A 72,089-nucleotide genomic window follows, 5' to 3' on the forward strand; every position below is an offset into this window, starting at 1 on the left:
TACAGGTCGACATCTCCCTGCCAGCCATCCGCTGATATCTATCCGAGATGCAAACAAGACCCCTCTCAACGCCAAGTTCGATATCGATGGCAAATTGTAAAAGATGGCCAATTCTTGTGTGAGCCATCACTGAAAGAGACCACCAAGAGGTGGATGACGCTGCACTTGTTTATTGATTGAAAGGGTACCGACTGGGTAACGGATCCGAAGGGAGCCATCAAGAAGGCTAACTTGACTTTCACGGCTAAGTTTTTATGGTTGATTGTCCTCCACTGCCTTCCCCCACGGTTGCTGATAATATAGTTACATGGGATCACACAGTTCTGATGGCGGCGATGATAGCTAGGTTAAAGGTGGACTTTGCTTGGATTCTACAGGCGGTCATGCACGAGAGGGATTTCAAGGTCACCAATGCTTACCCTTTTTTGTGAATGATATTTTCCTTATGCAGGTTTGCAGGCGTGCCCATCTTGAACATTGATCAGCTCAAAACACCGTTGGGTACTTTTGATATCGGCCTCATCAGGGATGAGTCCAATGAGTTGATCCACGCAGAGGGCGCCGTATATAGTTGCCTTCACTTGGTAAAAATCTGGCTGATACGGTAGCACATGCTCAAACGACTACGCAGGCTCCTTCTTAAACCATTGTCACTACCCCGGTTGAGTCTAATCCCGCTTGCTAGGGTCTAAAAACTAGAAGTTCAGATGGCCACACTTCTGCATCACATCCACCTTGCATGCAGAAGTCTATTGCTGAGGGGAGGAGCGCTTGGAGCATAAGATGGCCCAGCACGAAAAGCTGATGATTGCTGAGGTTCATCAGTGCTTAGATGCTTTTGAGTTGCGGGTGCTAGACCTGTTAGCCCCTCAGGTGGACGTACGGACACTTCAGGCTGCGGTTGAGAGTCTGCGAGCAGATATTGATATGATACTAGAGGCTAGGGTGCCTGAGTCAGATGCCCCTTGTGTAGAGGCTGCTGACGACACAGTGTTGGCGGCTTTATTCGCCAATTATGAGATTCCACCATCTCCCCCTAGAGACAATGCCAAGATGTGTAGGGGTCGAGAGGAGGATGAGGCTAGAGCACGGAAGAAGGAGCACCGTGAGATAGAGGCTGCAAGGAGAGCCTCGATTTCTGATGAGGAGGAGCGTCAAATCAGTGTTGTAGAGTCAGCTATTGGGGCATCTAGCTCCAGAGATGTGGAGACAACAGGAGGCATTACTGATAGTGTTGTTTCTGATGAGGACACTACTGAGGGTTTCCAGACTACATAGGTAGTGGGTTTTGGGGAACCGGACCCACTAGCTTGCTGATCGTCGGCGCTTTGCGCCCTAGGCTTGCTTCACTTACTACTCTCGTATTTCATATTTTTATGCATTGGGGACAACTTCATATCTTTTTTTGTGGGTGGGGTAAATTGAATGTGATTTATAGGGTGAATCCTATGTATCCCAATTCAAGATCCCCTTTTAGGGTTTTCTTGCCTGTGTTCTTTTTCCCCAAGAGACTGATTATTTTTATTGTCGAACCACCATGTCTATATCTTGTGTACATAGTATAACTGTGAATCATGATGGCTAAAAAAATGATATCCTGATCTAATGAAAATGATGTATGGCTAGGCATAGCAATTGATAAATGTTTGGCTCTAAGCATGACATAGAGATACACCACTGCATGACCCTAAGTCTAAAACTCGAACTACGTGTCTGATAATCTTGTAGAGTAATGAGATGTCAAGTGAGTGTGAGGAAAATTTGAATAGTCCACTATTTGTATTGAGCTAGAACTTGCCTGGTTAGTTTATCTAAAAGTAAGTTGTAATAGACAATTAAGAAAGGATCATAGTCCCTTCTTCTATATAGCAAATTTTTAGCCTAAATAAAATAAAAAACAAAAAAAACAAATGATTTGAGCTTAAAATAGACCTTTCTTTTCACCCCAACAGATCTTTTCTGGGAATAATACGTTGGCCCTGGTCCATCCTTGGACATGTTGATATACCGTGGTTTCACGGTATTATTAATACTTTTTCCTTAAGTGTAGTGTGTCCAAAAGCCTTTTGTGCTAATTTTTATATAAGTTTCTGTTTGTTTTACAGGAAATCTGTCCAAAGCTGAATGCGGAGATTTTGAGCCAATAAATGCAGAAGAGACCACCTACGGAGCTTATGACGGTTCGTCGTGCTTGTGACGGTCTGTAGATGGCAGCGTAGTGTAGCTTATGAAGGAAAAAGCGGAAGTCTATCAAAGTGTGGGATTACAAAGCTTGTGACGGTCCGTCGTGGCTATGACGGTCCGTCCTGCAGGTTCGTCATGAAGATTAGAGAAGTGATCCCAGTACCCAGATTCCAAAAGTTGAACTATTTTGAAACGAAGACCCTCGACGGACCGTTGTACGTATGACGGTCCGTCATACTTGCCGTCGAGGGGAATGAAGAGAGAAGCAGAAGAAATTGCTAAGTATGGGATGACGGAGTCCATGACGGTCCGTCGTGACCATGACGATCCATCGCGAGGTCCGTCGGCCCAGCTGCATTTTGGCAGATTTCCAGCAATTAGAATCCTTTTTTAATTAGTTTTTTGTTTTTTTATAAATAGTTCAAAAAACCTCGTTTTTGAGGTTAGACTCTGCTAGATTAGACATCATATTCTTAGACTCTTAGATTGTTAAACTCCGTATTGGTAAACATTGTATAAGTATGAGATTTTGAGATTTTTGCAATTGATTTTTGGAGATTAATCAAGCAAACTTTGGATTTTACTCTTTCTCATTGAAGTAAGTACATGAATTCTTGTTTACTATATTTGAATATTGTGTTTATGGCTATGAGTAAATAAACTCCATAACTAGGGTTGTTGAAACCATAGGAAAATAGTGAGATAAACCCTAACTAAAATAATAATTCTAGAATAGTGTCTTGTATGTATTAATAATTCATTCGCTTAGAAGTCCTTTAAGGGATGGCCAATCTTAGAACTTGCCTTAATACTTCTTGCCGGACCAAGGAGGTAGATAATAGGAAAAAAATTATTAACATATATTTAGTGTATACTATCTAATAGGCTAGTATTGATTGGTACGATGTAATAACTTAGTCAAATATTGAATACGATGCTTAATATGAGGTAAGGATAAGGGTTAGGATAGCAACACACGTAGCCGGACCAAGGTGCGGAGTGAGACTTTCTAGATGCCGGACCAAGGATTTAGAAATACATAACTTATCACTTTGCATGCAAGATACTAGGAAAGAATTGTTATAGTTAGAATTATCAAGTTCTGAACCTGTGGGGAACACGTAAACCCTAGTTACTTTGATTAACTGATTAAAACCCAACATTCAAAGCTGTTAAGTGTCTCTTTCTAGTTCATTATTTATTTTCACTTATTTAGAGATAAAAAAACCCCGTTTTTATGTTTTTACTTTCGATGGAACTCATTAACCAAACAATAGTTATAATAGGTTGAAGTTAAGTCTAGACTATTTTTCTCGTGGAAACAATCCCAACCTCACTAGTTGGGTTATTTACTTGACACGACCGCTTTACTTCTTATTTGAGAAGTAAGTTTGAGCGTATCAAATTTTGGCGCCGTTGCCGGGGAATTTAGCTTTTAGATGAACTTGAACTTATTACTATAGTTTAGTTGATATTTTCTTGATTTTAGTCTGTTTTATTGTTTTTGATTTCTTTGCAGAACTATCCTCCTTGTATGCCAAATACACGGAGAGGAAGAGAACCCTTGTTTTCCTACGATGACAAGCTAGAGCGTACACTGCGCAATATGAATCGAAACTTGGGAATAAATGATGAGGATCCAAACCAAAACATCCAAGATCCAGTGGATGTTCATGGTCAGATGTTACCCGACGCTCCGGGTGAACATCAACAGAGGGGACAGAATCCAGTTCCACGGCCACACGCATACTACAGAGGGTATGATAACATAGCAGACTCAGATGGGCCAATTGTCTTTCCCCCTCTACCCACAGGCCACATTTTTGTGGTAAGTAGTAGCTTGATGCAAATGCTCACTGCCAGAGGTTTGTTTTCAGGGCTACCTTCTGAGGATGCACATGCCCATATCGCTAAGGTAAGGGCAGTGTGTAAAAGTTGTGTGGGGAGGCCTGATGTGGATCTAGATGTAATAGGTCTCGGAGTGTTTCCTCTCTCACTGATGGGAGAGGCTGCTATGTGGTTCACTGAGCTCCCGTACAACTCGATCTTCACTTGGAACTAACTAAGGGATGTCTTCTTAGCACGCTACTATCCGGTCTCCAAAAAATAAACCACAAAGACAGGGTGAAAAACTTTGTGGCACTACCAGGAGAGTCAGTTAGTAGTTCTTGGGATAGATCCACCTCATTCTTGAGAAGTATTCCAAATCACCATATAGATGATGAGTCACTGAAGGAATACTTCTATCGGGGACATGATGATAACAATAAAGCGTTGTTGGACACTATATCAGGTGGATCTTATGGAGAATGCCCTTATGCTGAGATTGCAGAAAAATAAGAGAAAATCTCCAAAATAACAACGCTTGGAGTACTAGGAAGTCCGATATAGGGAGAAACACCTTCCCAGTGTAGTCCTCTCACAACCCAGCCACAGATGAGATTCGTGAAGAAATGGCTCAGATGAGAACTGAGCTTGGGTTGGTATTAAAACATGTCACTAGGGGTGCAGAAAAGATAAATGCAGTCAACTACTTGGCTAAACCACCACCTCCAAGCAGATGGGGGGTTTCCGACCAAGCGCCCAAGGCTCAAATCAGGATAACTGGCGCCAAGGTCAAGGGAACCCAGGTCGAAACTATGGTAACTACAACCGTGAGGGTCATTAGTCCGTGATGGAAACTACAACCGCAACAACAACTTTAACAGGAGGAACTATGCCAATAGAAACTACAGGAATGGGCCCTATGTCCCTCTTCAAAATCGTGAAGTTACTCCTAGGGATGGTGGAGACAGTATGGCACGAGTTGAGGATATTTTTCACAAAATGATGAGGAGGTTCGACACTAGTGATGAACACATTAAAGAGTTGAGGTGTGATTTATCTAGTATTGGGCAAAAAGTTGATACACATGCAATTTCGATTAAAAAGATCGAATTGCAAGTGGCCCAATTATCTGCAACAATGAACACACGGCAACCAGGCACTCTTCCTAGCAACACTGTCCAAAATCCAAAGAATGATGCGCACTGTATGGCAATCACTACTCGGGGTGGTAGGCAAACCGTTGACCCACCTATGCAATCTACTTAGGAAAATGTGAGAAAGGATAATGATAATGTGGTAAAGGGTAGTGGTGAAGCAGAGGGAAGTAATGGAAAAGATGCAGAAGTACCTATCAAGGTAATTCCCATTCCTAGGCCACCACCACCCTTCCCTCAGAGATTAGTGAAAAAGACCGAGGATGGTAAATACCGGTGCTTCATAACAATGTTGAAAAAACTTTCTATCAATGTCCCTTTGGTAGAAGCTTTAGAACAAATGACCGGTTATGCCAAATTTATGAAAGATCTGGTCACCAAGAAAAGATCGGTCACTTTTGATGATGATGATAGATTGCAGCATTGTAGTGCTATTGCTACAAGATCCCTAGAACAAAAGAAAGATGATCCAGGTGCGTTCACTATTCCTTGTACAGTTGGGTCATTACATTTTGCGAAAGCATTATGTGATCTGGGGGGAAGCATAAATCTCATGCCCCTCTCAATTTATAAGAAGTTGGGATAGGGGGATCCAAAACCCACAGCGATGCGGCTACTGATGGACGATCGGACAGTGAAAAGGCCTATAGGGATACTCCATGACGTGCTAGTAAAAGTGGAGTCATTCATCTTTCCGGTTTATTTTGTTATTCTTGATTGTGAGGTCAATTTTAAAGTACCAATTATTCTTTGGAGGCCATTCCTTGCTACAGGTAGAGCTTTAGTTGATATGGAGAAAGGACAGATGACATTTCGGTTGAATAATGAAGAAGCGACTTTCAACATTTGTAGAACCATGAGGCAGAGTGGTGAGCTCCAATCGGTATCTGCCATATCCCACAAAGAAAAGATGAAGAAGGAGACTGAACAGAAAATTCAAAACAAGAGTTGATTGTTGGGTATTTGGTGCTTGTAGACAGTTCTGGGATGCCTTGTCTTCCGGGCAAGCTCAAGTCCAAATGGACTGGCCTATACTTGATTACCCAAGTATTCACTCATGGAGCAGTTCAGTTGAAAGCCAAGGAGGGAGTGCAGTTTAAGAGGAATAGCGATAGAATAAAACTCTATTTTGGGCATAAAGCATCGGGGAATGAAGCGAAAGAGGCATACCATCTTGATGAACTCTGAGTAATCAAGTGTCCCCAGTCGTGCCGCGACATTAAATCAGGCGCTTGTTGGGAGGCAACCCAATACATATAGTTTTTTTTCTTTCATTCTTTCTAGTAATGTTAGCATTCTCTACTAATGGGTTTTACATTTGCAGGCACATTACCAGGAAATTCTGCAGAAGATCACTCTGAAACAGTCACCAATGGACACATGCGATGGACCGTCGTGCTCTCGACGGTCCGTCCTGCACAACCGTGCTGGTTGACAGAGACCATATTCCTAAAGGTCTCTCACATTTTCTAAGTGTCCTTCAACGGACATCTACGACGGACCGTCATAATCACAACGTTCCGTGCTGATTGTCGGTGCTTTGCAGCCAGGTTTGCTTCACCTACCACTCTTGTATTTCAATTTTTTTATGCATTGGGGACAATTGCATGTCTTTTTGTTGGGGGTGGGGTAAATGGAAAGTGAGTGCTAGGGTGAAGTCTGAATAGCCCAATTCACTATCCTCTTTTGGGGTTTTCTTGCCTGTGTTCTTTTCCCCCAAAAGACAGATTACTTTTTCTGTTGAACCGACATGTTTGTATCTTTTGTACATAGTTTAAGTCAGAAGCATGATGACTAAAATGATATCCTGATAAACTGGTAAATAATGCATGACTAGGCTTAGTAATGTATAATTGTGTTGCTCTAAGCATGAAATAGAGTTACACCATTGCATTACCCTTAGTCTTAAATTTGAACTAGGTGTCTGATAATCTGGTATAGTGATGAGATGTCAAGTGAGTGTGAGGAAATCTGAATAGTCCACTATTGGTATCGAACTAGAACTTGCATGGTTAGTCTTGCTAAAAGTAAGTTGTAATAGACAATTAGGAAAGGATCATAGGCCCATATTCAATATAGCCCATTTCTAGCCTAAATAAAAGAAACCAAATGAAATTTATCCTTCTTTGATCAAAATAATCTAAGCTTAAAATTTGACCTTACTTTTTCACCCCAACTGATCTTTTTTGGGAACAATGTGTTGGCCCTGGTCCCTCCTTGGACATGTGCACCTCAGCTTATGCCAAAAGCATAAGTTGAGGGTGGCTAATGCATAAACAACCTTCGTTATGGCCCTGACCCAACTTTGGGTATTGTGTACCTTGACTCATGGCAAAGCCATGAGTTGAGGGTGGCTACTATGAGGAATGCTCTGGAAAGTGGGATTGAAAGAACAAAGAGAGAGAAAGAACAAAAGTAAAGTGACTCAAGAATTAGATGAAAAGAGAAGTAAAGAAAAATAAAAACACACAAGAAATACAAGCAAGGAAAGAAGAGAGTCACTTACACAAATGAAGAAAGAAGAGAAAATAACAAAGTGAAAGAATATGAGAAACTGGGCGAGATAAAATGAGAGACAATGGAAGGTTTAGCCGATATGTCAAGGAAGTCAAAAAGTCACTAAAGTATACCAAAATATACCTTACCTGACCCCGAGCCTATGTTACTAGCTAAAAAAGTCCTATCGTGATCCTAAGGGTTGTATAGCGAACTTAAGGCAGTGAAAATAAGGGCAAGCTTATGGCAAAAGGTATGAATGAGTGTGACTTTGTTCTGAGAGTGAGTGTTGAAAAGTAATCCTTATACTCAAACTGAAACTATTGTGTGAAAAAAGAGGATTTTGTTTTATAGTGAGGACACTAGTTGCAAACACCAAAATTGTTAACACCTCAGTGAGGAATTGAAGAGGATAGGTGTTAGTGCATGGTGAGTCTGTGTCATGTTCTTATCCCACAAAACTCAAGCCTAATAGTGATAGTATACATAGATTTGATGAGATTAATCGGGATTGATAGCCAAATGATTGCAAAGGATAAAACATGGATACTATTATACAAAGATTGTGTAGTGAGTCATAGTGCGTCGCTTGAAGAAAAACAACGAATTTAAGTTGAGGGTGTTGATATACCGTGGTTTCACGGTATTATTAGTACTTTTTCCTTATGTTTAGTGTGTCCAAAAGCCTTTTTGTGCTAGTTTTTATATAAGTTTCTTTTTGTTATGCAGGAAATCTATCCAAAGCTGAATGCAGAGATTTTGAGCCAAGAAATGCAGAAGAGACCACCTATGGAGCTTATGACGGTCCGTCGTTCTTCTGACAGTCTGTAGGTGGCAGCGTAGTGCAGCTGCTGAAGGAAGATGGGGAGGTCTGACCAATTGTGGTATTACGAAGCTTGTGACAGTCCGTCGTGGCTATGACGGTCCGTCCTGCAGGTTCGTCATGAAGTTCAGAGAAGTGATCCCAGTACCCAGATTCCAAGAGTTGAAGTGTTTTGAAACGAAGACCCTCGACGGACCGTTGTGCCTATGACGGTCCGTCATACTTGACATTGAGGGGAATAAAGAGCACAACAAAAGAAATTTCTAAGTATAGGACGACGGAGTCCGTGACGGTCCGTCGTGACTATCGACGATCCGTCGCGAGGTCCGTCGACCCAGCCGCGTTTTGGAAGATTTCTAGCAATTAGAATCTTTGTTTAATTAGTTTTTTTGTTTTTTATAAATAGTTCGAAAAACCTCGTTTTTGAGGTTAGACTCTACTAGATTAGACATCATATTGTTAGACTCTTAGATTGTTAAACTCCGTATTGGTAAACATTGTATGAGTATGATATATTGAGATTTTTGCAATTGATTTTTGGAGATTAATCAAGCAAACTTTGGATTTTACTCTTTCTCTTTGAAGTAAGCACATGAATTCTTGTTTACTATATTTGAATATTGTGTTTATGGCTATGTCAGTGCGTGGTGAGTCTGTGTCATGGTCTGGTTTCACATAATTCAATCCTAATAGTGATTTCATGCATAAACATGATGAAACTGATCTAGATTGATAGCCAAATGATTGTGAAAGCTAAAATATGGATACTATTCTACAAAGATTTTGTAATGAGTCATAGTGCGTCGCTTGAGGACAAACAACAAATTTAAATTGAGGGTGTTGATTTACCATGGTTTCACTGTATTTTTAATGTTTTTTTCTTAAGTTAGTGTGTGTCCAAAAGCCTTTTTGAATTGATTTTTATGTAAGTTTCTCCTTATTTGCAGGAAATCTGTCCAAAGATGAACGTTGAAGTTTTTGAGTGAAGAAATGTAGAAGAGACCACCTAAGAAGCTTATGACGGTCCGTCGAGCTTGTGACGGTTCGTAGGTGGCATCGTAGTGAAGATGGTGAAGGAAGATGGGGAAGTATGACTTAGTGTAGGATTACGGAAGTCCACGGTGGACTGTCATAGCAACGACAATCCATCTAGCAGGTTTGTCGCAATGATCAGAGAGTAGTCTCAGTACCCAAATTCCAAGAAGTCTAAGTACAATCGTACGGAGACCCTCGATGGACCATAGTGCTTGGATTGGTCCGTCATAACTTTCGTTGAGGGTAATGAAGAAAGCAGAAGAAGAATTTGTGAAGCTTGGGACGACGGAGGACATGACGGCATGTCGTGACTACGACGGTCCATTACGAGGTCCACCGACTCGGACGCGTTTTGACAGATTTTCAGTAATTAGAATCTTTCTTTTATTAGGTTTTTGTTTTTATTATAAATAGTTCAAAAACCCTCGTTTTTGGGGTTAGACTCTTTGATAATAGACTCTTTGATAGTAAACTTCTTGATAGTTAGACTTTTGAATAATCTTAGTTCTCTTGTTCAAGTATTGAAGGATTAATTTCAGCAATTGTTACATTTTTTCTAGAATTGATTGCTGGAGCTTTTGATGATTAATCAAGTAAATTTCTGGATTTTATTCTTTCTCATCAAAGTAAGTGCATACATTCTTATATTAAATATATGAATAGTGTGATTATGACCACGGGTAAGTAAACTCCATAACTCGGGTTGTGGGAACCATGGGAGAATAATGAGGTAAAAACTAACTAAAATAGCAATTCTCGAATAGTGTTTTGCATGTATTGATAATTCTTTAGTTTAGAAGTCTTTTTTATTGGATGGCCAACGTTAGAACTCGCTTTAATGCTACTTACCGGACCAAGGATGTAGATAATAGGAAAATAATTATCAACAAAGATTTAGTGTATACTATCAAATAGGCTAGTGTCAATTTGTACGAGGTAAAAACTTAGTCAAATATCGAATACAATGCAATATGAGGTAAAGTTAAGGGTTAGTATAGCAACACACGTAGCCAGACCAAGGTGCGGAGTGAAGATTTCTAGATGCCAGACCAAGGATTTAGAGGTACATAACTTATAGCTTTACATGCAAGATACTAGGAAAGAATTGTTATAGTAAAAGAAATAACAAGTTAGGAACCTATAGGGAACACTTAAGCCCTAGTTACTTTTATTAATTGATTAAGCTCGAAATTTGAATCTGTTAGTTGTTTACTTTAATCTAGTTAATTGCTTCCACTAATTTAGAAATGAAAACCCCCATTTACTGTCTTTTGTTCTAGGAAAATAATTGACTAAATAATATTAATAATAAAATAAAGTTAAGTCTGAACTATTTTCCTCGAGGGAACGATCCCAACCTCATTAGTTTTGTTCTATACTGGATACGGCCGCTTTAATTCTTATTTGAGAAGTAAGTTTGAGCATATCATCTACCCACGAGGAGTACTCATCTCAAGAGGTACATTGGTTCAAACATCTCAAATCACGAAGTGTGACCACCTCTTCTTTATATCATCTCGGTGCTAAGCATAACTCCCCCACGGAGTCTTAAACATTCATTTACTATTGGTTAAAGGATAAATAATTAGAACCACATCTCAACTCACGAAGGGTATCCAACCTTTAACCTATCTTAGAAAGCTCTTCGGAATAGGGAGGTTGCTACTAAATACTTCATCCTCAACTCATGAAGAGTCTTCACCCTACAACTCCCTTTTTATTAATTAATCTGTTGGGAAGAGTAGGGAAAGGTCATACACTTCATATCTACTCACGAAGAGTGTCCATCCTACAATCCCCCATTCACATTCATTCATTTCAAGTGTGAGTGTGTGTACATGTGAGCACACCATTTCACATAATCACCATTCTCATATCATTGACTTCTAAACATGCTTATATATTAATTGATCATATTTAACACCTTAACATTCTTCATATATACACATGCTTCATTTAGACATATTGTACACAAATTATGCAATTTAAGCTTCATAAAGTATTTCAATATGAACATCTACATTATCACTTTACTTCACACACCATGCCTTCATGGCTATATTCACAATACACATAAAAGGTACGTGCATATAGTTCAAGTAAACACCGCCACAAAGGTGGACTATACCACTGAAGAACATTTCACAAGAAGAACTAATCAATATAACCAATTCACATTTCATCCAAGCTTTCACCACCTTTCATCAATATTTCATCAAGTCAACATAATATAGCACATATAGGCAGTAGCTAACCAAATATACATTAAAATAAACTCAACTCTATCATTATCTAACATATAGCAATAAACCTACTTAATAAGCTAAAAGTTGATAATAAGCATAAACATGGTTTCATTGGGGTTTTGACATAAAAATCATTATCTACACTAAGAAAAACTCATTTAAATTATAGAAAGGTTTTCATGCAACGACCCATACTTAGAGTTAAGGAATACCAAAGTTTAAGTTTGAAACACTTTTTTGGAAATCTCTTTGAAGTGGCTCCTAGAAGATAGAAGTCTCAAGGATGGCTACCATACCTCAATGACAAGAAACCCACAAAATTTGGTTAAGAAACTTGAAGAATTCGACCTTCTTCCTTGGATCTTGAAGCTTCTTGAAAATTGATGTTTTTGGAAGAACGGTATTAAAGAGCTTTTTGTTTTGAAAATGAAGGTTTAAAATTATGGGTGAAATGGGATTTATAGTTACCTAAACTAGTCCAAAAATGATCGTTAAAGTTCCCAAGATATCCCTACACCATTGGACATTTTTCCAAAAAAATAATTTTACTTAAAATGACGCACCAAATAAGGGACGTTGCTGCGTGTCGCAGAGGAAGCTCCTAATTTTGCCTCTCAACAATTTGAGGCAGTGAATCTCAAGCCACTCGTTTGACACACATGCAGCTTCAGCGCCAGGCGTGATGCGAGGTTGCCTCCACATCTTGGCCCTGCACGCTGCCTTGGGCAGCATCCTTGTCCAATGTTTTGGGACCCTTAGGGTGGTCCCCAAGGAGTCATACTAAAACTTTTTGACCCTTCATACATCCCTATAGGTTCTAAGTCATCCCCACTGGTTTAACGACACCTAAAAACATGCACAAAAATAAAGGACACACTAGCACATTCCAAGGCACATCTTTCGAATGTTATGGACGTTCTTGGACGTTTGACTTACAAACAACACCAAACTTTGGACACTTCCTAAATGAATCATCATAAACCATTCAAGGAAATAAAAACCTTATCACACACATGCTTGGATCTAGTTCAACCTAGTTGTTTTAGAGGGTGTAACAATACTCCCCAACATGGGAATATTCTTCTTCGAATGACACATAAACACTCTCAAGGACATCCAGGACTCAATTAGCAACATATAACACATCACATCAATGTTCAAACATTTATATTCAAAGCAACAACTTAACAAGGAATACAAATACAGATCGATAAGCATTTTTTTAGCAACACATGCAACTTTTGGAACATATTCCACAATTCAATACCCACTCTCATTTCTTCATTTACTTCTCCTTTTTATGGAGGAGATGCCTTATACAACATTAGGCATGCTCATACACATCATTTGTACACATATTGAAACCATTATTCATGAAAATAAAATTTGTCAAAATTTGAAATTCTTTACTGTGAATACTAAAACATTTAAAGTGAAACATGCATAAAATTCAATAATTCATCTTTCAAGCAATTTTAACATGAATGCATGAAAATATGAGATACAAGAACATACAAACTCATATTATAACATAAACATAACAACCAAAAGTCTTAATACTCACCGGGGCTTTCATTTCAGATTAGATCGTTAGTCCGAAGAACAAAGAGACGTTTCCTCCTTGGAGAATTAGGATTCGGACCACCACTAGGAGCTTTGTCAACCTCCTTTCCTTTTGTCTTGAGTATAGGGTAGTACGTCATCCTATGAGCCCTATTACCACACCCATAAAAACCATCCGTCCCAGCAAGACACTTTCCTACGTGTTGCTTCCCAAAAGTAGCACACCTAGACCACTCAAAAGCATGGACACCTCCTTGGGAATTTTGGTCGGAAACCCTATCCTTGTTCCTGTAGAAGACTCTTGATAATAAAACCTCTTCTTAGGTTTGGGTTGACTAGGTTAATCCACCCTAGGCCTCTTTCCATACCTATTTCTCTCCCTAAGCTTGGAGTCCTCAATTTGTTAAGGATACACCATGAGCCAAGAAATATCCATATCATTAACGAGCATTGTCGTACGATGCTCTTTTTCCACCAATCTAGGCACCCTAATCACAAACTTGTTCATCCTAGACCTAGTGTTTGGTACTATGGTTTGGGCATATTGATAGAGCTGGTTGAATATAACAAAGTACTCTTTCACACTAATTCCCCCTTGATGAAGGTTCATGAATTCCACCATCTTATTCTGCCTCAACTCTAAAAGTAATAACCTATCAAGAAAAGCCACTTTGAACACTTCCCAATCTACCGTACCTTCCCCCAAGGGTCTCTAATCCCTCCCTTTCCGAAACCACACTTGAGCCACATCTTTGAGTTGATAAGGGACTAATTCCTCTTTATCTATAGGGGTCACACCCATAGCATCTATCATATTGAACACCTCGTATAAGAAGATTTGTGGATCTTCATCTACCTTAGAGCCATTAAAAGTATGAGCGTTTATCCTCAATAAATCACAAATTTTAGATGCGAGAGTACTTGCATTATGTTAAGGTCAAACTCCTCGGTTAGCTTGGGCAACCAAATGATTACTGACGACATGAGCTTGAGTCATCATGAGTCAGGTCAAACTCATAAGGTCAGGCCTTATCTCCACATTAGTAATATTCCCTTCTACTAAGAGACCTTGCCGTATAGGAGGCATTTGGCGAACATGAGGTTCTTGAGGCACATGAGGGGGAACCTCCTCATGCACTTCCTATTGGACAACTATCAGGACTTGCTCACCACAAGGGATCTTGTCATTAACTACTCCTCCCTTCTTCTTTCTAGCGGGTATCCTCCTTGTATTCATCTTCTATAAGCATAAGAGAAGAGGTTGAGAAATACATCTTATTGAACTTAAGTATATGGCACAACACTAGAATAATGAAGAAACTGAAACTTCTATCGCCTTATAGCCTCTCACTAATGGGTGTATTGCGACTTACACCGATGAACAAGACTTTATTAGACGTGGCTTCAGAGATTTTAGACCGTAAACTATTTCCAAGAACCTTATACTCTAATACCAAGCTTTTAGCGACTCAAAAGTACCCCCTAGAAGTTAGGGAAACTCTTGGGTTAGAACAATTGCGTACATGACCTTTCAAAGGTCTTGTACTAGCCTCTTAGCTATCATTTATTAGATAAGATATGAAAAGTACTGCAGAATGTAAAATTTTCATGATAATACTAATAATAAGGAAATACTTTATAAATAGAGTAGTCTCATCATCAAAAGCCAACTTAAAGACACAACTAAAATATCTTAGTAACATGACCCTTTACATTGAAAGAAAACGCATAATAAGTCTTATACAAGTCCTAAAGAAGAACTAAATAAATAACGAATATGCCCTCGAATATATGATGACATACTTAGACTTGATATAGTCAAATCCCAAGATTGAATTCTAACCGTAATCTTGCCTCCAAACTATACTTATTGAGTATATAAAAGTATGGGGTTAGTACAAGCTTTGTACTAAGTATGACATATGCAAAAATGTAACATTCCAAAAGTCCATGACGTAAGCTAGATCCTCACATGTTGGTATAAGGTTATTAACACTTTTTCTAAGCCTAATATAATTTTTATAAACCATTTAGGATGTTTTAGAGTCAAGACATCAAGAAACGTCCTAGACATCCAAAATCTAGTCAAATTGAACTGGTGAAATGTCCATAGGTTTAGGGAAGGTTTGGAGGTGTTGTATGAGGTCTAAAACTCGTAAAATAACTTTGGATAGGTAAAAACATGTATAAAAAGTAAAAATGTTCAGGTACAACCCCCAATGGTCGCCCTAGGGGTCCACGAAGGGACCCCAAACTTGACCTGGCAAGCTGCCAAAGCAGCAGCAAAAATACACATGGAAGGAATATGTCCGCGTCGCAAATTTTATGGGACCTTGGTCAAAATAAAGTCTGGTTTGCGGTCTCTAGTGTATCGAAAAATAATTTAGAAAATCTTGCGGAAGAAGCTTCGCCTCGCGGACTTGTTCCCCAACGAAAATCTGAAATTTGGAATTCAAATTGGACTTCATTAAAGGGTCAACTTAAGTGAGGGGTATTTAAGGTATTTAGTGGGAGGCCTATATATTAAATTTAGAACATTTTCCCACACATTTTACTGATCCAATCAGATCCTCAAATCAAAACACAAAAGCTCTCACCTTTCTCTACTTTCTCTCTCAATTCAACCTCCATTGAAGTAGGAAGAAAGCTTGAAGAAGAAGACCAATTTCTCTAGGATTTCACTCAATTTTCGTGGATTAATATTCATTAAGATATGTGTTCTTTACTCTTCCAATTCCTTTCCCCAAGAGGTCATTTTAAATATGTTTATAGGATCTATTGAATATGAAATGCTAACATGAGTCCATGATAATATGTCTTTGATTATAATCATGTTGTACATTGATGAAAACCTTAATTGGTACATGTACTATGTTATGTGCATTAAAGATATTCACATGACATAGTATGCTTTCTAAAGAATTGATAAATATCCTTTTTCATGCATGTTCTTGAATGTTATGTGCATATACCCCTACTTAGTACATGTGCCGTACTAACCCCATTACTTTATGTTACTACAAATATAGGTTTCGTTTATTGAAAATTTTGAAGGTAGATTGAAGAAGTTAGGAACTGTTTCTCCAAGTGTTGGTAGGTCCTCATGTTAGAAGATGCTATCTTTCATATTCCAGCTTATGAAGACATTAGTAGATTTTAAGAATATTAAATTTCCATTTATGATTTTTGGATTCTTTTGTATTAAGGCTATAAGACATATTTATTATTTATTGGCTAAGTCAAAATTTGTACTCTTTAGGTGGTTTAAATATATGTGAGACAAGTTTTAGAATATCGTATGTTATCATGAAAGTTAAGTATGAAGTCTAAGTATACTTCGTAAATATGTAAAAGTCTTAAATTTTTCTGCAATTATTGTTGATTACATGTTATGACTAATGCTAAGGGCTTGTCTGAGTCCTCTGAGAGGACGCCGACGCGGATCGCATCTGGGGTGTATTCTCCGGTTGTGACAGGCAACACATATCAATTGTATATTAGGTTGTAGTTCCTTCGTAAAAGTGTATTAATTCATTGTTATTTTTATCATGATTATACTTTTCACTTATATTTATACATTGATTGAATTTCAGAAGTATATACTATTTTAACAAATCCATGTGGTACATTTGCTGACATTACCTCATCGTAGTTGTATAATATTATTTTATAATAAGTTAATTGTTTAATAAATTTGTAATACTTCTATTATATTTATCCGGACAAGTATAATTAGGTCAAGTAATGTTTACTGGTCTTATAGAATCATGTCATGTATACTATATAATAATAAATGATTTAGATCAATTTAAATCATATACTCATCTTAGTAATAAAAATAATAAAGGTGTAAACTATTTTTATTTTGTAAAACTATTAAAGCAATTAAGTATACCCAAGCTAATACTTTCAAGAAAAATAAAATTAAGATTGGCAGGAATATGCGTACCCACCAAACCTCGTACCTTTTGAGAAAACCATACCAATCAATTGAAAATATGCATTTATTTTTTACAATAACGGTAAGATTAACGCTACAAGTTTAACATCCCTCCTTTTTATCACCCTTTTTCCAAGTATTGGTAAAAATTACAAGTTATCCCATATGTGTCGAATCAAGTTGGATAGAAATAATACTCATCAATAATATATTTAGTGTGATTTCATAAGTGTGATTTAAAAAAGATAACGCATACGCTAAAGTTATCCCTATTTGTAGATATAGAGAGTTTGTTTCCTTTAGAACTTATACTTCAATAAAGCTACCAAATAGTTTGAAAAGGGGGATACAAATAGGAGAGCAATAACAACATAATAATTAAAAATGCAAAGTAGTACACAACAAATAAGAGAAAGAGTAGTAACAAAATGAAATAATGCAGTAATCGGAGCGAAAGAACAATATTGATAGTCGATATCGGAGAGAAATAAACTAAACGAATAGTGTTATTATTGCTTTATTTAATAGTTTTAAAAGATAAAAATAGGTGACGGTTTTGTTGTTTTTATTGTTAAGATGAATATATAATTTAAATGAATCTCAATCATAAGTTATTATATTGAACACATGACATGAATATATAAGGTCATTGATCATAACTTGACATAATTATACTTGACCGGATCTTTATCCATGAGTATATATACTAAATAAAAATTATACTCCGTCCGTGTCATTTTATGTAACACCATTTTTCTTTTTGTTCAATCTCAAAAAGAATATGACATTTTCTTATATGGTAAGTATTTGAAGGCACAATTCATTTTTTTTACCTTTGTTGGTCCCACTTAATTTAAAGAAAGTAGGCTAATATATTTATGAGGAGAAAGAAAAGTGAATTTACTTTTTTAAAGAATAATTTAGTTAACATTTCAAAGTATTCATTGTTTCTTAAATTTCATGTCCCATCAATTGTAGCCACATAAAATAAAATGGAGTGAGTAATATATTTTAAATTGTTGGTTAAAGTTGAGGGAGTACATCTTAGCCTTTTTGGGCTTTTAATATATTAATAGAAAAAAAAAGGAGAGAAAAGGATATAGGGAAAAAATATTGTATAATAAGTAGATCTAGGAGGTCTACATGTCAATCAGGAAAAGCGTCATACAATTGTTGGATCTATAGAGACCATTTCACATTACCAACATAACTGTACTAGTGGAACGATTTTTATGGTGATTCCGATAATATTATGGTCATGAATTAGTCACAAGTGTATAGGAATAGATATGTGATTTGAGTGTATTAACTTTATGACGTGAAATTGGTAAGGGAAGACAAAATATGGAGAATTTTGAAGACCTGAAAAGAGCAGTGGAGAGCGTAGAAATGGTGGATGCTCATGCACACAACATTGTGGCGCTTGACTCCACTCTCCCATTCATTAGCTGTTTTTCTGAATTCATAGGAGCCAAAACTGCATCTGATTCTCCTAATTTCGTCAATTTCCAGGTCTATTTCTTATCCCTCTCTGCAATTTCTTAATTACATAACATTTTCTTTCATTCCCATTATTACCAAGTAGAGTAGAAATTAATAAATAATACAGAGTATGTAAATCAGATCAACATATTGAATACAGACTTCTTACTCTCAAAGAAAAACTAATGAGGTCGACCCTAATCATACTAAATAAGTGATTAAGACAAATTCATTTAATGGCCTCAGGTCTATATGATTCAGATTCAAAGCTCTATATAGTGCAAATGAGGACTTAAAAAGAAACGAAGACGAATATATCGCAACTGAGGGAGCAGTGGATTTCTTTCTAACATCTCTTGTGCATTTTATCCATGTTCCAAGTTCCAAAAAAGATAGTGTGAATGAGAGAGTTGTCTAGGCTAAACCAACTCACAATCTCGGAATGTAAGAAAACAGGTGATATCAAAGCAGTCTGGTTAGCAAAATAAGAACCTAAGTGCTCATAAAACAGAAATGTCAGCCTATATAAAAGAAAAATTAGCAGAACATAGAAACGAAGACTTCAATCAAACAATGTTGAGGTCACCAGTCACCATGCCTAGACTGCAGGAAGCTGACTTAATATGGAGCTCAGTATTCTTTCCAATCAATGGATAATAGTTTGGCTGGCCTACCGAGGAAAACTACTTATGAAGGAGAGGTTACTAAGGTTGAATATTATATCCCCAATGATACTAACAAATTTTGCCTATGTGATGAGGACTAGGAAGAGAAATAACTGAATGTTTTGGCAAAATGAAGATGGGCATCAGCAGTCGATAATCGGTTGAGTAGCTAGCAAGGGATAGCGATACATTGCATAGGAGTGTATCAGTGAAACACTCCTATTGATCAATACAAAAAGGTGGAAATATGAGTTCCAAAAGGAGATAGTAGCATTTAAATGAGGGGCAATGATCTACTACACATGGCCGAGTTTATTATTAAATAAATAAGGAAGGAAATACATGAAAGCATATACATGTTGCCGTTCACAATGAAAGCTAATAGATTTCAGGAGTTCGATATTAAAACATATTTAATTAGATGTTTGTTTCTTGAGATCTAGTGGTTTGAGCTACCCTTCTTACAAGGTGGCCGAGAACACTAGAGGATCCTTAGGTTGTACCTATTTGGTTGGTATGGTAATATTTCACATTTTATTTATTTTTTTATAATATTTTTTTTGTGTGGTCCTCTCGGGGTATCGAACATGACTCTTCAATTTTTTTCAGGCAACAATTATTTCCTTATTGTGTGTTTCCATTATGTAAATGTGATATGAGTCTTGGCATCTATGTTGTACTTTTCCTCATATACTATTTGATCAGAATAACATAGAGATAAAACAAAAATAAAAGTTTCCTCCACACATCTTATTTAGTAATTTTCTTGTATTATAAATTGTTACTTCATTCATGATGTTTGGCCAAGGACAAGCCAATGGTGTTCTTCTCATTTGTACAATGTACTTATGAATTCTATCTTGTCATAATCATGGATTAGTTCTTAATCATTACTTCATTCATGATGTCTGGACAAGGAAAAATAAACAGTACCGTTCTTCTCATTTATATTAATTACTTATTAATGCTATCGAGTCAAAATCATGGATCCGTTCTTACACATTATCATTTCCCCCCTTTGTCATTCTTCTTACAGCAGTAACTGTATCGTCCAGGTAAATCTAAATGAAATTTGTGAACTGTATGGCTCAAGCTTATCCTTACATGCTGTTGAGGAATCTCGTCGATGCTTAGGGTTTGAGGCGAGTGCTGCAGTTTGCTTTAAAGCCGCAAGAATTGCTATCTTACTTATTGATGATGGAATTAAATTGGACCAAAAACTTGACATCAAATGGCATGAAAGATTTGTACCAACAGTTGGTAGAATACTACAAGTTGAACATGTTGCTGAAAATATCCTTGAGAAGGTAATGTAAGATTATATATAGTAAAACGAGATACACTACATCATATATATATATATATATTGGGACTTTAGTTTCACCTGAAAGTGTTCCCTAAATCACTAATACTACGACATACTTTAATGTTGAATGGACTGCCTGTCCTATCACCAGCAAGTTTATATCACAGGGTAATTAGTTACATTTGGAGGTTCTCTAATATCCAGGACAAAATCAGTGCAAGGATTGGTGACAATGAAATAGATCCCTTAAAAAATATATGTCTTCAACATGAATACCTTAGTTCCGGACTAGGAATACTAAAAATTTTAAAGTCCCTAGCTTGCTGTTGAAGGACGAGAAAGGTGTAACATAAAAAGATGGTTCGGTAATCGGTACTTTCCCTTGTTTATGAGTAGCTACTGTATAAGTTTGTTAAGATTAACTAATTGCTCAATTATTCAGACTTTGTGTATAAAACTGGTTATATTTTTGTTTCGTAACATTGAATGAATATTTTTTGTTATCTCTCTTTTGGGTCCTCCTTTTACTTTCATGTAATATTTAGGGCTTATCCCCAGATTATGTGGCTATAAAGGGACATTTTCATCTTATCATTATGAAGTGTATTACTTGAATCATTGGCATAAGTAAGTGAAAATCTCATTCTTTCAGCATTCATATCTCTATTATATTTTTATCATTGTTCTATCAACTCTTTTAGATGTGTTGATATATTTCTCCTCTTATATTCTATTGGAGGGTTCAAATGGGAAGTCGTGGACACTGAGTTCATTTGTGGAGACTTTCACTAAGGAATTGAAGTCATATCCTTTAAAGTTTTAGTCAATATATGTTTCTTTTGATTCATAACGAGTTAATATCTTGCAAGTTGTTCCTTAGTGTTGCACACAGAAGGTGATAAAGTTGTTGCCTTTAAAAATATTATTGCACATCGTAGTGTCCTTGCAATTAATACAAAAGTGACACAAAAGGAGGCTGAGGAGGGTCTGATTGACATTTTATGCGGTGAGTCTTACAAGATTTGGGGTTCTTATGTATATGACTTTCATGTGATTCTGATAATAGATTCTGTATTTCCAGCAGGGAAGCCAGTCAGAATCTCCAACAAGAATTTTAGCGATTATATTTTTATGCATGCTTTGGAGGTGGCTAAAAATTTCAACTTGCCAATGCAGATACACACAGGGTGAAAAAAAGACTATTTTTGTGGTTACATATTATATTGTTATTATTATTCGCAGTCCTTGAAAACTAAATTTTTCATTTACAGTTTGGAGAAGGATTTAGATCTGAGGCCAGGGAGTCCCCTTAATCTTCCCAATCTTCTCGAGGATAAGAGATTCACTAAGAATCGATTAGTGATTTTACATGCATCATTCCCTTTCTTAAAGGAAGCTTCAAATCTGTCTTCCGTCTACCCTCAAGTATGCTCTTTTCTAACAACAATGCCACATTGAAGTGTTATTCACATCTATGTAAACAAGCTTATATTTTTGTTTGTCTCCTTTACAGGTCTATCTTGATTTTGGGTTGAGGGTTCCTAAGCCTAACTTTCATGGGTTTGTGTCCTCAGTTAAAGAAATTATGGACCTTGCTCCCATCAATAAGGTTATCTGTACTTCAACATACAAAAAACAATATTTTCAATTAAGCCTAATCGATATTATATTAGCTCCCACTCCATCGCCTTATTATTGTACTGTTAAAACAATGAGCATTTACTCATATAATGCTTAAATATCAACAGGTCATGATCAACAGTAGTGGCATCGCATTTGCTGAAAGATTTTACCTAGGTATGTCTTGAGATTCTTATCTTAAATATTACAACAATAACAAACCCATTGAAATCTAAAAAAGTGGGGTTTGAGGAGTTAGGGTATAAGCAAACCTTACATGAAAGTATGCATGCTTTATGAAAATGAATGTTTTATTATCAAATTTGCTTCAAAATAAGCATCAATTAATTGTGAAAGGATATTCTCACATATACTGAATTGTGAATGGTTTTTCACACTAAGAAATCATGATTAGTGAAAGGTTTTCTGAAACATTATCTAAGGAGTTGCTCTATGATTTTTTAAGCTTGGATGAGTAACTTAATTGTGTTTTTCCATGTGTTATATGTATTTGTGTATGACTATTATGTTGGATTTTTACATAGCACCGAGAGGAAATATTTGAGATGGAGGCTTTCCCATTAGTAAATATCGGGTGTCTAGTATCAATCTTCTTGTTCCTAGTTGTGTGCCCTTGTAGGATTGTCTTAAGTGACATAGGTATTGGATCAACCTACTCTAGAATTTAAGGTTCTTGCCTTGGAATGTAAGGATATCTCTTTTTGATGGAGAGCAAGATACCGGATTTCATGTTATAGGTCACGTGCTCTATGTCGGTTAATAGTAAATATCCCACAAATTAACTAAGTTTTTCTTGAATGTTTATGAAGCTTCTCATATGATTATTAAACTGCATTGACCATATTCATGATTTATGTCATGATTCAAAAATATACGTGATGACACTTGTCTATTCCCACCAAGACCAGTCAGCCTCAACACAACAAAAATGAAGGAAATACAGAAATATGAATCAAGAACAAGACACATGCGGAAAACTTTTTCATTCTAAACACTATTTCGTCCAAAATTTGATTATCAGGTGTACAAACCACTAAATACATAGAGTGCAAAATTAAGAAATAAATAGACGTCTCAATATTTGTTTCTCAAATAGAAAAGAGTAAAGAAAATGAAAAAGAGGATCCGCAATGTGAAAAACAGGTACCTCCCAAAATCCTCGACAAGCCTTAAATTAGAAAAAGGAGAAAGAGATCACACGGGTCTGAGCTGAAAAACCTACACAAGTGTAGAAGCAAGGAGTGATTACCAACAAGACAAACTATAAAGAAGAAATCTAGCTAGAAATCGAATACCTTTTACACTCCAACCTAACCTCCTCAAACAATAACCTTCACATAAATCAACCCAACCCAAAAGTTTTACATAATCAATTCACAAGGCCCAATATCTGCAGTTCATGGTAACAAATCATTAATCAAATGAATCAATATATAAGTCAGTCTCAAAGTCATGTAGTTCAGTAATAAGCAACAAGTACATCAATCTAAATTAGAAGAGAAAATCACGTAGACGCATCAAAGGCATCAAGTCAAAAAATCAATCTCATGCTAGAAAAATTTCCCATCGACACGATATTACTAGTCGGAAACACTTCCCATTGACTTTATATGAAATCACTAGCCGAAATCATTTTCCATCGGCTTCATAAATACTTGTTGAAAATGACCTCGGCGTAATCACACTCATCAACAAAGACTTTGGTATGATAATTCATCTCATGTCCCATCACGGTGTTCAACAATAAATGCACACACGGAATATCACACCACATGGGAGATACAACAAATCATACATTTCAAGTTTACGTTCGTGCTTTCAAGCATTTAATCAATCAATCAACGAAGGTCACAATAAGGCAATTCACATCATCATAATCATCACATGGCCTTTTTTATTTTAACTCTTTTTTATTCATTTATATGTATCAAGTGGACGATTAAATCCTTCACATTATTCTCTTTACTCCCATCACAAAACTAACGAAGGAAGTACACAAATTCTACTAGAATACAAGGACACTCCATTAGTTGAGCATTCCCCTTTCAAATCTTTCAAAGCCACACAATCTATAACCAACAAGAAATCATTAATCACTTACTAGAAACAAGAATACCCACATGATTTCTCTTGAAAAACGGGTCAATCAACCCAAAACCCAATTTAAAAAATGAAGGTTTGAATCCAGAAAACAATACTTTAAAACAGTGTTTAAAACCATTAAGAACTCATTATGAAACCCATTTCGACAAAGGGATCACAACCACCTCTAAATCACCATTTTAGATTTAACTCAAGTACTTGTAAACCTTGTCATTATCCAAATCAAATATCATATTATGATAGAATCCTAAATAACCAAATGAAAATAAAGGTTTAGGATAAAGAAAGCTTACCCAAATGATTTAGCACAAGAAAATCTTTCGCAAATTTCCTCAAAGGGTTCCCCAAACTCAAAAATGGAAGATGGATCTTACACCTCAAAATTTGTAGGTTAAAATGTTCTCAGGTCTCACAAAAGCAACCAGGGTTTGTTTAAGCGAACCTCGCAAAAAGTGTAGCTCTCACTTCTATGAAGGTCACAAAAGTTATCGGTCTTCGCAAAAGTGAGGCTTGCAGACACCAACAAATACAACAAACTCTCAAAGCATCAAAAGGCAGATTTTGTTACATGACCACAAACCACTTACGTATATCAATTATTCTCAAAGTTTCGAACTCAATTGAACCGTCAAAATATAAATCCAAGGTCTCTTTAATTCGACATCCATGAAAAATAGAAGAAACCAACCCAACGTCTAGAAAGGCTAAAACAAGCTCGGAGCCTCTCAAAATCAACCAAGACCTCACATAGGCCTAAAATTATCACCTAAATCCAACGAAATTCTCAAAATTTCTATCCGAGCATCTGAACCCTGAATATTGACCAAGTTAACCAAAAGGCTCAATTTTTACAAATTCACAACTTAGGATCTCAAATCCTCATAAACACTTGGAATATGGAACCGACAACTTTCACAACTGAGATTCCACATTTTGGGATTAATGGATTAGATGGAATTCCATTCCGACACTCAAAACTTGAAAAGACTCCAAAGATTAATTTCTTAAAAATATAAGCCTTTCAATCTTAAAACTTACAAAATTCTCAACTTTTAACTCGAAATTTAAAACTAACTTTTAAAACTCGATCAAAAAAGACTCGGGATCGATATCGGGAGGACCAAAATGGTCAATTAATGAAACTTTTCAAAAATGACCAACTTTGTCATTTCATTATATCCACCACTATAAACTATGTTTGTCCTTGAAGATAAAGCAAAAGAAAGTACATGAAGCTTTAAAAAACTAAGGATATGTAACACATATAGTTGACTCTGCCTCCCAAGTCGCCTCACTGAGTGAAAGATGCTTCCACTGCACCTTCAGTGAAATAGTCTCTTTGGTCCTAACTTTCCAGACCTACAAAATTGATATAGGCTCCTCCCCGAAGGATAAGTTTCGACCCAACTAAACAAAATTAAGAGAAAGTACATGAGACTAATGTGATACATACTTCTGAAGCATAAATACTTGAAATACGAGATGCACATATGACAAATTAAGTGGCAGAGCCAACTTATAGGCCACCTCTCCCAGAGTATTCAAAATCTCAAAGGGTATAATGAATCTAAGGATAAGATTTCCCTTATTTCAGAACCTCAAAACACCCTTCATGGGCGACAGTCGAAGCAAAACATGATCACCCTTCATGAACACTAGATCTCGAACTGTGTGATTTGCATAACTCTTCCCTCACCTCCGGTAGTCAACAGTCTACCCTTAATCATACGAATCTTCTCCATTGAATCTCTACGTCTGTATTCAATGGGTTCATCTCAGCTGAATCAAACTATCCGATCAGAGATCTACATCTGCCATACAAAGCCTCAAAATGGGCTATCTGGATAATGGAATGAATAATGTCGATCCCATCTAGCACCAAAATCAATTACACAAGCTCGAAGCATGTCCTCTCACACATGAATTGTCCGGTCAGATTGACTCATCCGTCTGAGAATTAAATGTTTTATTCATATCTAATCGAGTACGTACCCAAACCATGCTGTAATTGTTAACTAAAATTGGGAGACTCAACTAAAGAAGAGGAAGTTAGGGATGAGTAGCAAGATTTTGGACGAATTATTGAATCGTCATGAATACAAATTTATAAGATTATTCTAGAAATTCTTCTGGATACATCCATAAGAAAATTCTTCTATGCTCATGGAGCCTGCTTGAGTCCATTATCAAGCCAATAGTTCCTTTAGTATCTGTACAGAATAGAGAGTCATTGCCAAACAACTAACATCCAACTTGAATATAATATGTTAGCTAAGTGTAATATTTTTTTTACTATCTTCAATATATTTTGGAGTAATCATAGTCTCTACTTGGTTTTATCTGTAGGTGGAAAGAAAGCACGTGAAGTCGTATTAAATTTTCTATTGGATGCATGCTTCCATGATGACCTTTCAATTACAGAAGCTATTGCAATTGTTAAAGCTATTTTTGCCGAAAATGCAAAGAAATTTTACAAGATTGATGCTTCATCAATATATTCTGATGTAGAACCTCAGTCTTTATCAAATCCCTTCAAAAAGGAAGACTTAAATGGTCCATTGACAGATGTTACCGCTGTTCGCATTATTTGGTTAGATTTCTCTTCTCAACATAGATGACGTGTAAGCTTTACCTTGTTTTTTTACCTATATAAAGATTACGAATTGCCTAATGATATGTTTTTCAATGCCTACAACATACTCAGATCTCTGTTCCACTTTAAGAAAAACCAGGATTTTGAATAGTGTACAAATAAAGTTATTATCTATCAACAACAAAAGATACATATATTGGGTAATTAGTTTAAAGTAAATCATGATGTACTTGTGATTACAACATTCATGCACATCAAAAGCCTGAGGATTAAGGTTTTTGCACAAGATATTTGGAGGAGTATATCATACTTAACTCAATTTCATCTAATCAAAGATGTTTTTCCTTTTCTTCTATTAGGCAACTGAGGAAAAAGACTTGTACATTATGGATTTTTTTTCTTTACAAATACATGTTTTATTTATGTACCAATAAAATATAGGAGTTTTAATTAACCTTATGCAATGAATTGCCAATTTGCAATGGTTAATGAAACTTTCAAACTAAGCTCAACCATATGGCAATGCATTTCAGAACGAATTTAACTTGCTACATTAAGTTCTTTATCATGAAATTTCTTATTAGGCTGAAGAAAGACACTAAGAATAAGTAAGCGGTATATTTATTGATTAAGAAAATTAAGTATGTGAACTCCAAACAAATTTTTAAAAAAGTATTTCTTAAGACATCTAGGTGTAACCTGAAGTGATTTAGCACTAGTATGAGCAAAGTCATTTCATTTATTGGTGTAGATTTCAATATTTGTAAGTACTGTTATGGCATGATGTTGGATAGTAATTGGCATTTCCTTTCTTTGATCAAAATTATATTGAATTTGTTCATTTCTTTTTCATCACTTACAGGTTGTTCCCCAACATCGCTACTATAGTTATGTGAAGAAACATGGTGTTGGCTTAACTATTGAATGTATGAGATTGAGTTCAATATCTGATGAATTATGTGAACAACATTCGCTTCCCTCCTCAGGTGAGGTCAGAGTTGTTCCTGACTTATCAACTAAATACAATATTTGTACGTACTACTTCCAAACCAACGTATTCTTCAATATTCTTTTCTCTAACCTCTATAATATAACCTTTGATAAATTGTTTTATCTTACCTTTAAATTTCATTGACAAGTCAGAATGATAAGATGAGGAAGTAACCCGCATACTCAGTAGTTTATCGTGCCCATTACTTCGTGGTTGTTACCTTTATCTTGAGTTCATATTTTTGGGTTTCATATTTGGCTCTTGAGTAGGTTTACTTAAAAATATCACTTAATCAAATATCTGTGTAACCATAAAATTGTTGAATGACCAATTAGTGTTGCTCATTGAAAGTTCAAACATTGGCTGCCTGAGATTGCAAAACACTAGTTTTAGAGTTTTCTTGTGATAAGGATATTTTTAGCAGTAGTCTCAGAGGTTTCCAACTTTTGACTTTGAACTTTTGGGTTTCAGCTGGTCTAAGAAGAGAAAACATGCTTAATTTGGAGTAGGAAAACATAAAAGAGTAGGGATACACTCGGGAAAGTGCAAAAAACTCTTGTACCGACTTTATGTGACAATTTTATCATCGAAAATCTTAAATACTTAAACAGAGAGCATATCCAGATACTTATGTATTCAACATGCCTCTTCATGCGCGGGTCTTATTGCTTTTCATGGTTTAGGCATGAAGATTCCTGCTGATAATGTCATAGTTGTGAAATTTGATCCCCAGATCTTTTCCATCACTAACTATGTTTTAAGTAGAGGAAAATGTGTACTTTATGGTAGATAAAACCAACTAGCAGATATCTATAAATCAGTGATAAAAAATCAAATCAAATGCTTCTAAGATAAGTTAGTTATTTACAAAAGAAACATCATTTCTATATAATTAGGCATTCGAGTTGATCAGTGACATGAGCTTATCATATTCAAGTTGTGTAAGTACTCTTATGGAATCTAATCAGAAAGTCACCACTATTGAATCACGAGGAATAAATAGGTGCTAAGGTAGATGAAAAAATTAAAGATATCGATAGTTGCAAGTAACTTGTAGGGAGGCAATTGTACATTCATGACTAGGCATAATATTGTACAAATTGACATGACAACTGTTTGTTTTAGTTATCGTGTGTTTGGGTAATTAGGAATAATGTTGTTGTTTTTAGATTTTACACATTTGTTATCATATTCGTGTGTACTTTTTGATCCAGGGCAAGAAATCAAGAAATGGTGTTGGCTGATATGTTAACTGAATCTGGTAAAGCATGGCAATATTGTCCAAGAGATGTACTTCGTATATTCACTAAAATTTTGGAAGATGAATTTGGTTTCGTATGTTATAATATCTCTTGTCCATGACTTGAAAATTTCAATACATTATTGAACTTATGTCTTTTTATACCTATATATCTCCTGGTTATGAATGTAGGCATTGAAGTTGAATTTCACCTTTTTAAGAGTGTGTTAAAGTATGTCAGGAAAGTCTCCCAAATAATTTGTGCTTATATTCTCTCTCTCTCTGTCTCTCTCACACACACACAAATATATATTGGAACACTAAAGAGGAAATAATACAGGGATGGAAAAGAAACATGGACCAGAATGGACAAGACCTCTTACTGTTCTACAACAACAATAAATGTTGCATCATTAGTGCTTCAAGATATTCATGCTTCTTTACACTCCTTCAATATTCTAGTCGAACAGGTTAGTTTCCATTTTCTACAACTAATACCAAATTTATACTGCATTTCTTTTTTCGTTGCTTGTCTTTTAATTAGAGGTGATTTAGTGCCCGAGATATAATTTGGGACTATTAAATGATGTGTTTGATTCAATCTTTAGATTCCAATATTATAAATTAAGATTATTTCTATCATAGTTTTGGTATTAGTGTTAGACCACATTCAAGTGGGACAATTTTTTTCAGATTATCTAATCACATGTTAAAACTACTAACTGATAAAGATGCTCAGCTAATTAAAGAACTTTAATTCCCAATGTCCTTTAGATAACTACTCACAAAATATTCACATATATACATACATGAGTGGTGCAGTGTAGTATGGGATTATGCAACGCGATATCTTGGTCAAGGCAGGAAAGTAAAATCTTTTGACCACCCAAAATTGTACCTATGTCTTATCAAAAAAAAAATAAACAGAGAAATAATTCAGGAATGCCCCTCAAACAGAAGGTAAAGATAGTATAGTCTGCCCAAATCATAAAATTTCAGGATATCAATGTTTTTATAATTTAAAAATCCATACAATAATGATACATTTCATTATAAAATCACAACTTACAGTAAAATAAGTAGTACGCTCCCTCGAAGCTCGAATCAGCAAACATAAGACAGTTCAAATTTAAAGCCCAAAAAATTAGTATTTTGCCTCAAAATCCTATTATGATCCATATATGTGCATATGCATATGCGTGAGTATGTGTACCAACTCATACAATCACACGTGAAATAGTGTACAAACCTGGAATTCAAGTATACATCTACTTATACCCTTACCCTATTCAATAATTCACACGGCCAGACAGACTCATAGGGGATTGGGGAAGTCCGTATACATTTCTTGGTCCAGATCTAGGACATCTAAACCTACTCGTCACAGTACCATATCTGATATGTCATAGTACCAAAGACACTAGCAAACAAATCATTATTGAAAAAGGGGGACGATGTGCCAACTGATCGTGTAAAATGTGAGCACATCCAAGATTCCTCTAATGTTTTAAAAATTAGTTTATTAAAGTGATCCAAGTGGTACAACTTCCATCAAAACTTGTTTTAAAAGAGTAATAGTGTGAAAATAACTTTCCTGAAAATAGTTGTTAACATCCAATGCATGTGCCTGGATCGTACCGCAAAACACGCAAAACAGGTTTCGAAAGCAATGCATGCCATCACCATCTTTCAAATAATAGCACCTAAACCACTACATAAACACTACCAATACTATCACACTCTTAGAGAATAGAAAACTAACTTGAAATCTAGTTGGCCATCGATAAAGGCCTTGAGCCCATAAATCTACTTACATTCTCAACAATAACAACATAACAAGTTCACCAGTACACATGAAACAAAGAAATTAATGAAGATTTTTTATAATCGAAAGGAGGATAAATCAAGGATCAACGTCTTACCCCAAACATGCCACTTAAGCTCACAATGGAGGACAACTAATTCCAACCCATGAAATTCACGACAAAAAGCTAAGGTTTCACCCTAACATAGGGTACGAAACTGTAACAATCACTATAGGGAGAAACTAAAAACTGAAGGATCACTAAAATGCATACTACGGCATCTAAGTCACCATATAAACTAAGGCCTTAAGTATCAACTTTAACGATGGTAATTGCATTAACTATGTTATAAGCAAGGGGCTACTAACCTAAGCTAAGTGTCCCACCACCCACGTCTAGCTTGACGTTCTACGGGAAATAAGGAGATTGAAATAGGGAAGGATCTCTAACAATTACAAATATAATCATAACTCATGTTCTATTAATACTAAAATATTATCGAATATATCATAATAAAAAAAGTAGATCATACCCTACCTCGAATCCGATCACACACGCTCCCAATCTATTAAACCAAATTTCCCCCTTCCGAACAACCTCACCACCACACTATCATACTATTTATCACAATGTCAATACAGATGTTAAGACACAAAAATCAAATGAATTACAGATGGGCCCAAATTTGAGTCAAAAAAGAATTATGGGACCCGCATATGAAATTTTAAAAATTACTCTGTCGATAGGTACTAAGAAACTAAAGGAACTTGTGCCCAACACAGGCACAATCCAAGCTTGAAAACAGGTTACAACAACTCATTCAATACTTTGATCACCAAAATCACCATTAAAGGGCGAGAAAAAGTTATTATGATGAAAAATTACCTTCAAAACAAGCCCCTGCACTGCCCTGCTTACCTCAACAAAAAACGCCACAAATTCCCAAACCAATGCAAGTATCAACATCTCATTTGGAGTTCCCTATCTAGAGTTAGTAAAGTTTGCATCCATTGAAGAGGGCTGATTATCATACTGGTCTTATTTAAAAGACTAGTAAATTAACTTTCGTGAATGGGGGCCCCTAGCCGGGAAGGCCACCTGCAGCGGGTCAAGGAGGCTCCTCTATGCTGTCCAGAGTCCATCTCACAATGTGAAGGCCAAGGCACCTAATCTTGGAAAATGTGATACCGTACTTGCGAATGCGGAGATCAAAGTTTGTAGTATTATAAATGTTGGGAAAGGCAAGCACAAAATAAATGTGCACGACAAGGCGATAGCGGAAGAAACCCAAGTCAAAACATTCCCTTCTATTTTAACCAAGAGAAGACAATAATTCAAGAATAATATACTCTAGGAAGAAAACTAATCAACCAAACAAGAAAAATAAATCAACAAAAGAGACGCCAAATTTAATATAGAAAACCTCTTTGGTCTGAAGAGTGAAAAACACAAGAACAAAACAACACTATAATAAACAAGAATTCTAAAAGTTTCCTCCAAAATGGTCACCAACAAAGCGTCAAACCAATGAGCAACACAACTACAATACAGCACCAAAAAATAGAGAAATAAGAGAAGCAAAAACACCAAACCGCAGCTACTGTTCACAAGATAAAATCTAAGGCTAGCGGACTTCAAATACTCTATTTCACTTCCCAATTAAAGATTAAGTTGAAAGAAACACGTTGTATGAACATCAGCTTAATCAGACAAGAAACGAAGCGAGAATGCGATTTGAAAATGGTTGCTAGGATTTGTGCAAAAATCAGCATTTTCTCACATTTCTGTCATGGCTGCACTCAATCTCTTTTGATTCCTCTCAAATAAGACCTAAGAGAGTCATACATATGAACCATAATATGGGACTTATGGGAAAAAGTGTGCTAGTCAAATTTGGGTTAAATTTATCCACTAAGGAAAGGATGGAAGACCCAATAACCTTGGACTTTTATTTATCCACATAGGAAGGGAAAAAATCCCACCCAAAAATTCTCCCCCCTACCGACTATGTGGAGGTAATCAGTATCTCGGTGATCATGCATCAATCCTCAAACATCCCTCTTGGAAAAGCTTTAGTCGTCATGTCGGAACCATGATAATTGGTATGGATTTTCTCAAGTTCAAGCAACTTAGAATTCAACACGTATTGAATCAAATGATACCTCACATTAATGTGTTTAGATCGACCATGAAATGTAAAATTCTTACCAAGATGAATAACACTTTGACTGTCGCAATAAAGTACATACCTCTTTTGAGAACAACCAAGTTCTCCCAAGAATCTCTTCACCCAGATCAATTCTTTGGAAGCCTCGGCCTCTGTAGTAGATAAAGCAACACATTTTTGCAATGTAGATTTCTAAGATACAACTCCTTCTACAAAAGTAATCAAGTAGCCTGAAGTAGATTTACGAGTATGAACATCACCAGCCATGTCTGAATAAGTATAACCACAAAGAATAGGTTTCCCTATCCAAAAACACAAACACAGAATAGAAGTGCCACAAAGATATCTCATAATCAACTTTACAACATTCCAATGCTCTCCCTGGATTAGAAAGAAAATGGCTAAAAATGCAAACATCATGAGCAATATCTGGTCTTGTACACACCATCATATACATCAAACTTCCAACAACTGAAGCATAAGGAACTTGCTTCATATCTTCCTTCTCACCATCAACGGAAGGATGATGTCTAGTACTCAATTTGAAGTGCATAGCTAATGGTGTACTGACAACCTTAGCTTTGTCCATGTTAAATCTACGAAGTACTTTCTGAATGTACTTCTTTTGCGAGAACCACAATTTCTTGGCATCTCTATCACAGACAATTTGAATGACAAGAATCTAGGTTGCTAGTCCCAAGTATTCCATAGCAAAAGACTTATTCAATTCTTGCTTCAACTCTTTAATCCTTCAAGCATTCTGATTAACAACAAGCATGTCATCAACATAAAACAAAACGATAATAAAGTCATCATTTGAGAATTTTCGCACAAAAACACAATGATATGAAGAAGTCTTCTTGAAGCCATGTTGACACATAAAAGAACCAAACCTTGTACCATTGTCTGGGAGTTTGTTTTATACCATAGAAGCTCTTCTTCAATTTGCGAACATAACTCTCTTTTCCCTTGAGTTCAAAGTCTTGTGGCTGCTCCATATAAATTTCTTCATCCAAGTCACCATGTAATAAAAAATTTTTAACATCCATTTGTTCAACCTCAAAATCCAGACTTGCAGCAAAGCCTAGAACCCTTATTCACAGCTGGAGAGAATATATCATCAAAATCATTTCCCTTATTCAGGTTAAATCCCTAAGTCAAAACATTTCATTATATTTGGGCCAAGAGAAGACAAAATAATGCAAGAATAAAATAGTTTGGGCAGATAATTAATCAACCAAGCAAGAAAAATAAATCAACACAAGAGACACAAAATTTAACGTGGAAAACCTCTTCGGTGTGAAGAGTATAAACCACATGAACTAAACTCCACTATAATCAACAAAAGTTATAAAAAGTTACCTAAAAGATGGTCACCAACAAAGTGTAAAAACAATGATGAACACAACTATAAGATAGCACCAAAATCTAGAGAAATGTAACGACTCACAAGTATACCCTGAAAGAAGGGATCACTCTTGAGTCGTCACAAGGCGTACTTGGACCTTCAGAGGTCTTGTACTAGCCTCTTAGCTATCATTCATTACATAATACATGAGAAGTAGTGCGGAAAATTAATATTTTTCACAACATTAATAATAATAGGGAAAATCTTTTATAAAATAGTAAGGAGTAAGTCTCATCGTCACAATCAAACTTAAAGACAGATCTTAAATATCTTAGGGATACGACCCTTTACATTAAAAGAAAATGCATAATAAGTCTTATACAAGTCATAAAGAAGAACTAAAGAAGCATAGACTATGCCCTCAAATATATGAGTACTTATTGAGTCTTGAGAGAGTCAACTTCCGAATCTTGCCTTCTAAACTTCCACTTGCCTCCAACGTATACTTATAGAGTATAGAAATGTATGGGGTCAGTACAAACATTGTACTAAGTATGACATTATGCAAAACATGCAAAAGAGGACATTTTAGTAGGAATAAAGCTTCATACTAATTAACTAAAACCATTTATGAATATAGAAGTAAAATAACATAGAAATAATCATATAGCACATAGGATAAGACTCCCATAATTTTAACACGAAAATGCACTTCACAATGAGCTCAAGAAATCATACAGTGAACTCTTTTCATTTTAACTTACAGTTAACTCATTTCCCTTGAAGTTTCCTTACCCAAAGTTATCCCAAGACTCACTAAGGTAAGACATGAGGAAACTGCCCATACAATCCCTTCAATGCACATCTAAGTGATCCTTAAAACTACCCGTTATAAGCTTGCTTCGCACGAGTAACAAGTCAAGATTGTATGACAAGGACACTAGAGAAACATACTTACATTTAAGGACTTCACATAAGTTCCCTTCTCCAAGGAAACTCCCAAGTTACGCAAAGTGCAATGTGAAAGTAGCATCCCATACTAGTACTCCCACCAAGTGCTCCATGAGGATTTCCATAGATTAAGCACACCACATTCATCATTCATTAACTTCGTCACACAAGACATAACCTTAACATGCTTTCCTAACATTAGACATTAAGCCACATAACTTCATTTACATAACATTATGATCAATTCATACATTTCGTATAGAGACACACAAACACTCCCTCCAAATGCCTACTTGTGCAATGGATAAATAGCGTCCCACCACCACCTACCCTTAGTATTAAACCCTTTAAAAGATTAGTTCATTACATTCTTTTGTGGGGGCTAGCTTTGACCGATATAAACCATGAGATCTAGACATGGAACCCCGATATTAACCCTTAACGGATGAGGGATGCCCACTTGCTTAGGGTAGGGTCATTCTCTTAGCCTTTACATGGATTCTACAATAGATAATAAGATTGCTTGTAAGTAACTCATTCTCTACTAATGAGGAGTACTCATATCAAGAGTTACATTGGATACAACATCTCAACTCACGAAGTGTGTACACACCTAGTTCAAATCCTCTCGGCGCTAAGCATAACTTCCCCATGGAGTCTTAAGTATTCATTAACTAAAAGTTAATGGATTACTAATTAGCACCACATATCAACTCATTAAGGGTACTTATCCCTAGAGGTCACAATGGAATACACATCTCAACTCACGAAGGGTATCCAACCTCCAACCTATCTTAGAAAGCTTTTGGAAATATTGAGGTTTCTACAAAACACTTTAGCTCAACTCACGAAGAGTGTTAACCCCAAAACTACCATTTTTCATCACTAGAGTCTTTTAAGAAGAGTAGGGAATGGTCTAGACACTTCATCTCTGCTTACGAAGAGTGTCCACCCTACAATCCCCCATTCACATTCATTAATTAACTTTATTCATTCCTTTAAAGTGTGTGTGTGAGTACATGTGAACACACCTTTCACATAATCACCATTTTCATAACATTGACTTCTAACCATACTTACACCTTCATTCGACATATTTCACACACTAGCATGCTTCACATATACATATACTTGTTTAAGACATAATCTCTACAAGATATACAATCAAAGCTTCCTAAAGCACATCAACATGAACATCATCATCATCACTTTACTTCACATATCATGCCTTCAAGGCAATACTCACAATACACACATTCATACATATATCCATATACTTCAAGTAAACACCGCCACCAAAAGTGGACCATACCACTGAAGAGCATTTCATAAAAGAACTAAACAATATAACCAACTTACTGTTCATTCAAGCTTTCACCACCTTTTCTCAATTTCTACAATAATTCCTCATAAAATAGCCTTTAAGGCAGTATCTAATAATAGTATAACATAAGGAAATACAACTTTAAACACTTTATAACATTATCAAGATATTTATAATAAACCCACTTCATAAGCTAAAAGTTGAAACATGCATGAGAATGGGTTAATTGAGGTTTTTACTTGAAATCATCAACTAATACTAAGAACAACTTATTTCAATCATTAAAACACTTTATGCTAAGATCGTGCTTAGAATAAAAGATAGAAGAAGTTGAAGCTTTAAAATCCTTTTTGAAATATCTTTGAATGGATCCTTGAATGAAAAAAGGTTCAAGGATGAAGTAACATACCTCTATGAAAGGAATCCCACTAAATTTTGATGAAGAAGACGTCCAAAACCTTCATTTTTAGCCCTTCCTTGAGTTCTAGTTTCTATGGAGTTTGAGAGAGTTCTTTCATGAGGGAGGGGTTTTTGAATATTTGAAAAAGGATTTTAACCTAGTCTAGGAGTATAAACCCACTTAAAATACCCCTAAGACCCTAATACAAACGTCCATTGTTCATAAAGACTTGGGGTGAATTTACCAAACACCCCAAGTGAAGCCGCATCTAGACAGCTTTTGCAGGTCACCATCGACGTTCATAAGCAACACACCGTCGATGGATCAACGTCCCGTTGATGAGGGCTCGTGGTTTTAGTCTGCAGCTGCCTAAAACTGCAGAATTGCAGGTCCAATCGAAGGACCAAGTCAACCAGCCGTCGATTGGTCTACTAGCTGTCGAATGGTTCGTTGGTTGACACTGTTTTGGTAATTCTATTACCAAGTCTTGGGTCCTTATCTAGGGCCCCTCGTGGGTACTAGGTGGAGTCGTACCCGGATGTTAAACCCTTATACATGGTCATATAGGTCTTAGGTTCCAACCACATCAATTTGTACTCCAACTTAACTCACCAAACATGCCAAGGCACACAAGAACTCACATAGGCACATAGACATCTAGTTGGCGGACGTCTTGGACATTGCTAGACGTTTGACATTCAAACTCAACCAAACGTTACACACTGCCTACTAATACCATAATTAACAATTTAAGGATTCAAAAATCTCATCATATATTCTTGGCTCTAGTTTCACCTAGTTCGTTTTAGAGACGTTCCAAGAAATAAAAGAAGAAAGAACACCATACCGTAACTATTGTTCATGAGCTAAAATATGGAGCTACAAGACTCCCCAAATCACTCTATCTCAATTCCCAGTCATAGATTATGTTGAAAGGAACATTATGTCCAAAAATCAGCTCAATCGGACAAGAAACGAAGCGAGAATAGCAATTTTTAAATTGCTGATAGGGCTTTCGCGAAAATCTGCATTTTCTCACTTTTCTTTCTATATGGCTGAAATCAATATCTTGAGATTCCTCTCAAATAAGACCTAACAGAAAGTCTTACATATGCATCATAATATTGAGCTTATGGGCAAAAGTAATCTAGTCATATTTTTGCTAGATTTATCCACAAAGGAAATAACGGAAGACCTAAAAAACCTTGGACTTTTATTTACCCACATAGGAAGGGAAAAAGGCCAAAAACCCAACATTAAATAAGGTGAATGCAAAGAGAAAATGTTGTTACATCAATCCAACACCTCTTGAAACATGGAATGTGCAAAATTCCTCGATAAGGATTCAAAATTTCTTTTGAACCCTGTGAATCCAAACGAGATAAGCTACCCCACCAAATTGGACATTTGCAACCCAAAAAAGGTTTCGAAACTTCCAACCCAAGTCGTCTCAATAAACAATGGGTCCTACATCAAGATTAATTTTTAGCCACGATCCAAATGATGGCTTGGATTGAGCTGGAAGCTTTGGGATCTACATGGAAGTTCTTTCTGGACCAAACTCGACGTTTCAGAGCTAATTTATTGGTCCAATTTAATTCTGAAGCCATCTTCCTAAAGTTTTGACCAAAGTCATTTTCCAAGTTATGAATGCTCCATAACACAAAATCATGCATAAAAACCAAATGAATGACCTTATGATTGAACTATCAATCCAAACAAGTCATACATAACTTAGGGTCTCTACAGACTATACAAAAGCTTTATACTCTGAAAATATAGGAAAATGGAGGAAAAAACATATAAGGTAATTCCAATATACACTACAATTGTCAATGGACAGGAAAAGCCTGAATGCACAAAAAGATGAGGGTACCGGGACCGCATGCTCCACTTTACCCTAGATACCTTTCTGAACCAAACAATGTCAATTCAGAATTTGGGTTAAGAGAAACTCTTGAATTCACCTCTTCCCTCCAACAGTACTCAAAACAATCTTCTAAGTCCTTCCTTTGACTCCAACTCTCACTGATTTGATATGAACTCGTTTGAAAGCACTATACTCAACTAAGATTATACCACTATCATACGAATACTACAAAATTGAGAAAACACACGGCATTGTAAGATGCAACCCAACCAATAAATAGGTTTATCTAATGTATGCTTCGAGCCTACACCTTCTAATCCTCAAGAGAATAATTTCTATCTTGCCAAAGTTCTTCATTTTTTAGATGAATGCATTGAGAAAATTTTGTTTATTCAGAAATTATTGTTGATATAGAGTGGAGGCTGGTTTGTAATAACCCTTTTGTTTCCTTGAGTATTCTAGAGGATTGAAATAGGGAGACCCTTTCTCCCCTACCCTTTTCAATAATAATAATAGTTTTAGCAAGAGATCTTAACACTCCACATGAGAAAAGTGATTAAAATATATATGGTCACCAATAATGGAACTCGAGATGTATAGAATTATCCAGTCCTAGATATCTACTATTTACCCCTCAAATTAGTGATTTCCATATTCTTAAACTTAGGGCTCAAAATCCCTAAAATTGCAAACATAAACAATGAATAAAACACTAAATTAACGATGAAATTATGAGGAACAGGTAGAGTAAAGTTTAGAATCTTGCCATCCTTTGAAAAATATCAATTTCCTATAAATCACATAATACTAGATTAGAACTCCAAAATGGTGAAATAACTTTAGACCTTGTAATCAACTTTTTTGCCACTATAACACATTGTGCGTGATCACGCTGCTAGAGAATGACTATAACCAACAAGGAAAAAAAATCAACATTCTGCTATTGCACGATAGCGCTGCATGGTAAATACTCATCAGTACCCCTCGACACTCGATGGAAACATTAAATCATTTTGAAGACTTTTATTGGAAATGGAGCATGAGAACACTTCGTAGTAGCGTTAAATGATGAAGAAGATGGAAATCCCTTCTTTTAAAAGAGGGATTGATCATTTGTCTAATAAAGATGACACCATTACTTTTTTTAATTAAATAAAAATCACGTGCCATACATTCGGGTTTTCTCGCACCTTAAATTTAATTTTAGACAAAATCTAACTTAGGAATGAAATTGTTCATTTTAGAAAACATTAACGATGTTCTTGGTTAACCGTGATATGTTCAAGGTTTATTTTACTAGAAAAATAGTTCCTCTACATTTGTTAATATTTTACATGTACAAGATTAATGGTATTTGAATATAAATCATATACTTTATTTTATTTGATGTTTCATCTTTTTAGAATGCAGTTGCATCCAGAAGCTGGAAAAGGTCAGTTTGAAATTGTGTTGGGATACATTGATTGTGGTAGAGCAGCAAATAACTTAATAAGTACAGATGAAGTAATCAAAGGGATTGCAAGGAAACATGGGCTACTAGCAAGTTTTACCCCAAGGTAGGTCGCACAATATTTTCACGTGCATTTTTTTTTCTTGTTGATCTAGATATGTTTTTGTTTTCCCCCCTAAGACTATTACAGACGCAATTTAGATCTAGGATATGATGATTAACTTAGTCCATTACATTAAATGTTCTTGCATACATGAGAGAACAATGTTTTTGAAGAAACTTTAAGATGCTACTTGAAACCCTAGTTTTCTCCTCTTGATTCGTCCGATTAAGCCTTTGGAGATTTTGAGTGTAAATCGGCATAAGTATACTGATAAGGTATTTAATTGTTTGTAAAACTGTTAGTGTGTAGGTTTAGCAGGGGTGGAAAAACACTAAAATAACTTCTCTTAAAATATCATAGAAGATCATCTACAACCCGTAAAAATTTCCACAAGACGTAGACCCTCTCGTAGAAGCCAGGCTGAAATTTTGAGACGTTGGGGTTGTACGGACCCTTTTACGGCTCGCAAAAAAGATTCTACTAGTAGTCCTATTCATCTGTAGAAATCAAGCAAACATAGAGTTTCAACACTTTACTACATGATGTTGTCTATGGTCCATAATAGTTTTTACGAGTCATAGAATGGATTCATGAAAGTCAAGCTTTAATAAACCAAGTCTAGGATATCAATCGACGAGACCAATCTACAGAACGTATTTTATTTTACCGGCTATAAACTGAGCTCCTACGAATTAGATGGAAATTTATTTATATCTTATACTCAGTGTTGTCTAAGTTACCCTTGATTTGCTTTAATTGCATTTCTGTCAACTTGATTTTCTGCTTTGTCTCTTTCATATTATGTTAAAAGGGAGAAAATTGTTAAGCCATAGAATCCCTGATCTAGAACAAGAGCAAGAGGGGGACCTAGTTGCGTTTGGTTGATGAAAGGGGGAAGAAGTTGAAATGTTTTAGTTGTCATCATTCAAAAAGTGGAAAATATTGTTTTGAGCTCACTCTGAAGTTTTGATGATTTAACAAACTTTAGGATCTAATGAGAGACCAGATCCGAGGAGAGACTGAAACTTTTTTTATTTCCATCCTATAATTTATCCATTGGGAATTCACACAAACTTCCAGATTCACAGAAACTCAAATTTTTGCAATCAGAAATTTTACAAAGCAAAAACCATCGTATTTAGGAAATATTACTCTAATAAAAGCAAGGCACCTGATAGTGTTATCATCGTTCTTAATTGTGGTGTTTTAACTCTCAGCTATTATTCTTGTAAGATCTACTCCTATGCTATAAAGAAATTAGATCAGTTTTAATGTGTGTATTCGTCCGAGTTTTAGCTAGAGTTATATGTGTGGGGTTGTTGAAGTATAGATTGCAAGAGCTAGTCAGCAATGGAGTTATTGCTTTGTGTTGTTGAGTAATATTGTTGTTAATGTGAAGGCGACGGGATTGAAGTTCAATTCCTAGATTACTATGCCCATGAAAGCTCAACGGTGTCATGGTCTTCCTATATATACTCTTCAGTAAACTGAATTTAACTTTATTTTTAATATACAACTATAAACTACTTAAACTATTGGAAACTAGGGTCCAATGGGTGTTATTTCACTCAAGAAATCATTGGCAAACACTCATATATTGGGAAGTAGATACATTATATTTTAGTTTAGGCCATTTTTCTTTAGCCATAATTCCTAAATTCAAATCCCTGTATTGTGTTTTTCCTAAAGTTGTCTTTTAACTCTTATAATTACCAATTTTTTTGAAACACACTTTTCAAGTGGAACATATAATTGAATTAAAACTTATAAAAAATCTCTGTGTTGTAACAACTTTTATCATGTGAACCTTTTTGTAGGTATCATACAAATAATGTGCATCTGGGGTCTTATGCTGATTTTAGCGATGATGATGTTGGGTCAGGATCGCATGTACACATCGGTTTGTTTAAGAATGGAAAAAACATATTTATGGCATCTGGTGAGGCAAATAGGTATGGGATGTCCGTGATTGGAGAATCATTTATGGCTGGGATATTAGATCATCTTCGTTCCCTATGTGTATTTACGATGCCTATCTCTAATTAGGTAAACATGTTTTAGCTCTTAATGTACTGTGCTCCTTTGTGTCATTTGTGTGTGCTTCCCAGTAGTAAATTATGAAACTTTTTGTGTTATGGAATATTCTATTTAATTATGTTGATCTTAAAAATAATGAATAATGCACAGTTATGACCGTTCAATGTGTAAGGCACGGAACTCATCATTCATTTGCTGGGGTAAGAAAGTAAAGAGTTACCTGTAAGAGCTTGTTGCCCTCCTGGAGCTTCAAATGGTGTTGTAACCAATTTTGAAATGAAAATATTTGATGTATGTGCAAACCCGTACTTGGGATTAGCTTCAATAATTATTGCTGGCATCGATGGGATGAGAAGAAAATTACCAATTCCACAACCAGTAGGTGAGTACCATCTTTTGTTAATAATATTTTGCATTAAGAAACACATGGATTTATTTTCTTTTTAAACAGAGCCACATTCTTATGACTTCGATTGGAACAATGAGGATATAAAACTACCATGGTCTCTTACAGACGCTATTATCAATATGGATTCAGATAAATGGTTTAATGACATGTTGTGTAAAGAATTTATATGGACTAGAGGCGGAGTTGTTGGGGTACGTTATAAATTTTAATGATCGCTTTTTCTATCATATTCTTGACGCACATTTCAAAAATGGTTTCTTGTTTTGCAAAATGAGCTCGGACACGATTTCTGTGTTGGAGACGAAAAGTACAAGCACATTATGTTTAATTATTAGGTTTTCGCTTATGTTCCGTGCTTTATACTCTTTTAATTTTATTTATTGTATAATATTTTTGTCTGCTCCTCTTATGGACTTGTTTGATTAATTCTTTCTTCTTACTGCTTTTATCTTCTTCACTATTTGTCCGCCTCTCTCTCTTTCACTACTTTCTCTTTTTTCTTTTTCTTTTTCAAAATTTCAATCCAAATAACTATGTCTAATATTCATATCTTCAAGCCAATTTTCGCCATGTTTCACAATCTTGACCCAAAAAGGGACGAGTAGAAGAATATAAGGACCCAAAATGTATACGAAATCTTGTGCGCAAGCAGAGATCTAAATATCTAAAATTAAAACGACAAGGATTCAACATTGCTGGCCATTAAAAAGCTTCGAACTTACAATTTATTCTTTGAGTTTTATGATTTTGTGATTAGTTTGATTTGGTATTACAAATACTTGAAAAATAACAGTTGAAATTTATTTTTCAATTTTAAGGGGGATTAGTTAAGTATAAAATTGATTTAGGAGAAGTATTAGATTAAAAATATAAAAAGATGATGTTTTCAGAATTGTCTCGCAATTGGATTAAAATTGAATAAGATTTTTTTTAAATAATTGTGTTGAAATCATGAATAATACAAGTATATTGCATATTGCAAACTTATCACCGTCTTAGTGATACCAACTAGAATAATTTAGATAAGCCATTTATAATATTTTTAAGAGCTAATTTCGCAAATAGAAACCTTAATAAAAGTAATATGTTCTTCTTCTATAGTGTTGCATATTTATTTGTTTTAGCTTTAGTTTAAACTGCGATGGGCTACATTATTTTTATAATCTGCGTACATGTGTATAATTTACGTGTATCTGCATAATTGAGCAAATTCCGTAATTATACAATTTCTTATATTATACAAATTCCAAAATTATATAAATATGATAAAACTCAAAATAATGAATTTTATACAAATACTAACATATGAACTTTACATAATTATACAAACTATATTACAAAAATTATATTCTATAAAAGTGATACAAAATATATTTTACAAATGTGACACCTCAAATTTTGGTGAAGAAAAGACTTTTGAGTTGCAGGATGGTCCTACAGGTTCCCATCTATTGACCTTAGAAGCTTCTATGTGCCATAGATGGCACACATAGAAAGAGAGGAAAATGATTTTATAAATCAAGTCCCGACAACCTTTTTATGATTGACTAGTACGATCCACCTAATTTTCTACAAGTTGTAGATGGGTCTCGTAGGTAGGTCCATGACTTAGTGAAATTTTAAGATCAAAAGTTGTTTACTAGGGTTGGTTCTGTGTACCGTAGACATGCCTTGTCAAAATCAATAAAAAAATTTAGGTTTCCGAACTATTCTACAGTTGAGTAGGACAATCTATGGACCGTAGGTTCAAATTGTAGAAGGGCTTCATCAGTTAGTTTCAAGGGCTTTTGGGTCTTTTGTTATTGCTTTAAACCATTACTATGTCGTCTTGTCCCTTACCCTAAGCCCTATATAAAAATTTTATGTCACGAATGACTCCCCCAGTCACGATGAAACCTATTAAAACCCAGTAAAGGTTAGACAACCCGTAACCAATATGACAAGAAGTGAGTACAAGGGTAGAACTAAATAAAAAATAATTCTACCATAAGAAAGGAGAAAAATAGGAAGCAAACAAAAACTATATACAAAGAAAACCCTCCCAGAACCTAAAAGTCATGATTACATAACTATCTACAATACACTTAGAAGTCGCAAAAGTGACCCACAACAAGTCGTCTTAACGGAAAAAGACAAACTAACATAAGTATAGGAAGAGACATACTCATGCAAAATGTCAAGTGCTCAACTTCGTCTCCGATAACCGCAAGCTGCAAAAGACAGCACGAACGTTAACCACTTGTAGATGGTACTAGGAACTGCATCAGGAAATAATGTAGTGTAGCATAAGTAAAAAAAAAAGGTAATCAGTAGGCATCATAGGCCGATCGAACAACAAGATAAATACAATTTGATATGTCAGAATCTAGACAAAAACAAATGCCAAAATGGGCATGAAAAGAAGGCACACGAGCATATGAGAAGTAAATTTAAATACAAATAAGCTAAAACTAACTGGAACCCATAATCCTAAAAGGTACACTTGTGCACAAATTTAATTAAAACCCTAATGGACCACCATAACCCCGGTAAGTAGACAAAATAACTGTCTACAAGACAAAGAGTAATTTAGATCCGAATCAAATAACCAGTCAACTCCTAGCCTAGATATCAAGAGAGAAAATCAAGACAAGCACTCGAAACCTAACCCAGCAAGCAAGAGTGACTATCAACGTAGCCCCCAAGCCATATAATCCATTCTTAGGGGCGTCCACCTCTTAGCAAGAGAGTGTACCTCGGGGATGTGTCAAGTCTGTAGTGTATCTAAAATATCTAGGCCCCCAATTCCCAGAGGCGTCAATTGCACAATTAAAAGGATTCCCAAGGGAGGTATTGATTGTTAAGAGGATCTTAGTTATCTTGACTGCCCAGCTATCCCACTACCAAGGGCATCAACTTCTCAGCAAGCAAAAGTTCGTGGTGATGTATCAAATCGAAAAGGATCTTAAGTAGGTTCCAAGCCACTTTGGATCAATGTACACCCTCAATGACATCATAAAGGCTCCAAGTAGGAAGCACTCCAATCAATAGGAAGCACACAATCCCTTGTAATGCTTAGAGCCGCAGAGGTAGAGAGAGGAGTAGAGAGAGGATAGAAAGGCTAACAGCTTTGCAAATGCCTAAGCTAAGGCTCGTATATGACAAAAGTCTTCTATTTCCGTCTACGAGGATCTAGTCCATCCGAACGACGTTGGAGATGCACCACAGACAGAAGGTGCATACGTTTAAGGAAAAACTAGTCTAACTTAGTCTAAGTCTAAATCATGCTCTAAAAAAGTAATTAAACAAGTAAATCACATGTGATGCTACAACACACATGAAACCCTATTACAATATGGTACTACTCTCGAAACAGATGTAATCAACACTAAATCATGGTCTCTAGAAAGAAATCAAGGAATAACTAGGTACGCGCCCTCAATTAACAACCGTCATCATGCATTCACACATTCATGTTCAATCTAATAAGAAAGGAAGTCGTAGCCTATCACTAGGCTGATCACGCATGCTCGAAATCATAATGTTTCCGCACAATAAAAAATAAGATCATGACATCAAAACGATAGTTTAGACAACAAAATCACCCAAAATATTTATGGACAACCTTTTAGAGTCAAATGGTAATTGTAGGACCAGATGGGTAGATTTATATTGTCACATGCAGGTTTAATCCCTAGACTTAACCGGTGTCATCGTCTACTTTGAGGACTAAGACTAGCCTCTTATCTTACATCATTACAATCATAGGACAAAAGGCGGAAAAATTTAAAACTTTTCATTACTTCTACTTGGACGTTTACATAGACCTCTCTCTCTCTCTCTCTCTCTATATATATATATATATATATATATATAAATATATATTATCGAGTATTTATAGACCCTTCATATAGGAAGATTACTTAGTCTTCTACTTTTATTTCACATAAGTATATAAATGATAACATAGTCACAATAGTCGTCTAATCTCATAACCATCTAATAAAAGTGTAAGAACTTGGGCATAACCCATACATCAAAGTAAGAATTCCGCACATGGGCTACACAATGTTTCATACTAAATAAATAGTCTTTAAATAAAAACAACTCTATAAGCTTGATAGTGGCATCACCCTCAGAAATTTAGGACATACACTACTTGGATGGTCATGAGATCCAAGTCTTCTTCAATGTCGACTCCAAAAGTACTTCAAAGACCGGAACCTAAAATGTTGGGGAAAAGGAAGAAATGTGGTTAGTACACCACTTTTACTAAGTATGAGATCATATGCACACATATATGCACTTTTCATTAAAAGCCTTTGTGCATATTCAATAAGATCATAAAAAGCAATAATGCATGTTCATTAAGTCATTGGCGTGTACATCACAAAACCAACAAAATCAAGTCTAGTTAAGTCAACATGCATAGCATATAGTTGAATACATAACCAAGTAACTCTATCATTAGGTCATATTAGCAACAAGTATGTATAAGAGTACCTTTCAACATAACCAAAGCAAGACAATCACCCATGAAACCATACCAATTTAACATGTGTAATGACCAAGTAAATCCCTATAACCTTACTCAATCAAGTAACCCAAAAAGAATCATGACTATCATCCTACTTTACATAACATAAGAGTACATATCATCTTAATTTAAGCATATAGACCAACACATATACATAAGTGAAACTAATCATGATATAGCATCAACAAGGTGCAATTTAATCATATAAATATCATATATGATCATTTGCATAATCATATATAAGAACTTCCACCTAAGACTCCCGTCAAGGCTTACTAGTGCAGTGCTTAGGTAGAGTTTCATTCCCCTACCTAGACTAAGATACACCCCTTAGGTTACCATTGTTAGAGTTCATTCCTTTAGTTCATTTTACCTTTTTGGAACATCTTTCCTTAAATGAAATAGACTACATGAGCTAATATGGAATCCGGTGGCATGAAACCCAACAACGAAGGAAGGCAGACTACATTCCAGGGTAGTACAAAAACATGAACATAGAAACCACGTGGATCCACTAGCTAATATTCTTACGGGGAAAACATAGTCCAAGAACTAGGAGATATAGTTAGGACCCTCTTTATGCTACAGGCGTTTTAGTCTCCAATCTCAAGAGTATATTAGTATTCCTACCTTCCCTATGTGGGAAGGGACACTCCTCACTCTAGTTAATTTGGTGCTAAGTTAGAGTCACTTTTTGAAATGTCTTTAAGCCTTTATTATTAATCATAGCTTAGTTTAGGTCAAAGGGTCTACCCCATATATAATCATCATCATGATATCTCAATAATAATTGCATGAGTATAATTCCTTTCATCACAATCCATATAGGTAAGGTCAATACATTAACATCTTCATATCATGATAAGACACATAGATAAATCATTGACCCTCTTTATAATATTTACATCTTAAGCCAAAACCGCACAATCAAGACATCTCAATTCAACATCATACCACCCTATATATTGTAATAGAAGTCATACTCCAATACAACATCATGACTTAAACACAATTAACCATAATTTGAAGTAAATGATGAGGATCATAAGACTTACCAAGTCTGCTTCATAGTTCATCATCAAGGTCTTACCATAAACCCTCAATTATACCCAATTTGGGTATACATAATAATAAGTAAACATTTAACATGATAACAAGGCTAGAATAATCCCTACATCCCAATTCAATACAAGATCATAGCTTAAGCCAAGAAACTTAGGTCGATTCGCAACATTCATTATTACCTAGATTATCATATCAAGAACTAGTATGAAAGACAATAAATGACCCTATTTGTTAATGATTAGTATAAAAACAACATTCTAGTATTAATTAAATCAATAACCATGTCAATTGAACCAATACAACCTAATTCATATCAAGATGAAACGTAGGTTTAAGGTGAAGGGTCAACTTCTACAAAGTAGACCAAAACATCAGATATATCATAGTTAAGTTAGAATAAATTTTAATCTATTCATATTATCAAAAATAAATAATAAGCACATCAATTCATAATATTAATTTCGAGACTGAAAAAGACCCACATGAAAACTTAACTTTTGAAAATACTATGAATAAACCCTTTGAGGAAAGAGGTTTCAAAGGTGAATTAGATCCCATACCTTAATGTATTATGAAGAATTGATGGTGAAATCGTTGCTTTACAGACCCTAAAACCCACCCCTAGCTTGGTCTTCAATGGTGTCTTCCAATAGAGAGAGAAAGAAGAGTTAAGGAAGAGAGTTTTGTTTTGTGAGTTGTGATTAGTCTAATTGAGTGGGAGTTTTTATATGGGGGTTAATTAAGTTTATTAGACTTACCTTGATCCCTAAATAACCACCAAACCCCTTAATTAATGTTTTACAACTAAGTGAAAACGTGCAGGAAATTACATACCTAATTGATGAGATCATGATTGACGGATCGCTGGTTTATCGACGGAAGGGCCCTCCCTTCATGATAAACATCTGTAGTCTTGGTCACAAACAATGGAAATGAGTCCCTCCAATTATTTGTCTAAGTGTTCGTCGACGGATGGCATCGACTCCCCGTCGATCAATGCACGCCCCGTCGATGCCCTTTCGTGGGTGCGCACTACCCAAGCAGTGTTTGACTCCAAATGCAACGGTCCTCCTCAAGGGCCCTTGGTTGGTCCTTGGGGGAGTTGTTTCCGGATGTTTCAACAAAAAATCAAGTTAAACACATATTATACACCCTTCCACAAAATTTCATTAATTTCCGACTGCTAAAAACTAGTCAAATAGGCTAAGACACACTAGTACCTCCTTGAATTAGTTTTCGGACGTCATGGACATTTTTGTACCTTAACACAAAGTCTATTCCTTTTGACACAAATGTTAGGCTCTAGAAAACATCTTGGTTTTTGAAGTGTTACATTATCCCCCCTTAGGAATATTCGTCCCCGAATGACACTAAAATCTTTTGAAGGAAGTAATAGACTCAAGACTAGCAGTCCAACCAACAACAATATATAACAACTTCAAATATATCAATTACACAAAAAAATTCAAAACTCCAATTACCATACATAAGGCTCAACATTACATTATGAGGAATATCCTTCTCAAAATAACAAGATCTCAACATAACATTTATGAGTCAATTATGTCAAAGTTCAACTTAACAACATGCTACATATAATTTCACAAAGACTCACTATACAAAAATTCAAAACATGACTCATAACAAGCAACATTTCAATTTCAAGTACAAATGCACAATTTGTCACTGTAATTCATTATAAAGACATAAAAATGCACCTTTTGAAAAACTTTACAAAAAATAAAAGCAACTTCAATTTTAGTCATTATTTATATTATTAGTAAGAACTACTAACCTTAGTTATCAAATATATTGTCACGACAGGAGTCATCGTTACTTCATCTAGGTTAATTTTAGCGGAAAATTTGAACTTTTTGTTACTTAATATTCATGTAAGAGATTCTACATAAGTTCATAAATGTTCACTATCAACCATCTAGTATTAAGATCATCAAATGAAAGAAATAGTTCCATTCTGCATTAAGTGTATACTTGCCAAAATGGCACCAATACAATGTCTGAAATAACATGTGAAAGAAACGCTAGTGGAACATACTCCATTAACTCAAACCTATATCTAAGCTAGAATATAATAGGCAAACATCCTTGAAAGCATTAGGGCCTATCAAATCAAGATGAATGCTCCACGTCCGGGTAACTACAACATCGTACTGTAAACTCTAACGTCCACCTGTGCCTGCACCTAAAAGTAGATATTGTATGGAATTAGTACACACTTCTACTAAGTATGGGTACATGCAAGCACTGACCAAGGACATGCATGAGTAAGGATAGATCTTTCCTAACAACATGATTTATGGAAAGTCAAGTCAGTGGACTTGCAAAATTTGGATTAGGAAAGTCATGCCATGAGAGTAACATGCATCATCATACTTATCATTTTGCAAGCAGCATATAACATATTGCACATATCATATCACGTAGTTAACATCATTATTTCATATGCCATGAGATCTTGGAATGATGGACTTGACATTAGCACTTCCCAAAATGAGGGCTTAACATATGGGGCCTCAAATAAAGAGCCTTCTTTAACAAACATAGAGTCTGCTTCATTCATTCATAAATACTTCATTTTCATTCTTTCATATACTAGTGCAACCACAAGTCATACCTAGGAAGTAGTTTAAGAATCTCATAGGGTTCGCTGTGCAATGACCAAGAATAACCTAGTGTCATTACTTAAGTCTTGCTCACCTCTTGATTATCCTATCCTAATACCTTTAGTATCTTTTATTTCATTATGTGCATTTGTTGAGGCTTGCCTCATTATTTCTTTGGAAACTTTAACCTTAACAAACATAGATCATGTGGGCATCATGAAATCCACTGTCTGCCGCACACCTAAAAGAGGCGGAATCACCGACTGTAGTGACCCGAACATGCTAGGTATATCAGGAGTCGAACCCTACTACATCCCTATATTGGCAGTATAGGTTCAAAGACTAGGATATATTAAGGGACTGATGCCCGGAATGCTGGACACTCTCATATCATGAGATTTACGTGAACCTCCTCCCTTCCTGAAGGAAGGCATCACCTCTCATAGCTACCCTATCGGTGGTTAGTATAAAGTTCCATTACATTAGACTCATACATCATGGAAGCTGGTTTCTAGAATAAGGATATCATTGTCATTAGATGATTTCTCATCTCATCATTATTATTAAGTATGCATTAACTTCAATACTACTTTCATTAGAGTTTTCGTACAGACTGGTCTCTTCATTAACTTTATAGACTCATATGTGAGTAACATTTACGTAGGCTCATTTGAGATTGCTCTCATCTTTCACATTAGCCTCTTATCATGTTGTCACCACATTCATTAGCTTTAGCACATTTGCTCTTCATAATTACTCACCCCTTTTACGTGAAAGGTCATTTCATCATATGCCAATGCACTTGGCCCTTTAGTGTGTTTCACACTCTTAATTAACCCTTTTTAGTTACATCATTTCATCACATACATCTTAGGTTCACCTACTTTTAAACGTATGCTAGACTTATGAGTCCACATATGCAAGCCATGAGGCTTCATTCATAGTTTGGCTAAGTGATTCATATTTACCCAAGATTATGTTACAAGACTTATGCATCTTGTATATATGCCAAGATATTGATTTCAATCTTTATAGGCAGCATTCATTAAATATTTATTTACGTATGACTTATGTGTCGATACGGAATTGGGCAAGGGAACCCGATTTCGAATCCCTTGGACAATACTTAATCTTATTTTAAACTTGACAGTTGCATTTTTCATATTTGGGGGACCCTAGTTTGATCTTCATCAACCCCATAATATTTCCTTTTTTTCTCCTCTCTTTTTTCGTTTAAGTCAACGAGGTTGTGGGTCCAATCCCTCACAACCTCATTATTTTTCTTTTAATATATCTCTTAACTTTCTCACCTATCCAAGAGATTGTGGGTTCAATCCCCACTCTCCACAATTTTCTTGCATTTTTTTCACTAAATTTTTATGAAATTTTCATTTAGTGAAGTCATAGATTCCATCCTCAATAACCTCATATTTTAATTTTTTTTAAACAAAGATCATTTTTTTAAAAGTTGTCCGAGATTACAATTTCCAGTAGGCTGGAAATTTAGTCTCTTTCGATCCATTTTTGTCTTAATCTTTTGTTGATTATTTTTTTGTAGCTTTCATTTAATGATGTCTTGGGTTCAATACTTAGTGATTTCACTTATTTTACATTCATTTTTCATTGAATTTTGTACCATTTTGTTTTGCCGAACCCAACCTACCAAATGCTCAAAATTTGTTCACTATTTTAAGCTTCTTTTTATCTTCATTCGTACGTTAATTCTTATGGCATTTCGTGGATCATTTGGTTAATCTTTAAGAGTACTCTTTTTATGATTATATTTAGCCAACTATTACCATTACATCCAGAAACATTACACCACTTTTACACCTGATGATTTACACAAACATTCGCACATAAAATTCAACCATAAAGACATATCATTTTTCACATACTTTCAGTCAACATAACTTAACATGCTTACATTTCCAAACACATAATCAGCAACACATGATCACGAAAATCACACTTCATACTTAAACTACTAGAAATAATACCAACAACATGATCTCTAACCTTTTCACATTGAGATCAAAGGGTTACTAGGGACAAGGAGTTCGACAAGAATGGGAACAACCGTAGTTTTAAAATTTGTTGAATTCATGGAAAGGAAATTCTCTTGTAGAAAGGAGTCCAGGAGAGAAACCCATACCTGATTTCAATGTTGTTCAACCCACGACTTTCTGCGCAAAAACCTTCTTCAAACACACGTCCAAATCCCGGAACTCCAACACATACCCGACGGATCTTTGCTTTAAGTTTTTGGTTAGCTTGTTCGTTTATATTGTTCGTGTAAGTTCTTCAGGAGTGAAGAGCTTTTGTAGCTTTTCTGTTCTTGTGTTTTGGTTAGGCAGAGAGAACGTGAAAGAAAGAGAGAGTGAGGCAAATCGTGAGAGTGGATGAAACGTGAAAAAGAGAGAGGTTCCTTAGGATTAGGTTTCTAGTTGAGACTTAGTCAAAATAAGGTTTGTTCAAATGTTAAAATCTGATTGTTTAATTTATATATTAAATGACCATAATGCCCTTAGAAATAACAGATTATGAACCTCAATTTAGTCCACTTATATGTTGCTTCCGTCGAGGTTCGAACCCGTGACGTCCCAATCGCGAAAAATGGGTCCCTCCATGTCGACCCGACCTAAACCGCCCCATTAACTAATTAATTAATAATAATAATCTGATTTTCTTTTTTCTTAAATCAGCATTTAAATATTAATTAATTAAATTAATTCACCAATTTAAATAATCAAATTAAATCATTGCTCCCACCTAGGTTCGAACCCGGGTGGAGCAAGATTTTGCTCAAAGGCCACATTCGGTCCTTTCTACCCAAAATGCCCCTCCACCTTATTAATTAAATAATTAATTTAATATTTAGGATAATTACAATACTACCCTTATCCTGGAAAAAAACCATTTAACTCCTATACCCTCCAAACTTAAGATTTCCCATTTTTATGTCTGGTAAAGACTCATCTGGGTATATCTTTATATTCGGGAGCCCTACATGGCTGGAACCAACCTTTCCTAGCTCAACTAACTCCCCAAGTTAGTTGGCTTCGCTTTCGCAAGAGTTCTGAGGTCTGGTTTTACGCGCATCAATCCCTTTGAACCCGGTCTAATTTAGGCATTCTAGATACATTAGCATTACTTAGCATAGTCATTTTAGGGTAGTTACATAGATAAGGGTAATGGGAATTCATGTCAGCCTCGACTTCCCATGTTGATCCATCAACTAGGTGATTCTTCCATAACGCCTTTACAGAAGCCACCTCTCTATTCCTCAATTTCTTTACTTGCCTATTAAGAATTTTAACCGGGACTTCTTCATAAGAGAGATTATCCTTCACATCAAGACCCTCAATAGGAAGAATAGACTAGGGATCATCGATACACTTCATAAGCATGGAAACATGGAAAATCGGATGAATCGAAGTCAATTCACTAGGAATTTTCAATTCATAGGCAACCTTACAAATCCTTTGAAAGATTTCATAGGGACCCACAAAAGGAGGACTCAACTTCCCTTTCTTGCCAAATCTAACCACCCCTTTCATCGACAAAATTTTTAAATACACTTTGTCACCTTCTTCAAACTCCAATATCTTATCCTATGATAGGCATAAGACTTTTGCCGACTATACGCCGTTTGCAAATGATTCTTTATGATATGAACCTTCTCCAAAGTGTTATAAATCAAATCAAGACTAGGAAGCGAAGGCTTACCCACTTCAAACGATCCAATAGGAAACCTACACCTCCTACCAGACAAGGATTCTTAAGGATCCATAGATATGGATGAATGAAAACTATTATTATAAGCAAACTCCACCAAAGGAAAATGCTTATCCCAATTTCCCTATAAATTAATAATACAAGCCCTAAGCATATCCAGAAGAGCTTTAATAGTACACTCTGCTTGACCATCTGTTTGGGGATGAAAAGCGGTACTCAACTTCCTTTTAGTACCCAACCTCTCTTTGAATGACCTCCAAAACCTAGATGTGAATTGTGCACCCCGATCCAATATGATGGGTACCGAAATACCATGGCAACACAATCTCATCTATGAAGTTCCTAGCATAATCTTTGACTGAAAAAATAGAATTGACGGGAATAAAATGAGTGGACTTGGTCAACCTATCCACAATCACCATATAGAGTCGTATTGCCTTTGAGTCCGAGGCAAACCAATTACAAAATCCATATTGATTTCTTCCCACTTCCAAGTAGGAACTTGGATTTCTTGTAGTAAGCCTCCAACTTTTTGATGTTCAGGTTTCACTTGTTGGCAATTTGGACACTTAGCAACAAACTCCGCTATGTACCTCCTCAAACCTTCCCGCAAAAATAATTCCCTAAGGTCATGGTACATATTTTTTGAACCCGGATAAATGAAGTAGCGGCACTCATGGACTTCCTCAAGGATCCGGTTCCTCAACTTATCTACCTTGGGAATACACAATCTTCCTTGGTACCTCAAAGCACCATCCCCCCTAAGGACAATGCCTCACTAAGATTACAAAGGACCGATTCCTTCAACTCCATCAATGATTTATAAAGGTTTTGTTTGGATTTCACCTCAACTACCAATAATGACTAGAAGTTATGATGGACCATAAAGCCACCATTCTGAGAATCTTCCAACCTCACACCCAATTTAGCCAACCTATGAACATCTTTCACTAGGTTTTTCTTGGCTTCATCTATGTGAGACACACTACCCATAGTCATACGACTTAGCTTCCACAACCACATTGTCCTTGCTAGAGTCATAGAGCACACTGATATCGTAATCTTTTAATAATGTTAACCACCTTATTTGTCAGAGATTCAACTGCTTTTTGAGTAAACACATATTGGTGGATCTTATGGTCGGTATACACGCTAACATGGACACCATACAAGTAATGCCTCCATTTTTTATAGGCAAATAGCACGGCTGCTAATTTAAGATCATGGGTTTGATAGTTTTTCTCATGCACCTTAAGTTGCTTAGATGCATAGGCTATTACCTTCCCATGTTGCATAAGCACCCCCCAATCCACTTGGGATACATCACAATACGCAACGAAACCCTTTGTACCCTCAGGTAAAGTCAACACTGGAGCAGAAGTGAGGTAATCTTTAAACATTTGGAAGCTTCTTTCATATGCCTCCGACCACTCAAATTTCTTACACTTTTGGGTAAAAGTAGTCAAGGGAGATGCAATGGACACAAAACCATCCATGAACCTCTAATTATAACCCGCTAAAACAATGAAACTCCTAATGTCGGTTGGATAAAATGGTCTAGGAAAACTTTCACCGCCTCCATTTTCCTCGGATCAACCTCAACTCCCTCACCAGATATGATATGACCAAGAAATGTCACCGACCTCAACCAAAACTCACATTTGCTATACTTGGCAAACAATTGATGTACTTTAAGTAGTTGTAACACCACTCTTAAATGATTCGTATGATCACTCTCATTTTTCGAATATACCAAGATGTTGTCTATGAAGACAATGACAAATGAATCTACGTAACTTTGAAACACCATATACATTAGGTCCATAAATGCCGTTGAAGCATTAGTAAGACAAAAGGACATTACTAAGAACTCATAGTTACCATATCTAGTCTGGAATTCCGACTATGGTATATCCTCATATCTCATCTAAGGTTGTAATACCCCTATCTCAAGTCAATCTTAGAAAAGTAGCTTACCCCTTGGAGTTGATCAAACAAGTCATCAATCCGCAGGAGAGGATACTTGTTCTTAATAGTGACTTTATTGAGTTGACAATATTCAATGTACATTCTTAAGGACCCATCCTTCTTCTTCACAAATAAAATCAGAGCATCCCTTGAAGAAATACTAGGTATAATGAAGTCTTTGTCTAGTTAATCTTTGTGTTGAGCCTTCAACTCTTTCAATTCGGCCGGAGCCATCCGATAAGGAGGAATTGTAATGGGATTTGTATTAAGTAACAATTCGATAACAAAATTAATTTCCAATTTCGGAAGAATACCAGGAAGATCATTAGGCAACACCTCCGGAAATTCACTCACTACAGGGACCGACTCAATAGGAGGAATTTCAGAGTCTAAATCTTTGACTCTTACTATATGGTATAAACACCCTTTAGAGATCATTTTGCATGCTTTTAGACAAGAGATGATACTATATCTAGAAATAGAATTTCCCCCTTTCCACTCTATAACGAGTTCATTTTGGAAAGTTAAACTTTACCACCCACGTTCTATTATAAATAGAGGCAAAGAAAGCATACAACAAATTCATATCCAAAATGATATCAAAATCAAGCATATCAAGTTCTACTAGTTCAACATGAGAAACTCTATTGGGAAATATTATAGGACAATTTATATAATGTCACGACCGAAATCTAGACCCCAAACGAGACCGATGTCGTTGACCTGTTAGAGGTTGCAGAAAGGCCTACTTACGTCCATTTACTTCATGTAGGTTATTATTATGGAAAAGTTGAACTTTTTATCTTCTTACTTCATGCTAAACATTTTAAACATAAAATCATAGGCGTTCCAAAATCAACCATCTAATATAGTGATAATCAAATGTAAGAAACAGTTCATAATTTACTTAAACGTATTTTTGCCAAAACGGCACCAATACAAAGTATCAAATAAAAGTGGAAAGAAACACTAGTGGAACATTCTCCACTAGCTAAAGCCTACATCTAAGCTAGATAATAACGATAGACATCCTTGAAAGCATGAGGGCCTACCATGTCCGGGTGAAAGCTCCACGTCCAAATAGCTGCAACGTCAACCTGTAAGCTCTAGCGTCCACATGTGCCTGCACCTACAAATATAGAGTTGTATGGGATTAGTACACACTTGTACTAAGTATGGGTATATGCAAGCACACACACAGGAAATGAATGAGAAATGATAGATCTTTCCTAACAATATGATTATGGGAAGTCAAGTCAGTGGACTTGCCAAATTGAGATTAGGAAAGCTCGTGAAATTTCAAAATTTGGATTAGGAAAATTAGTGAGCTTTAAAAATTTGGATTAGGAAAGTCATTCCATGAGAAGAACATGCATCATCATACTTATCATATTGTACACATAAAAAAATATCTTACATTTAGCACATATCATATTGCATAGAGAACATAACATCTATCATGTCATTCATTCATATGCAATGAGACCTTGGAATCATGAACATAACATTAAGACTTTCCAGAAACGAGGGCTCAACATATGGGAGCTCAACTAGGGAGTCTGCTTTAGCAAACATAGAGACTGCTTCGTTCATTCATACGTACTCTATTTTATTTCATTCATGGACCAATCAAAACACCAGCTATACCTAGGATGTAGTTTAAGACATTCAACGGGTTCTTTGTGCAATGACAAGGAATGACCTAATGTCATTACTTGAATCTAAATCACCTTTTGAATATCCTATCCTAACACCTTTGGTATCATATCTTCATTATGTGCATCATTTAAGACTGACCACATTTATTCACTGGGAAATTTAACTTTAACCGACATAGCTCATGTGAGCATCACAAAATCCTGTGTAATGAAACCCCACACCTAATAGAGGTGGAATCAACGACCAAAGTGACCCAAAACATGCTAGAATACATGGGGATTGAACCCCGCCAGATCCCTATATTAGCTATATAGGTTCGAAGACAAGGAGATATAAGTAGACCCATACCCGGCATGCCAGACAATCTCATCTCATAAGAGTTACGTGAACCTCCACCCTTCCCGAAAGAAGGCATCACGACTCATAGCTAGTCTATTAGTGCTCAATATAAAGTTCCATTACATTAAAATCATACGTCTAGTATGAGGAAATCATAGCTCAATAGATGATTTCTCATCTCATCATTACTATTAAGTGTGTTAATCTCAATACTTTTATTAGAGTGTTCATAGAGACTGGTCTCTTCATTAACTTTACACTTTCATAGGTGAGTATGTTTTGGTTACATTTACTTAGGCTCATTTTAGATTACTCTTATATTTTACATTAGCCTCATATCACGTTGTCACCATATTCATTAACATTAGCACATTTTCTCTTCATAATTACTCAGCCCATTTTACATGAATGTGCATTTCATCATATGCCAATGCACTTGGCCATTTTGTGTGCTTCACACTCTTACTTAACCCTTCTAATGTTTCATCATTTCTTTGTTCATTTCATCATTTCATTGTTCATTTCATTATGTGACAATGTACTTGGCCATTTAGTGTGTTTTACCCTCTTACTTAACCCTTCTAGGGTTACATCATTTCATTACATACATCTTAGGTTCACTTATTTTTAAACGTATGCTAGACTTATGGGTCTATACATACAAGCCATTAGGATTTATTCGTCGTTCGTTTAAGCAATTCATATCTTCCTAAGTTTATGTAGTACAAGACTTTTGAATCTTGTATGTATGCCAAGATCTCAATTTCAATCTAAGTAGGCAACATTATTCTTGAATATTTAATTCGCGTATGACTTATATATCAATACAAAATTTAGGCAAGGGAACCCAGTTTAAAATCCCTTGGACAACACTTCACATTTTTCTTTTTGTTGAATTCTAGTCCACGTGACATTGGGACCCTAGATCGAGCTCCAACATCACCATTTCCTTTTTAGTTCTATTTTTGAAAATTCTCTTTCTTGGCCGAGGGGTTCTAGGATAAAACCCCACATCCCTTTTTTTTAAAATATATTTCTCCTTGTCTATTTCGAGTTGACTATGAGGTTGTGGGATCAAACCCCCACATCCTCTCTTTATTTTTCTTTTATTCTCCTCCTTAAATCTACCTATGAGGTCATGGGTTCCATTTCCACATGCCTCCCCATTTATTTTTCTTTTATTCTCCTCCTTAAATACTTCCTAAGAGATCATGGGTTCGATTCCCACAAGCATCCAACTTTATTTTTCTTTTATTCATCTCCTTAATCTACCTAAGAGGTCGTGGATTCGATTCCCACACACCTTCCCTTTAGTTTTTTTTTCATCTCCTTAATCTGCCTAAGTGGTCATGGGTTCAATTTCCACACTCCTCCCCCTTTATTTTTCTTTTATTCTCCTCCTTAAATCTGATTGAGAGGTGGTGGGTTCGAATCCCACTCCTCTCATTTCTTATTTTTTTTATTTTAAGTTACATTTTCCAGCCAATACCATGGTTGGAATTCCCTTCACCACATTTCTTTTTACTTCTTTATTTTCATGGTTTTTAACATAGTGAGGTCACAGGTTCAATCCTCCATGACCTCACTTGTTTTTATTCATTTTTATCAACATTTTGAACCCTCTTTGCTGACCGAAATTCATCACTAGAAGATGGAAATTGTCTTTTAATTTTTCAGCATCCTTTCATCAAGTTACACCTTAGTTCTTAGGGTAATTCTGTAGTGTATTTAGAACGTTTTATGTGTGTTTTCATGGATTCATTTAGACAAGAGATTATCCCTCAAATCATCCACATTCAGATCATATGAACATCACATTTACATCAACATGTGTACATGAAATATAAAAAACTATCATGCCATATCAAGTACTAAACTATGAACAATAGCCACGGGCAACACCAACATACACAAGTAATTATATTTTCGGAAACATCAACATAAGTCACATAATTTCAAACATACATATAAAAAATTCATCATCACAAAGTTGGTTATGTTTGCTGGTTGTAATAGATTCATCAGAACCTTAGGGGGTCTCTTGGGAAAGGGAACAAGAGAGAAGAAAACTCATACCTTTTTGATGTTAAACTATTGAATTGCTGCACAATAATATCACCCAAGAACACGTCTAAACTTCCTCAATATCAACTCCACTCAAATGACAACCTCCCTTAGCCTAGTGTGCGATTAATGTTTATTTTCCTATGATTTCGTGTGAGTTATTCAAGGGTGAAGAACTAGGTTTATTTTTCTGCTTTTGTATCTTATTTTTGCAGAGAAATTGCGTGTAAAATTCCATGGGAGATTGAGCGTGAGAGCTTAGAGATAGACGTGAGAGAGCAGGAGTTATATTAGGTTTAGGAGTATAGTTTAGGACTTAGTCAAATATGGTTTACTTAATTATTAAAAATCTGATTTTTTTTATTTTATTTTAAATCATCTAATGAATAATAATAATAACTAATTAATTATATTAATTCAATAGCATAAATGTAAATCACATTAATTCATTGCTTTCACCTAGGCTCAAACCGGGTGAAGCAAGAGTTCACTTCAAGAGCTCAATTTCGGCTCTATCTCCCCAAATTGCCCTCCACCTTATAAATTAAATAATTGATTTTATATTTAAAATAAGTACGATAGTAATCTTAGCTTGTAAAAAGACATTGTTACCCCTAGACCCTCCAAACCTAAGATTTCCTCTTTTTATGTCCGGTAAAGACTCATTCGAGTAAATCTTCGTATTCGAGAGCCCTACATGGTTCGAACCAACCTTTTCTAGATTAGCTAACTCCACAAGTTAGTTGGCTTGGATGTAGCAAGGGTTCTGAAATCTGGTTGTAAGTGCATCATTCCGTTTAAACCCTGGTCTAATCATAGGAATTCTACACACATCAAGTATCAATTATTATTTCCATTTTTTAGGGTTGTTACATATAAACACTTTTTGCGACAACTGACTCACCCACCGGAGTAGACACTATAAAGGGTTCATGCAAAATGTCGGGTAAAATGTCAAACTTTTTAGCTACTATAGGAGGAACAAATGATAAAGTTGCAGCGGTATCAAGTAAGATACATACATCAATAGAGAATATTTTCAACAAACCGATCACCACGTCGGGAGAAGTCTCTTGCTCACTTCTAGAGCGGAGAGCATAAAAGAGGTTCTTCTTAGATGCATCACTTGAACAACTTGCTTGAGATTGTCCACTAGCCTTGTCTTGAACCCTTACATTAGGGAAATATCTAACCATGTGCCCATTGTTACCACAACCAAAACAATTATCTGTTTCATTAAGACAATCACCACAGTGCTTTTTGCCACACTTTCCGGAAGTTGGCTTCATGGTTGGTGAACTTCCTTTCTTAGGCTTAGGGTTAGACACCCTATTACCACCAGCCTTAGGGAACATGGAAGGAACTTGACTAGAAACCCTCTTCTTAAATATAGGATTGTCTTGTATCTCAAGCCTATTCTTTGAGGAACCACCCTCAAAAGATCTTTCCCTTTTAGCATCTCTACTCTTACTCTTAGACCTTGACTCCTCTACATGTTGGGCATGCACGATAAGATGGGAAATGTTCATTTTATCATGTAGCATAGCTGAATGAAACTCCTCTTACAAATCATCTGACACCTCTGTCACAAAGCGAATCATTTCATCTCTAGGATAGGAAACCAAAGAAGGAGCATATTTTGACAATTTCGTGAATTCAATGAGTATTCATGCTCACTCATACCTCTTTGCCGAAGGTTGTTTAACTCCACCACTTTATCTTTCATTTTTTCCTTAGGGAAGAACCGATCAAGAAAAGCCTTCTTAAACACCTTCCAAGTCACTACTACACCCCTTAACAACCTATTATCCCTCCATTGGACATTCCATGCTTGAGACACATCCTTGCGATGATAAGTGGCTAGCTCGGCCTTCTCACTAGTAGACAACCCTATAGCTTATCGGATCTTATAGATTTCTTCAATGACCTCTTGGGGTTATTGTTCAACCTTGGACCCGTAGAATGTCGGAGGATTCATTCAAGTGAAATCCGTTAAATGAGAGGCCATGGTAGCTACTTGTTGATGTACTCGGGGTACGACCTCCCATTAACTTTGGCCATCATGGCTTGGTCTTGAGTAGTAGAGGATTTTGCTTGGGTAGTAATGGCTTTAGCCATTTGGAAGAGAGCGGCCCTTATGTTGTCATCCGTCAAAGGAGGAGGATTTACCGGGGCTTGGTCATCATTCACATCTTCCTCAAGTAGAGGAACTTGATCACCACGGGGAGGAGCTCCCGCATTGGAAATCTCTTCTTCAAGTCTTCGTCCACATTCTATCGAGTATTCATTGCCTATAATCACAATAAAAGGATTAGATTAAAAAGCACACTATAAGTATACTCTAGTGGCACGATATTGCATTTTTAAGAAAATGAGAGTTTCCAAAGCATCGAATAGATTCCTATTCGTAAGTGTGGTGTACTTCACAATTATGAATACGAACCTGCATAGACATGGTTGAGAGAGATATGGACTCAAAGATATTCAAACACATGCTTTGATACCATGTTCGTCACATCAGGGGTTACCCCCTAGACGAAACCGGCATTGTCGTCCTCTTTGAGGACTAAGACAAGCCTCTTAGCTTACATCATTACATACATAGGTCAAAACACGGAAAAATTTAAAACTTTTCATTAAATGTACTTGGAGGATTACATCAACCTCTACGTACACATAATATATATATATATATATATAAATTATATATCAAGTATATATAGACCCTTTGTATAGGAAGATTACTGTGTCTTCTACTTTTATTTCACATAAGTATATAAATGATAACATAGTAATAATACTCATCTCATCTCATAACCATCTAATAAAAGTGTAAGAACTTGGGCATAACCCATACATCAAAGTAAGAATGCCTCACATGGGCTATAAAATTTTTCACACTAAATGAAAAGAAAGAACCATAGAAGTCTTTAACTAAAAATAACTCCATAATCATGATAGTGGCATCACACTAAAAAATTTAGGACCTACCCTACTTGGATGGTCAAGAGATCTAAGTATTCTTCAATGTCGACTACAAAATTCCTTCAAAGATCGGAACCTAAAATATTGGGGAAAAGGAAGAAATTTGGTTAGTACGCCACATTTACTGAGTATGAGATCATATGCGCACATATATGAAAACATGCTAAAAAAATGGACATTTCATAAAGTATGCACTTTTCACTAAAAGCCCTTATGCACGTTCAATAAGATCATACAAACCAATAATGCATGTTCATTAACTCATAGGCGTGTACATTACAAAACCAACTCTATCATTAGGTCATATTAGCAACAAGTATGTATAAGAGTACTGTTTCAATCCTGCTAACTCCTAGGTTGAGAAGTACGTCCCTTGTTTTTGGCAGGAAGAGTAGTAAAGTCAACATGCATAGAATATAGTTGAATACATAACAAAGTAACTCTATCAACAAAGTAACTCTATCATTAGGTCATATTAGCAACAAGTATGTATAATAGTACCTTTCAACATAACCAAAGTAACAAAATCACCCATGAACCCATATCAAGTTAACAAGTGTAATGACCAAGCAAAGACCTATAGCCTTACTCAATCAAGTAACCCAACAAGAATCATGACTATCATCCTACTTCACATGACATAGCATTTAAGAGTACATATTATCTTAATTTAAGCATATAGACAATCACAAATACATATGTGAAACTAATCATCATATAGCATTAACAATGTGCAACATCATCATATACATATCATATCATAGTAAGCATAATCATACATAAGAACATCCACCTAAGACTCCCCTCAAGGCTAACAAGTGCAATGCTTAGGTAGAGTCCCATACCGCTACCTAGACCAAGCTAGACCCCTTAGGTTATCATAGTTAGAGTTCATTCCTTTAGTTCATTTTACATTTTGGGAACATCTTGACCTAACCGACATATACCACATGAGCTAATATGGAATCCGCTGTCGTGGAACCCAACACCGAAGGAAGGCGGACTACTTGCCAAGGTAGTACAAAAACATGAACATAGAAACCAAGTGGATCCACTAGCTAGTACTCCTATGAGTGTAACATAGTTCAAGAACTAGGAGATATAGTTGGGACCTGTAACGACCTGTTTAGTCGTTTTGAGCAGCAAATTTTATTTCTGAAAAAACAGGCTGAGGCGACGGACTCAACGACGATCAGTCATGGGCACGACAGACCGTCGCAGGGTCTCGTTTGAAAACACTTAGAAAAACTGAAAATTGGGTACTGAAAATAGACTCTCTGAACTTCGTAACGAAATGGCAGGACGGACCGTCACAGGTGTGACGGACCGTCACAGACCCTTGGTGGAAATATTGGGTCTCTGAACTTTGCGACGACCTGTAGGACCGACCATCGCAGGCACGACGACCCGTCAGAGGTTGCGCAATCCCAGTCTGGGTCGGATTTCTTTGCACGTTTTAAGGGACGTTTTGGACTATTCCTACTTTAATTATAAAGTTAGAGGTTTAAGGTTAATAAGTCTAATTACTTGGGGGTTAAAATAGGTAACCTTAAGTTAATTAGTGGGTCATTATTACCATCTTTCATTCTTAATAATATATTAATTAGGGTAAAAGAAAGAGGGTTGAATAAATAAAATTAGAAAGAACAAAGAGAGGGAAAGAGAAACGAATTGAGAGAGGATCGAACGAGAAGAAGGAACAAAAGCCTTGGGAATTTCTTGCTTAATCACTAATCTTCGGTGGAGGTACGTTATGGTTTTCATGCTATTCGTAGTAAACTCTTAATAGCGAATGATATGTGTTAGTAGTATTATAAACCTTCTATATGCTTAATTGTATGCTTGCATGAATGATGTGATTATGTAATTGTGAATAAATAAGCATGATGAAGCTATTGAATCAAAAATCTTGGAGAGAAACCCTAATCTACTTTGTTAATGATGATTCCTCGGTACAAAAGAAGGCTTGATGAACGAAAGTGGTGAGATTAGGGGATCGGGTGCCACGTTCCGGTACCAGGATAGAATATGGATCGGGTGCCACGTTCCGGTACAGGATAGAATGAGGATCGGAGTGTCACGTTCCGACACCAGGATAGAATATGGATCGGGTGCCACGTTCCGGTACCAAGATAGAATATGGATCGGGTGCCACGTTCCGGTACCAGGATAGAATGAGGATCGGAGTGTCACGTTCCGACACCAGGATAGAATATGGATCGGGTGCCACGTTCCGGTACCAGGATAGAATATTGATCGGGTGCCACGTTTCGGTACCAGGATAGAATGAGGATCGGAGTGTCACGTTCCGACACCAGGATAGTATATTGAGGAGCGGAGTGTCACGTAACGACATGAGGGGAATAAAGATAATGAATCTTGAAATATGTTAATATATCCAATCTAATGAACTAAATTCCCAAATGAGTATGATGAGGACGTGTGAGTCCTCATTTATGTGCTTGGTGTTGTAACCAAGGGTTATGGTAACTGTAAATGCTGCATGCTAAGGATATATGTTGATTTTATGATATTATCTGGTATATACTGTTTTCTATTTTGAGTTGGCCGATGATATCTACTCATTACCCGTGTTTTGTACTGACCCCTACTTTTATGTTTCCTTCTTTGTTAATTGTGGAGTGCAGCAAACGTGCCATCGTCTTCAACTCAACCGCAACTCTAGCCAGTTTTCGTCACATCAAATCTTCAGGGTGAGCTAATGCTTCTAGCTTGGACTGGATCTTCTTCCTTATGTCTTGATGCCTTGAAGTTCCGGCATGGACTAACTTTTACTTGTTTTAGCTTTTAGAATACTCTTAGTCTAGTAATTTGATCATAGATGTTTTTGTGATGATGTCTTCCAGATTTTGGGGATAATAATAGTTATTGATTTTATTAATGAGTTTAAGTCTTCCGCATTAATTTATGTTGATATTATATTGAAATGTTAAGGTTTAGATTGGTTGGTTCGCTCACATAGGAGGGTAAGTGTGGGTGCCAGTCGAGGCCCAGATTTGGGTCATGACAAACTTGGTATCAGAGCATTAGGTTCGTTGGTCTCATCACACAAGAACAGGTTTAGTAGAGTCTTAAGGAACGGTAGGGGGACGTCTTTACTTTTCCTTGAGAGGCTATAAGACTTTAGGGAAATTTCACGCTCTCATTATTTCTTTCGTGCTACTACTTGAGTCCAATTGGTATCTAGGCGATACGAATTGGTATCTGAGAATCTTCACTCTCTTTCGCAGATGGTTAGAACTAGAGCAACGACTATGCCATCACCAACACCGGCTAGACAAGAAGCAACTGAGCCAACCACTGGGGCTGTGGCTTGAGGAAGAACACCGGCAAGAGGTCGTGGTAGAGGTCGTGGGAGGACGTATTCTAGGGGAAGAGGACGAGCACCTAGCCCATCTGATACTAGGGCAGTGACTCCTCCACCGACTGAGGAAGTAATAAGAGAAGGGGAGGATGGGGAAACTGAACAAGTGCAGAATGAGGGAATGCCACCCCAACCTACCCCAGAGATGATCAATCAAGTTTTGGCTTATCTTAGCGGATTATCTGATCAGGGCCAGACACCCCCAGTGTTTTCTGCACCAGCACCTCAGGCTTCGGAGGTACAACATGCGGCTACTATGGCTCCCCGTATGGATGTTCCATTGGAAATAGGCACGTTTCCACGTCTGACTACTGGGCCTATAATGACAAATGATCAGCATGAACTTTTCAGTAATTTCTTGAAATTGAAACCTCCAGTCTTCAAGGGTGCGGAATCTGAGGATGCTTACGATTTTCTTGTTGACTGTCATGAGCTACTACACAAGATGGGTATAGTAGAACGGTTTGGTGTTGAGTTCGTGAGTTATCAGTTTCGAGGGAACGCCAAAATGTGGTGGCGGTCACATATTGAGTGTCAACCAACAGAGGCACCACCTATGACATGGGCCTCATTCTCTAGCTTGTTTATGGAGAAGTATATCCCCCGAACATTGAGGGATAGGAAAAGGGATGAGTTTTTGAGCCTAGAGCAAGGTAGGATTTCGGTCAATGCATTTGAGGCTAAGTTTCGTGCATTATCCCAGTATGCCACCCAACTGTGTTTCAGTCCACAAGAGCGAATTCGCCGGTTTGTGAAGGGGTTGAGGTCAGAATTGCGGATTTCGGCCTTACAGATAGCGGCAACGGCAAAATCCTTCCAATAGGTGGTAGACTTTGTGATAGAAGTGGAAGGAGTGAAGCCAGACGACTTCACCCCGACATCGACATCAAAAAGGTTTCAAAAGGGAGGTGAATTTAATGGTGCTTACACTAGAGGACAGGGTTTGGGGAGTTACTCAGTCCGACCAATTCGGTCTTCACTATAGACTGTAGTTGGGGGTCCACCTCCGACCGGTCAACACTTCTCTGAGAGACCTATGCATGAACCCAGAGAGTGCTATGGATGTGGGGAGATTGGACCTATTAAGAGATATTGTCCAAAACAGATTTACAGACCTACAAATGTTAGAGGTAGAGGTGGTCATGGCAGAGGCCGTTATTCTGGAGGACGTGGTGGTCGAGGAAATGGTGGTCACCAAAACGGCCGAGGTGATGGGCAAACTGGAGCCACTACATCACAACATGGTAGGGGTAACGGACAGACGAACAATAGGGCCCATTGTTACGCTTTCCCTGGGCGGTCTGAAGCGGAGGCATCTGATGCTGTCATCACAGGTAATCTTTTTGTTTGTGATCGCATGGCTTCTGTATTGTTTGATCCTGGATCCACATTTTCTTATGTATCTTCCTCATTTGCTAATGGTCTAACTTTACATTGTGAATTACTCTATATGCCTATTCGTGTTTCTACTCTGGTGGGTGAGTCTGTGGTAGTTGAAAAGGTGTATAGGTCTTGTTTGGTGAACTTTGTGGGGAGCAACACTTATGTAGATTTGGTTATCTTAGAAATGGATGATTTTGATGTAATTCTGGGTATGACTTGGCTTTCTCCGCAATTTGCGATTTTGGATTGTAATGCTAAAACCGTGACGTTAGCCAAGCCTAGGACAGATCTGTTAGTTTGGGAGGGTGACTACACTTCCAATACGGTGCGTATCATATCTTTTTTTCGTGCTAAGAAAATGATTAGTAAAGGGTGATTAGCTTTCTTGGCACATCTCAAGGATAACACTACCCAAGTACCCTCGATTGAGTCGGTTTCAGTGGTTTGTGAGTTTCTGGATGTGTTCCCTGCAGATCTTCCTGGTATGCCACCAGATAGGGATATTGATTTTTGTATTGACCTTGAACCGGGTACTCGCCCCATTTCGATACCCCCTTATAGAATGGCTCCCGCGGAGTTAAGGGAGTTAAAAGCCCAACTTCAAGAGTTGTTAAACAAAGGCTTTATTAGACCAAGTGCATCTCCTTGGGGTGCTCCGGTTTTGCTTGTAAAGAAGAAGGATGGGAGTTTTCGAAAGTGTATAGACTACAGACAACTAAACAAGGTAACCATAAAGAACAAGTATCCTCTTCCCCGCATTGATGACTTGTTCGATCAGTTACAAGGTGCTTGTATCTTCTCTAAGATTGACTTGAGATCCGGTTATCATCAATTGAAAATACGGGCAACGGATGTGCCAAAGACTGCTTTTCGAACGAGGTATGGGCATTACGAATTTGTAGTGATGTCTTTTGGTCTTACGAATGCCCCTGCTGCGTTCATGAGCTTGATGAACAGGATTTTTAAGCCATATTTGGACCTCTTCGTGATCATATTTATTGATGATATATTGGTATACTCAAAGAGCAAGAAGGAACATGAAGAGCATTTGAGAATGGGTAAATTGGTATCTAATGTAACGACCTGTTTAGTCGTTTTGAGCAGCAGATTTTATTTCTGGAAAAACAGGCTGAGGCGACGGACTCAACGACGATCCGTCATGGGCACGACGGACCGTCGCAGGGTCTCGTTTCAAAACACTTAGAAAAACTGAAAATTAGGTACTGAAAATTGACTCTCTGAACATCATAACGAAATGGAAGGACGCACCGTCACAGGTGTGACGGACCGTCACAGACCCTTGGTGGAAATATTGGGTCTATGAACTTTGCGACGACCTGCAGGACGGACCGTCGCAGGCACGACGGCCCGTCATAGGTTGCGCAATCCCAGTCTGGGTCGGATTTCTTTGCACGTTTTAAGGGACGTTTTGAACTATTCCTACTTTAATTATAATGTTAGAGGGTTAAGGTTAATAAGTCTAATTACTTGGGGGTTAAAATAGGTAACCTTAAGTTAATTAGTGGGTCATTATTACCATCTTTTATTCTTAATTATATATTAATTAGGGTAAAAGAAAGAGGGTTGAATAAAAAAATTAGAAAGAACAAAGAGATGGAAAGAAAAACGAATTGAGAGAGGATCGAACGAGAAGAAGGAACAGAAGCCTTGGGAATTTCTTGCTTAATCACTAATCTTCGGTGGAGGTAGGTTATGGTTTTCATGCTATGCGTAGTAAACTCTTAATAACATATGATATGTGTTAGTAGTATTATAAACCTTCTATATCCTTAATTGTATTCTTGCATGAATGATGTGATTATGTAATTGTGAATAAATAAGCATGATGAAGCTATTGAATCCCAAATCTTGAAGAGAAACCCTAATCTACTTTGTTAATGATGATGCCTCGGTATAAAAGAAGGCTTGATGAACGAAAGTAGTGAGATTAGGGGATCGGGTGCCACGTTCCGGTACCAGGATAGAATATGGATCGGGTGCCACGTTCCGGTACCAGGATAGAATGAGGATCGGAGTGTCACGTTCCGACACCAGGATAGAATATGGATCGGGTGCCACGTTCCGGTACCAGGATAGAATATGGATCGGGTGCCATGTTCCGGTACCAGGATAGAATGAGGATCGGAGTGTCACGTTCCGACACTAGTATAGAATATGGATCGGGTGCCACGTTCTGGTACCAGGATAGAATATGGATCGGGTGCCACATTCCGGTACCAGGATAGAATGAGGATCGGAGTGTCACGTTCCGACACCAGGATAGTATATTGAGGAGCGGAGTGTCACGTACCGACACGAGGGGAATAAAGATAATGAATCTTGAAATATGTTAACATATCCAATCTAATGAACTAAATTCCCAAATGAGTAGGATGAGGAGGTGTGAGTCCTCATTTATGTGCTTGGTGTTGTAACCAAGGGTTATGGTAATTGTAAATGGTGCATGCTAAGGATATTAGTTGATTTTATGATATTATCTGGTATATACTGTTTTCTATTTTGAGTTGGCCGATGATATCTACTCAGTACCCGTGTTTTGTACTGACCCCTACTTTTATGTTTCCTTCTTTGTTAATTGTAGAGTGCAGCAAACGTGCCATCGTCTTTAACTCAACCGCAACTCTAGCTAGTCTTCGTCACATCGGATCTTCAGGGTGAGCTAATGCTTCTAGCTTGGACTGGATCTTCTTCCTCATGTCTTGATGCCTTGAAGTTCCGGCATGGACTAGCTTTTACTTGTTTTAGCTTTTAGAATACTCTTAGTCTAGTAATTTGATCATAGATGTTCTTGTGATGATGACTTCCTGATTTTGGGGATAATAATAGTTATTGATTTTATTAATGAGTTTAAGTCTTCCGCATTAATTTATGTTGATATTATATTGAAATGTTAAGGTTTAGATTGGTCGGTTCGCTCACAGAGGAGGGTAAGTGTGGGTGCCACTCGCGGCCCGGATTTGGGTCGTGACAGGACCCTCTTTATGCTACATGTATTGTAGTCTCCAATCTCAAGATTATATTAGTGATCCTACCTTGCCTATGTGGGAAGGGACACTCCTCACTCTAGCTCACTCGCTGCTAAGCTAGAGTCCCTTTTTGAAATATATTTAACCCTTTATTATCAATCATAACATAGTTTAGGTCATAGGGTCTACCTCTAATATGATAATCATCATGATATCTCAATTA

The 72,089-nt window shown here is 36.5% G+C and overlaps 4 protein-coding genes across 5 annotated transcripts; 3 read left to right on the top strand and 1 right to left on the bottom strand.

Annotated features, from left to right (window-relative positions):
• The first annotated feature begins 18,565 nt into the window (after window positions 1–18,565).
• LOC138340840 (protein fluG-like) lies at window positions 18,566–21,511 on the top strand. Its single transcript, XM_069293032.1, has 2 exons — window positions 18,566–18,780; window positions 20,471–21,511. Exons 1-2 carry the CDS (start codon window positions 18,613–18,615, stop codon window positions 20,729–20,731), a joined length of 429 nt encoding a protein of 142 aa, XP_069149133.1. The 5' UTR covers window positions 18,566–18,612; the 3' UTR covers window positions 20,732–21,511.
• A 633-nt stretch (window positions 21,512–22,144) lies between these two features.
• LOC104647213 (uncharacterized) lies at window positions 22,145–27,083 on the top strand. Its single transcript, XM_069294545.1, has 3 exons — window positions 22,145–22,330; window positions 22,470–22,518; window positions 26,812–27,083. Exons 1-3 carry the CDS (start codon window positions 22,307–22,309, stop codon window positions 27,081–27,083), a joined length of 345 nt encoding a protein of 114 aa, XP_069150646.1. The 5' UTR covers window positions 22,145–22,306.
• A 2,223-nt stretch (window positions 27,084–29,306) lies between these two features.
• On the top strand, window positions 29,307–43,560 carry LOC138340839 (uncharacterized). 2 transcript variants are annotated; one of them, XR_011213685.1, is made up of 3 exons: window positions 29,307–29,759; window positions 40,558–40,710; window positions 42,525–43,560. XR_011213685.1 is itself a non-coding variant. In XM_069293031.1 (3 exons), exons 1-3 carry the CDS (start codon window positions 29,655–29,657, stop codon window positions 42,751–42,753), a joined length of 480 nt encoding a protein of 159 aa, XP_069149132.1. In that variant the 5' UTR covers window positions 29,307–29,654; the 3' UTR covers window positions 42,754–43,560. The 2 variants fall into 2 exon arrangements, 1 of the variants encoding a protein (XP_069149132.1); XM_069293031.1 differs by having other exon boundaries at window positions 40,565–40,710.
• Window positions 43,561–61,995: 18,435 nt separating this feature from the next.
• Window positions 61,996–62,655, bottom strand: LOC138342244 (uncharacterized). The gene has a single exon (XM_069294553.1). It carries the CDS (start codon window positions 62,653–62,655, stop codon window positions 61,996–61,998), a length of 660 nt encoding a protein of 219 aa, XP_069150654.1.
• Window positions 62,656–72,089: the final 9,434 nt, after the last annotated feature.

The sequence above is a fragment of the Solanum lycopersicum genome, chromosome 1 (assembly GCF_036512215.1).
Source record: "Solanum lycopersicum chromosome 1, SLM_r2.1".
In the NCBI taxonomy this organism is placed as follows: Eukaryota; Viridiplantae; Streptophyta; class Magnoliopsida; order Solanales; family Solanaceae; genus Solanum; species Solanum lycopersicum.

Coding starts and splice junctions, on each gene's coding strand:
- LOC138340840 (XM_069293032.1), top strand. CDS start 18,613: ATGGAGAATTTTGAAGACCTGAAAAGAGCAGTGGAGAGCGTAGAAATG. Junction 18,781..20,470: donor CTAATTTCGTCAATTTCCAG/GTCTATTTCTTA, acceptor TGTATCGTCCAG/GTAAATCTAAATGAAATTTG.
- LOC104647213 (XM_069294545.1), top strand. CDS start 22,307: ATGGACCTTGCTCCCATCAATAAG. Junction 22,331..22,469: donor ACCTTGCTCCCATCAATAAG/GTTATCTGTACT, acceptor AAATATCAACAG/GTCATGATCAACAGTAGTGG. Junction 22,519..26,811: donor TGCTGAAAGATTTTACCTAG/GTATGTCTTGAG, acceptor TTTTATCTGTAG/GTGGAAAGAAAGCACGTGAA.
- LOC138340839 (XM_069293031.1), top strand. CDS start 29,655: ATGGACAAGACCTCTTACTGTTCTACAACAACAATAAATGTTGCATCA. Junction 29,760..40,564: donor TCAATATTCTAGTCGAACAG/GTTAGTTTCCAT, acceptor TTTAGAATGCAG/TTGCATCCAGAAGCTGGAAA. Junction 40,711..42,524: donor CTAGCAAGTTTTACCCCAAG/GTAGGTCGCACA, acceptor ACCTTTTTGTAG/GTATCATACAAATAATGTGC.
- LOC138342244 (XM_069294553.1), bottom strand. CDS start 62,655: ATGAACATTTCCCATCTTATCGTGCATGCCCAACATGTAGAGGAGTCA.